At 37.3% G+C, this 72,089-nt stretch overlaps 4 protein-coding genes across 4 annotated transcripts in view; all 4 read right to left on the bottom strand.

Annotated features, from left to right (window-relative positions):
* LOC308649498 (thyroid receptor-interacting protein 11-like) overlaps window positions 1-13,967 on the bottom strand; it is a gene marked incomplete at both ends in the record, with an annotated part of 15,624 nt that extends 1,657 nt beyond the window's left edge. The window contains 3 exons of the mRNA XM_081295032.1: window positions 10,163-10,375; window positions 10,511-12,685; window positions 13,912-13,967. Coding sequence (XP_081151158.1) covers window positions 10,163-10,375; window positions 10,511-12,685; window positions 13,912-13,967 — 2,444 coding nt within the window. The remainder of the gene's footprint in view (window positions 1-10,162; window positions 10,376-10,510; window positions 12,686-13,911) is intronic.
* A 10,757-nt stretch (window positions 13,968-24,724) lies between these two features.
* LOC308649496 (thyroid receptor-interacting protein 11-like) lies at window positions 24,725-27,922 on the bottom strand (the record flags this gene model as incomplete). The annotated part of the gene is made up of 3 exons (XM_081295029.1): window positions 24,725-24,941; window positions 25,077-27,202; window positions 27,278-27,922. 3 exons carry the CDS (start codon window positions 27,920-27,922, stop codon window positions 24,725-24,727), a joined length of 2,988 nt encoding a protein of 995 aa, XP_081151155.1.
* An 11,373-nt stretch (window positions 27,923-39,295) lies between these two features.
* Window positions 39,296-57,085, bottom strand: LOC308649495 (thyroid receptor-interacting protein 11-like; the record flags this gene model as incomplete). Its single annotated transcript, XM_081295028.1, has 6 exons — window positions 39,296-39,512; window positions 39,648-41,760; window positions 53,941-54,104; window positions 54,240-54,342; window positions 55,723-55,999; window positions 56,462-57,085. The coding sequence occupies 6 exons, from the start codon at window positions 57,083-57,085 to the stop codon at window positions 39,296-39,298; spliced, it is 3,498 nt and encodes a 1,165-aa protein (XP_081151154.1).
* Window positions 57,086-67,862: 10,777 nt separating this feature from the next.
* LOC308649494 (thyroid receptor-interacting protein 11-like) lies at window positions 67,863-71,647 on the bottom strand (the record flags this gene model as incomplete). Its single annotated transcript, XM_081295027.1, has 3 exons — window positions 67,863-67,906; window positions 68,503-68,666; window positions 68,802-71,647. 3 exons carry the CDS (start codon window positions 71,645-71,647, stop codon window positions 67,863-67,865), a joined length of 3,054 nt encoding a protein of 1,017 aa, XP_081151153.1.
* Window positions 71,648-72,089: the final 442 nt, after the last annotated feature.

The raw sequence follows: 72,089 nt of genomic DNA, 5'->3' as shown, positions 1-72,089 counted from the left end.
GTTGAACAGTAAATGAGAACATAGTGTGTAGTTCTCACCTGATGGCTGGTGCAGAGAAAGTGGCCAACAAATAGAGCCTGCTGCCACTTTGTTCATATTTGCTTTTTGTTTTGTTTAGGATCATTTTCCTCATTACCCTTTAGAAGGGGTTTGGGTTTGCTCCCATTACTCTCTTCCCAGAGCCCATATTCAGGAGACTCTTTTCCTTGAGCTGTTCTTTCTATATGTCTGTTCAGGGAACAAAACCTCAAGGTGGCAGAAATAAGATTTAAAAAAAGGCAGAATTTTTGGAAAATTAATGGTTAAATAGATTCTAAGGATTATAATAATCACCTCATAATGTCTCTTGCCTTCAAGATAGAGCAAGTAGACATAATTACTCAGATTGGTATCAGAAACTAGTGACTGCATTTGTGTCCTGTGCTAGAAAAGGAAATCTTCTTGGTCCTTCTTATTCATCTCCAAATCTGAGAGAGAAATCAGGCCTGTGTTAGTCAATCTCTCCTCATAAAAGACTAATATAAAAATTTAAGCCCCTTTTAGCATCTGCTGAAGTGCGAATCCACGCTGTACCCCAGCTGTGTCTACTGTTGACGAAGGCATCAACAATACCAAGTGTCCTTTTCTCCCTTTAGACCATTCCTCCTGTGTGTGTGTGTGTGTGTGTGTGTGTGTGTGTGTGTGTTAGATGACTTTTTCATCACTTTGACAACATACCTGAGAAAATTAAATGAGTAAATATTTATTTTGGTTCAATTTCAGGCTCCATCGCTGTGGCCTGAAGTGAGGCAGATTACCATGGCAGAGAGCCTGGCTTCAAAACAGAGCTGCTCAACTCATGGAGATCAGGGGATCAACTCATGGAGATCATGGAGATCAGGTGAGGGGAAGAAAGGACTGAGGAATATGATGTACCCTTCCAGGGAATCAACTCCAATGGCCTACCCTCCAACTAGGCCCTACCGCCCACAGTTTTTACCAACTCCCAATAGTCCTGTCCAATCGTGAACCCATCAGTGGATTGATCCACAGATGAGGTTAGAGCCCAGGATTCAATTCACCTTTCTGTAGAGTCCGTTCTGAATGCTGTTACATTGGGGTCTAAGCTTTCAACACATGACCTTTGGGCAACATTCCAGATCCAAATTATAGCAGGGTGCCTCCTTCTCTTTAGGTGTTCTGTGTTTGTTTATTGTTTTAAATCACAAATAATGATCCTTTTTCAGTGTAAGACCTATCACATTTGGCTTGAATCTGGTTCCAGTGGTTGTTGCTCCTACTGCTGAAAGGCATTTCTGATCACTCAGATTCAGTCTTCTAGCGTGGTTCACTCTGACCACAGCTGTTTGTCATTTTATATTTCAATCTGAGAGAGATACCTACCTACTGTATTCAAAACTGACCATCCAAATAAAAGCATTTCTCTTCTTGTAAATATGTTTGGAATATTCCTGGAAACTATGGGGGATATGGAGGGAAAACCCTGGCTCATTCGCGAACACATGTGACAAAAAGCATCCAATAATCATAAGTATATCCTTATACATGTATTCAGTGCCCCCAAAGTACAAGGTATTGTGGTAGATATTGTGAACAACATGAAGCTGTGTTATATACATTTCCTGCTATGAAGTGCAATTGAATACAGTCAATCAATGGAGAAGATGTTACATAGAGTGATCCTTGAATTATAATGCAAGGTCAGCCATTGATGACTGTGGTGGTGAGGATCTCATATGGGGGAAAAGACTAAGTAAGAAAGAATAAGCCAGAAGTAGAGAGCCCTTAATAATGGGGCTTTGTTAAAACACAGTTGAAGATTAAAATAATGAAGGCTTTTTGAGTCTATAAACATAGGGTGATAAATTCTATGCAAGATATTAAGTTTGTACTTTTTTTTAATACCTCATAATTCATTCAAACATTTTCTTATAGATTTCAGTAGAATTTTTAAATCTCTTTAATATGGGCCTTGTCTCTTCTTGTTTCTTTTTTTAAATTTTTATTGGTTGCTCAAAACATTACAATGATCTTGACATATCATATTTCATACATTTGATTCAAGTGGGGTATGAATTCTTATTTTTACCACGTGTACAGTTTGCGGGATCACATTGGTTATACATCCGAGTTTATACACACTGCCATACTAGTGTCTGTTATATTCTGCTGCCTTTCCTATTCCCTCCCTATCCCCCCTTCTGTCCCCTCCCCTCCCCTCCCACAATCTCTCTCTACCCCGTCTACTGTAATTCATTTCTCTCCTTTTTTCCCCTTTCCCCTCACATCCTCTTATATGTAATTTTGTATAACAGTGAGGGTATCCTTCCATTTCCATGAAATTCCCCTTCTCTCTCCCATTCCCTCCCACCTCTTGTCCCTTCTAAATGGTAATCTTCTTTTCATGCTCTTCCAGCCTGCTCTGTTTTGAGTCCCCCCTCCTTATATGAAAGAAGACATTCAGCATTTCTTTTCTAGGGATTGGCTAACTTCACTTAGCATAATCTGCTCTCATGCCATCCATGTCCCTGCAAATGCCATGATTTTGTTATTTTTTAGTGCTGAGTAATATTCCATTGTGTACAAATGCCACATTTTTTTATCCATTCATCTATTGACTGGCATCTAGGTTGGTTCCACGTTCTAGCTATTGTGAATTGTGCTGCTATGAACATTGATGTAGCTGTATCCCTATAGTGTGCTCTTTTTAGGTCTCTGGGAATAGTCCGAGAAGGGGAATAGCTGGGTCGGATGGTGGTTCCATTCCCAGCTTTCCAAGGAATCTCCATAATGCTTTCCAAATTGGCTGCACCAATTTGCAGTCCCACCGGCAATGTACAAGTGTACCTTTTCCCCCACATCCTTGCCAGCACTTGTTGTTGTTTGACTTCCTAGTGGCTGCCATTCTTACTGGACTGATATGGTATCTTAGAGTGGTTTTAATTTGCATTTCTCTGATTGCTAGAGATGGTGAGCATTTTTTCCGTGTATTTTTTGATTAATTATATATCCTTCTCTGAGAAGTGTCTGTTCAGGTCCTTGGCCCATTTGTTGATCGGGTTATTTGTTTTCTTAATGTTTAATTTTTGAGTTCTTTGTATACTCTGGATATTAGGGCTCGGCACATTTGTATTTTTAAGAATTGGCATAATCAATGAAATGTTCCGCACACATTTGTAGGAAGATTAACATAACACTCCAGTGACAATACAATAGTAGAAGGATTGATTTGGACTGAGAAGTTGTTCAGTGAATGATATATTACCCATAAATTTGAATTCTCATTATCACAAAGAAGCAAGGTGAAAATAAGAATTTAAGAGAGTGTTGGGGATATGGCTCAAGTAGCAGCTCGTTCACCTAGCATGCGTGAGGCATGGGGTTTGATCCTCAGCACTACATAAAAAAATAAATAAAATAAAGATGCTGTGTCCACTAAAGGCTAAATAATAAATATTTTTTAAAACGAATTTAAGATAGTCCATAAATGCTATATACAAACTGTGAAAGTAGATGCTTTCGCATCTAGTGACTTTTATAAGTAGGACAAAGAATTAAATGTAGTTCTGCTGTGTATAAAATGATCACAATAAATCACCAATGTCCTTTTTTTGAAATGGGAAAATGTTTTTTTATTGGTTATTCAAAACATTACAAAGCTCTTGACATATCATCTTTCATACATTTGATTCAAGTGGGTTATAAACTCCCATTTTTACCCCAAATACAGATTGCAGAATCACATCGGTTACACATCCACGTTTCTACATAATGCCATATTAGTGACTGTTGTATTCTGGTACCTTTCCTATCGCCTACTATCTCCTCTCCCTCCCCTCCCATCTTCTCTCTCTACCCCGTCTGCTGTAATTCAATTCTCTCTCTTGTTTTTTTTCCCCCCCTTTTCCCTCACATCCTCTTATATTTAATTTTGTGTAACAATGAGGGTCTCCTTCCATTTCCATGCGATTTCCCTTCTCTCTCCCTTTCCCTCCCACCACTTGTCTCTCTTTCATGTTAATCTTTTCCTCATGCTCTTCCTCCCTGCTCTGTTCTTAGTTGCTCTCCTTATATCAAAGAAGACATTTAGCATTTGTTTTTTAGGGATTGGCTAGATTCACTTAGCATAATCTGCTCTAATGCCATCCATTTCCCTGCAAATTCCATGATTTTGTCATTTCTTAGTGCTGCGTAATACTCCATTGTGTGTAAATGCCACATTTTTTTTTTTTTTATCCATCGTCTACTAAAGGGCATCTAGGTGGGTTCCACAGTCTAGCTATTGTGAATTGTGCTGCTGTGCACACTGATGTGGCAGTATCCCTATAGTACGCTCTTTTAAGGTCTTCAGGGAATATTCCGAGAAGGGCTATAGCTGGGTCAAATGGTGGTTCCATTCCCAGCTTTCCCAGGAATCTCCATATTGCTTTCCAAATTGACCGCACCAATTTGCAGTCCCACCAGCAATGTACAAGTGTACCCTTTTCCCCACATCCTCGCCAGTTCTTATTGTTGTTTGACTTCATAATGGATGCCAATCTTACTGGAGTGAGGTGATATCTTAGGGTGGTTTTGATTTGCATTTCTCTGACTGCTAGAGATGGTGAGCATTTATTCATGTACTTGTTGATTGATTGTATGTCCTCCTCTGAGAAGTGTCTGTTCAGGTCCTTGGCCCATTTGTTGATTGGGTTATTTGTTATCTTATGGTTTAATTTTTTGAGTTCTTTGTATACTCTGGATATTAGGGCTCTATCTGAAGTGTGAGGAGTAAAAATTTGTTCCCAGGATGTAGGCTCCCTATTTACCTCTCTTATTGTTTCTCTTGCTGAGAAAAAACTTTTTAGTTTAAGTCAGTCCCAATTGTTGATTCTTGTTATTAACTCTTGTTCTATGGATGTCCTATTAAGGAATTTGGAGCCCGGCACCACAATATGTGGATCGGAGCCAACTTTTTCTTCTATGAGATGCAGAGTCTCTGATTTGATATCAAGCTCTTTGATCCATTTTGTGTTAACTTTTGTGCATGGCGAGAGAAAGGGATTCAGTTTCATTTTGTTGTATATGGATTTCCAGTTTTCCCAGCACCGTTTGTTGAAGACGCTATCCTTCCTCCATTGCATGCTTTTAGCCCCTTTATCAAATATAAGAAAGTTGTAATTTTGTGGATTGGTCTCTGTGTCCTCTATTCTGTACCATTGGTTCACCCGCCTGTTTTGGTACCAGTACCATGCTGTTTTGGTTACTCTTGCTCTGTAGTACAGTTTGAAATCTGGTATCGCTATACCGCCAGATTCACACTTCCTGCTTAGAATTGCTTTTGCTAATGTTTCTCAGACACCTGTAGTTTCTAAAACCACTAAGAGGATTTTTATTAAAATTAATTTTATTAATTTTTTTATTATATTATATAGTTAATATTAAATGATTTAATCTATATTAAATGTTATTTAAATTGACTTTGTTAAATTGTGTTAATGTAAATGAGATTTAATGAGCTTTTAAATATAAATCAATCTAAAATTTAGTCAAAATTTAAAAAATCAATTAAGAAAAGAAATTTAAATCAAACAATAGTATTAATAAAATAAATTTAAACAATATTAATTAATAAAATAAATTTAAATCAGATCAATTTATATTAAATGATAATATAATTTATATTTAAAAATTTATTAAATTTTATTTGAATTAATTTTAATAAAAATATTCTGAATGGTTTTAGAAACTACAGGTGTTAGAGAAGTATGTGCTATGCAATCTGCTTTTTCTCTTCTCTGATTTCACCTACTTAAGCTAGAAACTTTTGATTATCTTTTACCTTAATTTATGAAAAGGTTGAAACTACTCCTTTTTTAAAGCCTTTCATCTTTCAAAAACCGATGTTAGCTTCTTTCTCTCCCCCAATTTTTTTGATCAAATGTTTTAAAAAATGTGTTGATAGGCATTATTGTAGAGCCCCCAAAGTATGTAGATAAACAGTCCAGATATTTAATGAAATATTCTTACTAAGTAACTTTTCCATTGGCAATGGATCATGTGATTCCACGTTGGGGTTGACTCATAAAAATACTCTTACTTCTGGACATATTTAACATCTGGAAAACTGAATTAATGTGAGGTGACTTTTCTATAGAAATGGAAATAAGTAAAATGGATAGGGGTCATAGTATTTGGATTAAAAGTATCTTAGAATTTATCCACTAAGCTTCATGATAAGGCCCTCTGCACTGGAATTTTCTTTCAGTACTTGTACCAGGTTATTTGGGATAAACTAAATATTCTCAACATTTTGCAACATCATATTTGGTTTTCTTCTTCTCTAAATCTGAGATCTCCCTCAGGTGGTTTGGATTTTTCATGTTTCCTGTTATTTAAATGTATCATTTTTATCTTAATGCCATTAAATTTAACAAATATAATCATTTAAAAAAAAAAGAGTTTGGAGCTAATGGTTCACTAATGCTGCTCTGTACAGTTGCTTACAAAAGTACATCAGAATTGAAGACTGGTGATGATTACCTGCTACACTGGAGCAAAATTTTATAAACAAAAAGTGCTACAGCAAACAAAACAAAATTCTTAAAAAGAGCTATAGCAAAAAAAAAAAAAAAAAAAAAACCTACAACAAGATGCAAAAAAAAAAAACCTAGTATCTATATACATATATATATATATCTCAGCTTTTTTTCTTTCTCTCTTTGTCTACAAATACAGAGTTCTTTTGCAAAAGGCCATGCTGTAAAACATCAAAAAGGGTTATGGCTTCTTTAAAGTGCTAAATATTTAGAAGATCCTAGAGTACAAGTCTGGCACTGTTGTCCGGGGACACTGGCAGTGGTGTGAAGGTGGGCATGAAATCTGCGATGGGTTTAAAAAGAGGATGCCCAGGTTATTTTATTTATTTATTTGTGTGTGTGTGTGTGTGTGTGTGTGTGTGTGTGTGTGTGTGTTCAGATTTGTGAGTTCTTTCTATGCCCTAGAGATTAGTGCTCTATCTGATGTGTGATGGGGCAAAAATTTTCTCCCAAGATGTAGGATCTCTATTCACCTCCCAGATTGTTTGTTTTGTGGAGAAGAAACTTTTTTAGTTTGAATCTATCTCATTTATTGATACTTGATTTTACTTCTTGTGCTATAGGAGTCTTATTAAGGAATTTTGGGACTAATCCCATATGATTGGAATTAGGGCCTACTTTTTCTTCTGTTACATGCAAGCTCTCTGGTTTTATTCCTAGGTCCTTGATTCATTTGAGTGGAGTTTTGTGCATGGTGAGAGATAGGGGTTTAATTGCACCTCACTCCAGTTAGAATGTCAGCGATTTTTGAAAATGGCAGCTATGATGAAGACAACAACGATAAGTGTTGGTGAGGATTTCAGGAAAAATGTACACGCCTACACTGTCGGTGGGACTGTAGATTGGTGGAGCCAATATGGAGAGCGGTTTGGAGATTCCTTGGAAATTTGGGAATAGAACCACCATTTGACCTAGCTATCCCTCTTTTTGGTCTATACCCAAAGGACTTAAAAACTGCATACTACAGGGACACAGCCACATCAATGTTTATAGCAGCAAAATTCACATTAGCTAAATTGTGGAAACAACTTAGTAGATGAATGCATAAAAAATGTGGCATTTATACACAATTAATATTACTCAGATACTTACCCTCTCGCTCAGTCCAGGAGACGCTAGTGCCCTTCACTACCTCTGTCAGAGCCTGGTTCCGACAGCTGGTGCCTCGGAGAGGACAGGCTGATCCTGCCTGCCTCCCATGTACCCTTTGTCACAGGGAGCGACATTAATGTGAGACCAAATAAAATCCAGTCATAGACATTAATAGAATATCTCAAAAAAGTATTTAATAAAAAGGCTAGCAAATACAGGGTCTTTAATGAAACTTTAATAAAATTTATGAGACAAGGAAACTGAAAGCACAATATTTTCTTAGGAACTTTTCTGTTTGGTGTTATTCTTTACAATATAGAAGCTTTTCCTAAGAATGCAGGGAGTATGAAATTTCTAAGGCTATCTTGCTGTTTTCTCCATTAAACCCCTTGTCTTAAAAAAAATCTTGAATCTATATTAATCTTTGTAATTTTCTGAGTACCCGTATAACATATTTTTCTCAAGAATGCGGTGAGGTCGCTGTTTCCAAGAGCTCTTCAATTCTGAAATATAAGAAGTGTGTTTCCAGGCATCGAAACCCAAAGGCTCACCTAGACACAATGGAGTGAGCCGAATATATAAAAGTCTCTCATGACAAATCTGAACTCTGCTTTTCCCAACCATGTGAAGTCTACTGGAATAAGATTCCAAGTAATTTGGCAGGTCGAAGCAAAATATATACTTTGGTATTCTTCTCAGGAGTAACAACTGATGGCATCTTAATTTTGGTAAAATAATGTAAATGTTAAGGTGAAATTTAGAAATAAGAAAGGAAAAGCTGATGTGTGTGTAGGTACTAGGTGTTTTTCTTCCTTTTTTTATTTTTGTAAAGTAAAACAAAAGATAAACCAAAAGGTTCTAGCTTAAGTTAGGTAAGATCAAAGAGGAGAAAAAAGAAGATACTATAGCTAATACTTCACTGCCACCTGTAATTTCCAAAACAACTAAGAGCATTTTTATTAAAATTAACTTTATTGACGTTTATATTAAATTATATAGTCAATATTAAATAACTCAATCTATATTATGTTAAATTTACTTTGTTAAATTGTATTAATTTAAATAAAATTTAATGAGTTTTTAAATATAAATCATACTATAATTTAATATAAGTTAATAAACAGTATCAATTAATAAAAGAAATTTAAATCAAACCATAGTATTAATAAAAGAAATTTAAATAATACTACTAATAAAATTAATTTAAATTAGGTTAATTTATATTAAATGATGATGTAATTTATATTTAAAAATATATTAAATTTTGTTTAAATTAATTTTAACAAAAATGTTCTGAATGGTTTTAGAAACTACAGGTGTCAGAGAAGTATGTGCTATGCAATCTGCTTTTTCTCTTCTCTGATTTCACCTACTTAAGCTGGAAACTTCTGATTCATCTTTTACCTTAATTTATCAAAAGGTTATAACTACTCCTATTTTAAAGCTTTTCATCTTCCAAAAACTGTTGTTAGCTTATTTCTCTCCCCAACTTGTTTTGATCAAATGTTTTATAAAATGTGTTTATGAGAATTATTGTAGAGCCCCCAATAGTATATAGATAAGCAGTCCAGATATTTAATGATACATTCTTACTAATTAACTTTTCCATTGGCAATGGATCCTGTGATCCCACTTCGGGGTTGACTCATAAAAATACTCTTCCTTCTGGACATGTTTATCATCTGGAAAACTGAATTAATGTGAAGTGACTTTCGTATAGAAATGGAAATAAGCAAAATGGATAGGGGTCCTAGAATTTGGATTCAAAGCATCTTAGAATTTATCCACTAAGCTTCATGTTTAGGTCCTCCCCATTGGAATTTTCTCGTGGTAGTTGTACAATGTTATCTTGGATGAACTAAATATTCTCAACTTTTTGCAACATTATGTTTGGTTTTCATGTACTCTAAATCTGAGACATCCTTCTTATGGGTTGGATGTTTCTTGTTTCCTGTAATTACATGTATCGTTTTTATCTTAATGCCATTAAATTTAAGAAATATTATTATTGTTTTAAAAAAAAGAGGTTGGAACTAGTGGTTCAAGAAGGCTGCTCTGTACAGTTGCTCCCAAAAGTACATCAGAATTGATAACGGGTGATGATTATCTGCTACATTGGAACAAAATTCTAGAAACAAAAAGTGCTACAAAAAACAAAACAAATTTTTTAAAAAGTACTATAGCAAAAAATCACAACAACAACTAAAAAAAATAAAATAAAATACCTAGTAGCTATACACTTACATATACCAGCTTTTTTGCTTTCTCTTTTTGTCTACAAACACATGAGTACTTTTTCAAAAGGCCATGCTGTAAAACGTAAAAAAGGGTTATGGCTTCTTTCAAATGCTAAATATTTAGAAGATCCTGGAGTACAACTCTGGCACTATTGTCCGGGGACACTGGCAGTGGTGTAAAGGTGGGCATGAAATCTGCAATGGGTTTAACAAGAGGATGCCCAGGTCCACCAAGTCCAACTCCAGCTAGGTTACCAAGAGGCACAGCTGCAGAACGTGGAACCAAAACAACTCATCCACTTACTGACACCACCATGATCTTTATTCAGCAACTGCTCCATTTCGTCCTTCGGAATGTCCAGGATGCTCCCCATCAACTGCAATACTTCACGACGTTTGTCCTTTGGTGTCTGGAAATGACCGATAAAAAGGTTTCGCATGAGGACTTTGTCCACTTTTCCTTCTGCGCTGTTGACCAAAGTCGACAATTTCTGTTGTGCATGGTCCAACATTTCTTTTCGGAGCTCGTTTTGTTTTTTCAGTTCTTCCATCTGTTCTTCCTTGAGATCTAAGTCTTCTCTCAGTCTGGAAGCAGAATCCAACAGAGCATTTGCTTCATCCAAACGTTCCTGCAATGATGATACTTCTCCTTCTAGCTTTTCGGCCTTGTTCTTCCATTCAGCTATTGACTGTTTTTCTTTGTCTTCTGCAGCCAAAATTTCCTGGGTGTAAGACTCTTCTGATTCCAAGAGATGGCTGCGTAGCCTTTCTAGCTCCCGGTTTAGGCGTAATTCTTGGTCCCGTAAGTGTTGAACCTCTTTTTCTCTTAGGATTTTTACTTTGGTCTCTTGAAAAATATCAGAATTCAATGTTTGAGCATCTCCTTTCTCTCCAGGCAACTGGGCTTTTAGTTCTTCAATAGTTTTCTGCAAGTTCTTAATTTCCTCCTCTTTTTCTGAAATTAACTGGCTATGCGCAGCATTCATCTGCTCATATTTGTACTTAAATTCATCCATTTCCTCCTTCTGCTCCTGTAAAGACTGAAGTAGTTGCATTTTACGCTGGTTTTGGTTTTCAATGATATTCAGGTGGTCTTGAATTTCATCTTCCAGATGATTTTTGACTATATTCAGTTGAGATACCTCCAATTCTAGTTCTGTGACAGCATCAAGAGCTGTAGGCTCAGCCACTGGTACAGCTTGATTGTGCTGTTCCCTAAGTATTTCCAATTCTACTCGCAGATAGTTGTTTTCTGCTCTCATGTAGGTAAGACTTTTGTCCTTTCTTTCGATGGATTGCCTTAAAGTTTCATTTTCTCCTAAGGCCTGAGAACACTTATCTAAATCCTTTTGTAGTTGTGAACTTTTTTCTTCGAGTTTTTCAATAAAAACTTCTTTCTCATTTATGACTTGTATCAATCGCTCCTCTTCTTCTACATAAGATGCCAAAATTTCATCAGTTTCTTTTTCATCAGCAGTCATTTGCTCAATATTCTTTTTGAGTCCTGCTATTTCAAAGTCCTTCTCTTGGATGAGTTGAACTGCACATTCGTGTTTCAGCTTTAAGACACAGGTATTCAAATTATGTGCATTGGAGAGTTCCTGAATAGTCTGCCTGTGATTATTTGCTTCTTCCAACAGTCTTTTTTCTGCCTGGTGCAGTTTGGCTTCAATCTCTTCTTTGTCTCTTTTGAGAGTCTCCGTGATAGTGTCTTTTTCTTGAGAGATTTGATTGTAAGCAGCAATAGATTCTTCCAACTTACGCCTTACATCGTCACGTGCTAAAATCAACATTTCATTTTCCGTTTTGAGTTCAACGGCAACTTTCTTTAAATTTTCATTGAGCTGTTCCTCTTCAGAAAGATTTTGCCTTAAGTTGCTAACTTCAGCTTCTCGTTCTTTAAGCATGTCATCCTTACAATGACTGTTAGAGTCTTCATTCAGAGAAGTTCGATACTTGCTCTTAAATCCAGACAGCTCATCTTCAAGTTGTCTAATGTGATCCTTAAGCCCCAGGTTTTCCTGCTGGATGTTTAAACTATTTTTTTGTGACTGATTTAGCTGATCTGCTAAATCTTCTACTTTACCTTCAAGCTTCTGCTTAGTTAAGTGCAAATCACTGAGGCTCTGTGCGTTCTCAGTTAACTTCTCCTTCTGCACATGCAACTCTTGGGATATGTTCATTTGATCATCCTCAAGTTGATGAACTCTCTTTTTTTCATCATCTAGATCTTGTTCCAACTTCTTGATGACAAGGTCTCCTTCATTCCGTTGTTTGGATAGCTCCTCTTGTATCAAAATCATGTGCTTTGTAGCTTCCTGATTCTGATGATCCAGTTCTTCTAACTCGGCTATCAGCATTTTCTTTTCATTGATAGTCTGATTCAGTTCTTCCTCCTTTGCCTTCAAGTGAAGTTTTAAGTCTAGTAATTGTACATTCAAATTCATGTCTGTTGAAGCTCTGTTTTTCATGACTTGGTAGTCACAGCTCCATTTTGACAGTGACATCTGAAGTTCCTCTTTTTCTTGACTCAATGATGCCTTCTCTTTTTCTAAAGCTTCAACATGCATTTTAAGTTTCAGATGGTCTTCAGCCAGACGGTTATCCTGGTTTAAACCATTTAGTCTCACGATTTCCTTCTCCGCATCAGCCAGGGCTTGTTGAAGCCTGAACACTTCTTCCACTGCTGAGCTCTGAGGAAGGATTCTTCCCTTTTCTGCCACAGTAGAACTCTGCTCCCAAACTGAAATTTCATGCTGATGATCATATATGTCTGGACTTTGGTTTGGTTGAAGAGTCTTGACAGTATTTTGTACTTTGCAGATTTCACTTGAGTCAGAATGGTGTGTTCCCTGAGCCTCAGCAATCTGCCTCGAGTGGCCAACTTCAGATTCATGTTTTGCAGCTTCAGTTGATAATCTGTTTGTTTCTTGTTGTGATAAGATTATGTCACTAGAGTCCATGTCGTCATCACGAAAGGCTGAAAAATGACTACTGATCAGGGAACCGAACGGAGCCGGTGCAGTTGTTGTTGGCACACCACAAGCTCCCGAGTGTACTGATTGAGCGGCTGCCTGTAGTTGGAACATTTGATCTTGCAGTACAATCTGTCCTGCTTTAAGATGGCTGATCTCTACCTCTTTCTGTTGCAGTTGGTTTTGGTAACTTACAGACTGATGGTTTATTTGTCGCTCTGATGCTTCATGCTTTTCTTCCAGGTCAGTACAATACTCTTTCAGTCTTTCATTCTCACATCTTAGTGTGGAATCAGTAGTTTCCATTTCCTTTCTCCAACAATGATGTAAAGCTGCCTCTGGGTCTCCTAAGTCACCCGGAAGCATTTCCCCGGCGAAGCTGGAGCTATGGCCGGTGAGGAAAGCCAAGCTGCTCCCCACCTGACCCAAGAAGTGGCCCAAGCCTGAGCCCAGGCCTCCAAACCAGGACCACATCGTGGCCACTTCAGTGATCCATGGGACCAGCTCTGAAAAGCGCGTCCATCACCGTCCACTTCTCTGCCCCGAACGTCCTCTGGCGTTGCCGGGGTCAATTATGACCCAAGCGCTCAGAATTCCTCAGAGCGCGGGGTTCCTGGGGCTGCACCAACACTAATCATCCCTTCCTGCCTGTAAACTCAGAAGCCTGTCCTGCGCTTTGACCAGGGACTGGCATCCAGTAGCACACACTCACCCCCTGCAGGGCCTCTGCTTCTTCCCTGCACTTGCCTGTCAGCTATTGGCTCACAGGATTGGGCAGGGTTGGCTGGGAGGAGCTAGAGATCCAGGAAAGTGTTCTAGTTTGAGTCCCAAGGCAGTGTGCTGTGGAGCCAGGAAGAATCAATGTTGTAGATGAAATCCAAAGGTAGTTCACTGGACAGTTCCCTCTTGTCTGGGAGAGGTGGGCTTTTTGTCCCATTCAGTTGCATTCGGTTGACGAGGTGAGGTCTCTCTCCATTACAGAATGGAATCTATTTAACTAAAAGTCCCCGATTCAAAAGTAAATCTCACCCCATAACACCAGCACAGACGCACCCAGAATAAAAGTTGGCCAAGTGTCTGGGCATCGTAGCCAGGACGAGTTAACATGTAAAATTAACCATCACAAAGTCTTAATCATTCTCAGAACTCAAATTATAATATGGATTAAATGTCACTAAAGAACCATCTTTACCCTTTCCAAAAATAAATTTTTGCTGTTAATCTATAAATTTTCGAGTTCATTTTAATATTATTTGGTCCTTGTTAATTCTGATTGAGTTTATTTAAGTGCTCAAAAATTCCACTTAAATTTCACTTAAGAAAATTTGTTTTAGAGCCAACAGGTTGATGTTCACTTAACCTATTGTTGTTTATCAATGCCAAATATAATCCAGGTTTAAAGAGTACAGAGTGAAATAAAAAGTTGAGAAATTTTCTACGATGGAGTAACAATCCTAAATTTAATTCCCATACCTCTAAGGATCAGAAGGAGTTAAGATAAGGCCCTGGTTTCCAAGGTGTTTAAATTCCAACAAGTTAATGAGGAGGCAGTTTTGTAGAGTTGGGGACAAAGCAAAGAGATGAAGCACATGGGCTGTAACAGACATACCAGTTGGGACCAAAGCAATTTTGGAGCTAAACTGACAGAATGCATTTAGAAAACCTCTCTCCCAAGCATGAGTTGAACAGTAAATGAGAACATAGTGTGTAGTTCTCACCTGATGGCTGGTGCAGAGAAAGTGGCCAACAAATAGAGCCTGCTGCCACTTTGTTCATATTTGCTTTTTGTTTTGTTTAGGATCATTTTCCTCATTACCCTTTAGAAGGGGTTTGGGTTTGCTCCCATTACTCTCTTCCCAGAGCCCATATTCAGGAGACTCTTTTCCTTGAGCTGTTCTTTCTATATGTCTGTTCAGGGAACAAAACCTCAAGGTGGCAGAAATAAGATTTAAAAAAAGGCAGAATTTTTGGAAAATTAATGGTTAAATAGATTCTAAGGATTATAATAATCACCTCATAATGTCTCTTGCCTTCAAGATAGAGCAAGTAGACATAATTACTCAGATTGGTATCAGAAACTAGTGACTGCATTTGTGTCCTGTGCTAGAAAAGGAAATCTTCTTGGTCCTTCTTATTCATCTCCAAATCTGAGAGAGAAATCAGGCCTGTGTTAGTCAATCTCTCCTCATAAAAGACTAATATAAAAATTTAAGCCCCTTTTAGCATCTGCTGAAGTGCGAATCCACGCTGTACCCCAGCTGTGTCTACTGTTGAAGAAGGCATCAACAATACCAAGTGTCCTTTTCTCCCTTTAGACCATTCCTCCTGTGTGTGTGTGTGTGTGTGTGTGTGTGTGTGTGTGTGTGTGTTAGAAGACTTTTTCATCACTTTGACAACATACCTGAGAAAATTAAATGAGTAAATATTTATTTTGGTTCAATTTCAGGCTCCATTGCTGTGGCCTGAAGTGAGGCAGATTACCATGGCAGAGAGCCTGGCTTCAAAACAGAGCTGCTCAACTCATGGAGATCAGGGGATCAACTCATGGAGATCATGGAGATCAGGTGAGGGGAAGAAAGGACTGAGGAATATGATGTACCCTTCCAGGGAATCAACTCCAATGGCCTACCCTCCAACTAGGCCCTACCGCCCACAGTTTTTACCAACTCCCAATAGTCCTGTCCAATCGTGAACCCATCAGTGGATTGATCCACAGATGAGGTTAGAGCCCAGGATTCAATTCACCTTTCTGTAGAGTCCGTTCTGAATGCTGTTACATTGGGGTCTAAGCTTTCAACACATGACCTTTGGGCAACATTCCAGATCCAAATTATAGCAGGGTGCCTCCTTCTCTTTAGGTGTTCTGTGTTTGTTTATTGTTTTAAATCACAAATAATGATCCTTTTTCAGTGTAAGACCTATCACATTTGGCTTGAATCTGGTTCCAGTGGTTGTTGCTCCTACTGCTGAAAGGCATTTCTGATCACTCAGATTCAGTCTTCTAGCGTGGTTCACTCTGACCACAGCTGTTTGTCATTTTATATTTCAATCTGAGAGAGATACCTACCTACTGTATTCAAAACTGACCATCCAAATAAAAGCATTTCTCTTCTTGTAAATATGTTTGGAATATTCCTGGAAACTATGGGGGATATGGAGGGAAAACCCTGGCTCATTCGCGAACACATGTGACAAAAAGCATCCAATAATCATAAGTATATCCTTATACATGTATTCAGTGCCCCCAAAGTACAAGGTATTGTGGTAGATATTGTGAACAACATGAAGCTGTGTTATATACATTTCCTGCTATGAAGTGCAATTGAATACAGTCAATCAATGGAGAAGATGTTACATAGAGTGATCCTTGAATTATAATGCAAGGTCAGCCATTGATGACTGTGGTGGTGAGGATCTCATATGGGGGAAAAGACTAAGTAAGAAAGAATAAGCCAGAAGTAGAGAGCCCTTAATAATGGGGCTTTGTTAAAACACAGTTGAAGATTAAAATAATGAAAGCTTTTTGAGTCTATAAACATAGGGTGATAAATTCTATGCAAGATATTAAGTTTGTACTTTTTTTTAATACCTCATAATTCATTCAAACATTTTCTTATAGATTTCAGTAGAATTTTTAAATCTCTTTAATATGGGCCTTGTCTCTTCTTGTTTCTTTTTTTAAATTTTTATTGGTTGCTCAAAACATTACAATGATCTTGACATATCATATTTCATACATTTGATTCAAGTGGGGTATGAATTCTTATTTTTACCACGTGTACAGTTTGCGGGATCACATTGGTTATACATCCGAGTTTATACACACTGCCATACTAGTGTCTGTTATATTCTGCTGCCTTTCCTATTCCCTCCCTATCCCCCCTTCTGTCCCCTCCCCTCCCCTCCCACAATCTCTCTCTACCCCGTCTACTGTAATTCATTTCTCTCCTTTTTTCCCCTTTCCCCTCACATCCTCTTATATGTAATTTTGTATAACAGTGAGGGTATCCTTCCATTTCCATGAAATTCCCCTTCTCTCTCCCATTCCCTCCCACCTCTTGTCCCTTCTAAATGGTAATCTTCTTTTCATGCTCTTCCAGCCTGCTCTGTTTTGAGTCCCCCCTCCTTATATGAAAGAAGACATTCAGCATTTCTTTTCTAGGGATTGGCTAACTTCACTTAGCATAATCTGCTCTCATGCCATCCATGTCCCTGCAAATGCCATGATTTTGTTATTTTTTAGTGCTGAGTAATATTCCATTGTGTACAAATGCCACATTTTTTTATCCATTCATCTATTGACTGGCATCTAGGTTGGTTCCACGTTCTAGCTATTGTGAATTGTGCTGCTATGAACATTGATGTAGCTGTATCCCTATAGTGTGCTCTTTTTAGGTCTCTGGGAATAGTCCGAGAAGGGGAATAGCTGGGTCGGATGGTGGTTCCATTCCCAGCTTTCCAAGGAATCTCCATAATGCTTTCCAAATTGGCTGCACCAATTTGCAGTCCCACCGGCAATGTACAAGTGTACCTTTTCCCCCACATCCTTGCCAGCACTTGTTGTTGTTTGACTTCCTAGTGGCTGCCATTCTTACTGGACTGATATGGTATCTTAGAGTGGTTTTAATTTGCATTTCTCTGATTGCTAGAGATGGTGAGCATTTTTTCCGTGTATTTTTTGATTAATTATATATCCTTCTCTGAGAAGTGTCTGTTCAGGTCCTTGGCCCATTTGTTGATCGGGTTATTTGTTTTCTTAATGTTTAATTTTTGAGTTCTTTGTATACTCTGGATATTAGGGCTCGGCACATTTGTATTTTTAAGAATTGGCATAATCAATGAAATGTTCCGCACACATTTGTAGGAAGATTAACATAACACTCCAGTGACAATACAATAGTAGAAGGATTGATTTGGACTGAGAAGTTGTTCAGTGAATGATATATTACCCATAAATTTGAATTCTCATTATCACAAAGAAGCAAGGTGAAAATAAGAATTTAAGAGAGTGTTGGGGATATGGCTCAAGTAGCAGCTCGTTCACCTAGCATGCGTGAGGCATGGGGTTTGATCCTCAGCACTACATAAAAAAATAAATAAAATAAAGATGCTGTGTCCACTAAAGGCTAAATAATAAATATTTTTTAAAACGAATTTAAGATAGTCCATAAATGCTATATACAAACTGTGAAAGTAGATGCTTTCGCATCTAGTGACTTTTATAAGTAGGACAAAGAATTAAATGTAGTTCTGCTGTGTATAAAATGATCACAATAAATCACCAATGTCCTTTTTTTGAAATGGGAAAATGTTTTTTTATTGGTTATTCAAAACATTACAAAGCTCTTGACATATCATCTTTCATACATTTGATTCAAGTGGGTTATAAACTCCCATTTTTACCCCAAATACAGATTGCAGAATCACATCGGTTACACATCCACGTTTCTACATAATGCCATATTAGTGACTGTTGTATTCTGGTACCTTTCCTATCGCCTACTATCTCCTCTCCCTCCCCTCCCATCTTCTCTCTCTACCCCGTCTGCTGTAATTCAATTCTCTCTCTTGTTTTTTTCCCCCCCTTTTCCCTCACATCCTCTTATATTTAATTTTGTGTAACAATGAGGGTCTCCTTCCATTTCCATGCGATTTCCCTTCTCTCTCCCTTTCCCTCCCACCACTTGTCTCTCTTTCATGTTAATCTTTTCCTCATGCTCTTCCTCCCTGCTCTGTTCTTAGTTGCTCTCCTTATATCAAAGAAGACATTTAGCATTTGTTTTTTAGGGATTGGCTAGATTCACTTAGCATAATCTGCTCTAATGCCATCCATTTCCCTGCAAATTCCATGATTTTGTCATTTCTTAGTGCTGCGTAATACTCCATTGTGTGTAAATGCCACATTTTTTTTTTTTTTATCCATCGTCTACTAAAGGGCATCTAGGTGGGTTCCACAGTCTAGCTATTGTGAATTGTGCTGCTGTGCACACTGATGTGGCAGTATCCCTATAGTACGCTCTTTTAAGGTCTTCAGGGAATATTCCGAGAAGGGCTATAGCTGGGTCAAATGGTGGTTCCATTCCCAGCTTTCCCAGGAATCTCCATATTGCTTTCCAAATTGACCGCACCAATTTGCAGTCCCACCAGCAATGTACAAGTGTACCCTTTTCCCCACATCCTCGCCAGTTCTTATTGTTGTTTGACTTCATAATGGATGCCAATCTTACTGGAGTGAGGTGATATCTTAGGGTGGTTTTGATTTGCATTTCTCTGACTGCTAGAGATGGTGAGCATTTATTCATGTACTTGTTGATTGATTGTATGTCCTCCTCTGAGAAGTGTCTGTTCAGGTCCTTGGCCCATTTGTTGATTGGGTTATTTGTTATCTTATGGTTTAATTTTTTGAGTTCTTTGTATACTCTGGATATTAGGGCTCTATCTGAAGTGTGAGGAGTAAAAATTTGTTCCCAGGATGTAGGCTCCCTATTTACCTCTCTTATTGTTTCTCTTGCTGAGAAAAAACTTTTTAGTTTAAGTCAGTCCCAATTGTTGATTCTTGTTATTAACTCTTGTTCTATGGATGTCCTATTAAGGAATTTGGAGCCCGGCACCACAATATGTGGATCGGAGCCAACTTTTTCTTCTATGAGATGCAGAGTCTCTGATTTGATATCAAGCTCTTTGATCCATTTTGTGTTAACTTTTGTGCATGGCGAGAGAAAGGGATTCAGTTTCATTTTGTTGTATATGGATTTCCAGTTTTCCCAGCACCGTTTGTTGAAGACGCTATCCTTCCTCCATTGCATGCTTTTAGCCCCTTTATCAAATATAAGAAAGTTGTAATTTTGTGGATTGGTCTCTGTGTCCTCTATTCTGTACCATTGGTTCACCCGCCTGTTTTGGTACCAGTACCATGCTGTTTTGGTTACTCTTGCTCTGTAGTACAGTTTGAAATCTGGTATCGCTATACCGCCAGATTCACACTTCCTGCTTAGAATTGCTTTTGCTAATGTTTCTCAGACACCTGTAGTTTCTAAAACCACTAAGAGGATTTTTATTAAAATTAATTTTATTAATTTTTTTATTATATTATATAGTTAATATTAAATGATTTAATCTATATTAAATGTTATTTAAATTGACTTTGTTAAATTGTGTTAATGTAAATGAGATTTAATGAGCTTTTAAATATAAATCAATCTAAAATTTAGTCAAAATTTAAAAAATCAATTAAGAAAAGAAATTTAAATCAAACAATAGTATTAATAAAATAAATTTAAACAATATTAATTAATAAAATAAATTTAAATCAGATCAATTTATATTAAATGATAATATAATTTATATTTAAAAATTTATTAAATTTTATTTGAATTAATTTTAATAAAAATATTCTGAATGGTTTTAGAAACTACAGGTGTTAGAGAAGTATGTGCTATGCAATCTGCTTTTTCTCTTCTCTGATTTCACCTACTTAAGCTAGAAACTTTTGATTATCTTTTACCTTAATTTATGAAAAGGTTGAAACTACTCCTTTTTTAAAGCCTTTCATCTTTCAAAAACCGATGTTAGCTTCTTTCTCTCCCCCAATTTTTTTGATCAAATGTTTTAAAAAATGTGTTGATAGGCATTATTGTAGAGCCCCCAAAGTATGTAGATAAACAGTCCAGATATTTAATGAAATATTCTTACTAAGTAACTTTTCCATTGGCAATGGATCATGTGATTCCACGTTGGGGTTGACTCATAAAAATACTCTTACTTCTGGACATATTTAACATCTGGAAAACTGAATTAATGTGAGGTGACTTTTCTATAGAAATGGAAATAAGTAAAATGGATAGGGGTCATAGTATTTGGATTAAAAGTATCTTAGAATTTATCCACTAAGCTTCATGATAAGGCCCTCTGCACTGGAATTTTCTTTCAGTACTTGTACCAGGTTATTTGGGATAAACTAAATATTCTCAACATTTTGCAACATCATATTTGGTTTTCTTCTTCTCTAAATCTGAGATCTCCCTCAGGTGGTTTGGATTTTTCATGTTTCCTGTTATTTAAATGTATCATTTTTATCTTAATGCCATTAAATTTAACAAATATAATCATTTAAAAAAAAAAGAGTTTGGAGCTAATGGTTCACTAATGCTGCTCTGTACAGTTGCTTACAAAAGTACATCAGAATTGAAGACTGGTGATGATTACCTGCTACACTGGAGCAAAATTTTATAAACAAAAAGTGCTACAGCAAACAAAACAAAATTCTTAAAAAGAGCTATAGCAAAAAAAAAAAAAAAAAAAAAAAAACCTACAACAAGATGCAAAAAAAAAAAACCTAGTATCTATATACATATATATATATATCTCAGCTTTTTTTCTTTCTCTCTTTGTCTACAAATACAGAGTTCTTTTGCAAAAGGCCATGCTGTAAAACATCAAAAAGGGTTATGGCTTCTTTAAAGTGCTAAATATTTAGAAGATCCTAGAGTACAAGTCTGGCACTGTTGTCCGGGGACACTGGCAGTGGTGTGAAGGTGGGCATGAAATCTGCGATGGGTTTAAAAAGAGGATGCCCAGGTTATTTTATTTATTTATTTGTGTGTGTGTGTGTGTGTGTGTGTGTGTGTGTGTGTGTGTTCAGATTTGTGAGTTCTTTCTATGCCCTAGAGATTAGTGCTCTATCTGATGTGTGATGGGGCAAAAATTTTCTCCCAAGATGTAGGATCTCTATTCACCTCCCAGATTGTTTGTTTTGTGGAGAAGAAACTTTTTTAGTTTGAATCTATCTCATTTATTGATACTTGATTTTACTTCTTGTGCTATAGGAGTCTTATTAAGGAATTTTGGGACTAATCCCATATGATTGGAATTAGGGCCTACTTTTTCTTCTGTTACATGCAAGCTCTCTGGTTTTATTCCTAGGTCCTTGATTCATTTGAGTGGAGTTTTGTGCATGGTGAGAGATAGGGGTTTAATTGCACCTCACTCCAGTTAGAATGTCAGCGATTTTTGAAAATGGCAGCTATGATGAAGACAACAACGATAAGTGTTGGTGAGGATTTCAGGAAAAATGTACACGCCTACACTGTCGGTGGGACTGTAGATTGGTGGAGCCAATATGGAGAGCGGTTTGGAGATTCCTTGGAAATTTGGGAATAGAACCACCATTTGACCTAGCTATCCCTCTTTTTGGTCTATACCCAAAGGACTTAAAAACTGCATACTACAGGGACACAGCCACATCAATGTTTATAGCAGCAAAATTCACATTAGCTAAATTGTGGAAACAACTTAGTAGATGAATGCATAAAAAATGTGGCATTTATACACAATTAATATTACTCAGATACTTACCCTCTCGCTCAGTCCAGGAGACGCTAGTGCCCTTCACTACCTCTGTCAGAGCCTGGTTCCGACAGCTGGTGCCTCGGAGAGGACAGGCTGATCCTGCCTGCCTCCCATGTACCCTTTGTCACAGGGAGCGACATTAATGTGAGACCAAATAAAATCCAGTCATAGACATTAATAGAATATCTCAAAAAAGTATTTAATAAAAAGGCTAGCAAATACAGGGTCTTTAATGAAACTTTAATAAAATTTATGAGACAAGGAAACTGAAAGCACAATATTTTCTTAGGAACTTTTCTGTTTGGTGTTATTCTTTACAATATAGAAGCTTTTCCTAAGAATGCAGGGAGTATGAAATTTCTAAGGCTATCTTGCTGTTTTCTCCATTAAACCCCTTGTCTTAAAAAAAATCTTGAATCTATATTAATCTTTGTAATTTTCTGAGTACCCGTATAACATATTTTTCTCAAGAATGCGGTGAGGTCGCTGTTTCCAAGAGCTCTTCAATTCTGAAATATAAGAAGTGTGTTTCCAGGCATCGAAACCCAAAGGCTCACCTAGACACAATGGAGTGAGCCGAATATATAAAAGTCTCTCATGACAAATCTGAACTCTGCTTTTCCCAACCATGTGAAGTCTACTGGAATAAGATTCCAAGTAATTTGGCAGGTCGAAGCAAAATATATACTTTGGTATTCTTCTCAGGGGTAACAACTGATGGCATCTTAATTTTGGTAAAATAATGTAAATGTTAAGGTGAAATTTAGAAATAAGAAAGGAAAAGCTGATGTGTGTGTAGGTACTAGGTGTTTTTCTTCCTTTTTTTATTTTTGTAAAGTAAAACAAAAGATAAACCAAAAGGTTCTAGCTTAAGTTAGGTAAGATCAAAGAGGAGAAAAAAGAAGATACTATAGCTAATACTTCACTGCCACCTGTAATTTCCAAAACAACTAAGAGCATTTTTATTAAAATTAACTTTATTGACGTTTATATTAAATTATATAGTCAATATTAAATAACTCAATCTATATTATGTTAAATTTACTTTGTTAAATTGTATTAATTTAAATAAAATTTAATGAGTTTTTAAATATAAATCATACTATAATTTAATATAAGTTAATAAACAGTATCAATTAATAAAAGAAATTTAAATCAAACCATAGTATTAATAAAAGAAATTTAAATAATACTACTAATAAAATTAATTTAAATTAGGTTAATTTATATTAAATGATGATGTAATTTATATTTAAAAATATATTAAATTTTGTTTAAATTAATTTTAACAAAAATGTTCTGAATGGTTTTAGAAACTACAGGTGTCAGAGAAGTATGTGCTATGCAATCTGCTTTTTCTCTTCTCTGATTTCACCTACTTAAGCTGGAAACTTCTGATTCATCTTTTACCTTAATTTATCAAAAGGTTATAACTACTCCTATTTTAAAGCTTTTCATCTTCCAAAAACTGTTGTTAGCTTATTTCTCTCCCCAACTTGTTTTGATCAAATGTTTTATAAAATGTGTTTATGAGAATTATTGTAGAGCCCCCAATAGTATATAGATAAGCAGTCCAGATATTTAATGATACATTCTTACTAATTAACTTTTCCATTGGCAATGGATCCTGTGATCCCACTTCGGGGTTGACTCATAAAAATACTCTTCCTTCTGGACATGTTTATCATCTGGAAAACTGAATTAATGTGAAGTGACTTTCGTATAGAAATGGAAATAAGCAAAATGGATAGGGGTCCTAGAATTTGGATTCAAAGCATCTTAGAATTTATCCACTAAGCTTCATGTTTAGGTCCTCCCCATTGGAATTTTCTCGTGGTAGTTGTACAATGTTATCTTGGATGAACTAAATATTCTCAACTTTTTGCAACATTATGTTTGGTTTTCATGTACTCTAAATCTGAGACATCCTTCTTATGGGTTGGATGTTTCTTGTTTCCTGTAATTACATGTATCGTTTTTATCTTAATGCCATTAAATTTAAGAAATATTATTATTGTTTTAAAAAAAAGAGGTTGGAACTAGTGGTTCAAGAAGGCTGCTCTGTACAGTTGCTCCCAAAAGTACATCAGAATTGATAACGGGTGATGATTATCTGCTACATTGGAACAAAATTCTAGAAACAAAAAGTGCTACAAAAAACAAAACAAATTTTTTAAAAACTACTATAGCAAAAAATCACAACAACAACTAAAAAAAATAAAATAAAATACCTAGTAGCTATACACTTACATATACCAGCTTTTTTGCTTTCTCTTTTTGTCTACAAACACATGAGTACTTTTTCAAAAGGCCATGCTGTAAAACGTAAAAAAGGGTTATGGCTTCTTTCAAATGCTAAATATTTAGAAGATCCTGGAGTACAACTCTGGCACTATTGTCCGGGGACACTGGCAGTGGTGTAAAGGTGGGCATGAAATCTGCAATGGGTTTAACAAGAGGATGCCCAGGTCCACCAAGTCCAACTCCAGCTAGGTTACCAAGAGGCACAGCTGCAGAACGTGGAACCAAAACAACTCATCCACTTACTGACACCACCATGATCTTTATTCAGCAACTGCTCCATTTCGTCCTTCGGAATGTCCAGGATGCTCCCCATCAACTGCAATACTTCACGACGTTTGTCCTTTGGTGTCTGGAAATGACCGATAAAAAGGTTTCGCATGAGGACTTTGTCCACTTTTCCTTCTGCGCTGTTGACCAAAGTCGACAATTTCTGTTGTGCATGGTCCAACATTTCTTTTCGGAGCTCGTTTTGTTTTTTCAGTTCTTCCATCTGTTCTTCCTTGAGATCTAAGTCTTCTCTCAGTCTGGAAGCAGAATCCAACAGAGCATTTGCTTCATCCAAACGTTCCTGCAATGATGATACTTCTCCTTCTAGCTTTTCGGCCTTGTTCTTCCATTCAGCTATTGACTGTTTTTCTTTGTCTTCTGCAGCCAAAATTTCCTGGGTGTAAGACTCTTCTGATTCCAAGAGATGGCTGCGTAGCCTTTCTAGCTCCCGGTTTAGGCGTAATTCTTGGTCCCGTAAGTGTTGAACCTCTTTTTCTCTTAGGATTTTTACTTTGGTCTCTTGAAAAATATCAGAATTCAATGTTTGAGCATCTCCTTTCTCTCCAGGCAACTGGGCTTTTAGTTCTTCAATAGTTTTCTGCAAGTTCTTAATTTCCTCCTCTTTTTCTGAAATTAACTGGCTATGCGCAGCATTCATCTGCTCATATTTGTACTTAAATTCATCCATTTCCTCCTTCTGCTCCTGTAAAGACTGAAGTAGTTGCATTTTACGCTGGTTTTGGTTTTCAATGATATTCAGGTGGTCTTGAATTTCATCTTCCAGATGATTTTTGACTATATTCAGTTGAGATACCTCCAATTCTAGTTCTGTGACAGCATCAAGAGCTGTAGGCTCAGCCACTGGTACAGCTTGATTGTGCTGTTCCCTAAGTATTTCCAATTCTACTCGCAGATAGTTGTTTTCTGCTCTCATGTAGGTAAGACTTTTGTCCTTTCTTTCGATGGATTGCCTTAAAGTTTCATTTTCTCCTAAGGCCTGAGAACACTTATCTAAATCCTTTTGTAGTTGTGAACTTTTTTCTTCGAGTTTTTCAATAAAAACTTCTTTCTCATTTATGACTTGTATCAATCGCTCCTCTTCTTCTACATAAGATGCCAAAATTTCATCAGTTTCTTTTTCATCAGCAGTCATTTGCTCAATATTCTTTTTGAGTCCTGCTATTTCAAAGTCCTTCTCTTGGATGAGTTGAACTGCACATTCGTGTTTCAGCTTTAAGACACAGGTATTCAAATTATGTGCATTGGAGAGTTCCTGAATAGTCTGCCTGTGATTATTTGCTTCTTCCAACAGTCTTTTTTCTGCCTGGTGCAGTTTGGCTTCAATCTCTTCTTTGTCTCTTTTGAGAGTCTCCGTGATAGTGTCTTTTTCTTGAGAGATTTGATTGTAAGCAGCAATAGATTCTTCCAACTTACGCCTTACATCGTCACGTGCTAAAATCAACATTTCATTTTCCGTTTTGAGTTCAACGGCAACTTTCTTTAAATTTTCATTGAGCTGTTCCTCTTCAGAAAGATTTTGCCTTAAGTTGCTAACTTCAGCTTCTCGTTCTTTAAGCATGTCATCCTTACAATGACTGTTAGAGTCTTCATTCAGAGAAGTTCGATACTTGCTCTTAAATCCAGACAGCTCATCTTCAAGTTGTCTAATGTGATCCTTAAGCCCCAGGTTTTCCTGCTGGATGTTTAAACTATTTTTTTGTGACTGATTTAGCTGATCTGCTAAATCTTCTACTTTACCTTCAAGCTTCTGCTTAGTTAAGTGCAAATCACTGAGGCTCTGTGCGTTCTCAGTTAACTTCTCCTTCTGCACATGCAACTCTTGGGATATGTTCATTTGATCATCCTCAAGTTGATGAACTCTCTTTTTTTCATCATCTAGATCTTGTTCCAACTTCTTGATGACAAGGTCTCCTTCATTCCGTTGTTTGGATAGCTCCTCTTGTATCAAAATCATGTGCTTTGTAGCTTCCTGATTCTGATGATCCAGTTCTTCTAACTCGGCTATCAGCATTTTCTTTTCATTGATAGTCTGATTCAGTTCTTCCTCCTTTGCCTTCAAGTGAAGTTTTAAGTCTAGTAATTGTACATTCAAATTCATGTCTGTTGAAGCTCTGTTTTTCATGACTTGGTAGTCACAGCTCCATTTTGACAGTGACATCTGAAGTTCCTCTTTTTCTTGACTCAATGATGCCTTCTCTTTTTCTAAAGCTTCAACATGCATTTTAAGTTTCAGATGGTCTTCAGCCAGACGGTTATCCTGGTTTAAACCATTTAGTCTCACGATTTCCTTCTCCGCATCAGCCAGGGCTTGTTGAAGCCTGAACACTTCTTCCACTGCTGAGCTCTGAGGAAGGATTCTTCCCTTTTCTGCCACAGTAGAACTCTGCTCCCAAACTGAAATTTCATGCTGATGATCATATATGTCTGGACTTTGGTTTGGTTGAAGAGTCTTGACAGTATTTTGTACTTTGCAGATTTCACTTGAGTCAGAATGGTGTGTTCCCTGAGCCTCAGCAATCTGCCTCGAGTGGCCAACTTCAGATTCATGTTTTGCAGCTTCAGTTGATAATCTGTTTGTTTCTTGTTGTGATAAGATTATGTCACTAGAGTCCATGTCGTCATCACGAAAGGCTGAAAAATGACTACTGATCAGGGAACCGAACGGAGCCGGTGCAGTTGTTGTTGGCACACCACAAGCTCCCGAGTGTACTGATTGAGCGGCTGCCTGTAGTTGGAACATTTGATCTTGCAGTACAATCTGTCCTGCTTTAAGATGGCTGATCTCTACCTCTTTCTGTTGCAGTTGGTTTTGGTAACTTACAGACTGATGGTTTATTTGTCGCTCTGATGCTTCATGCTTTTCTTCCAGGTCAGTACAATACTCTTTCAGTCTTTCATTCTCACATCTTAGTGTGGAATCAGTAGTTTCCATTTCCTTTCTCCAACAATGATGTAAAGCTGCCTCTGGGTCTCCTAAGTCACCCGGAAGCATTTCCCCGGCGAAGCTGGAGCTATGGCCGGTGAGGAAAGCCAAGCTGCTCCCCACCTGACCCAAGAAGTGGCCCAAGCCTGAGCCCAGGCCTCCAAACCAGGACCACATCGTGGCCACTTCAGTGATCCATGGGACCAGCTCTGAAAAGCGCGTCCATCACCGTCCACTTCTCTGCCCCGAACGTCCTCTGGCGTTGCCGGGGTCAATTATGACCCAAGCGCTCAGAATTCCTCAGAGCGCGGGGTTCCTGGGGCTGCACCAACACTAATCATCCCTTCCTGCCTGTAAACTCAGAAGCCTGTCCTGCGCTTTGACCAGGGACTGGCATCCAGTAGCACACACTCACCCCCTGCAGGGCCTCTGCTTCTTCCCTGCACTTGCCTGTCAGCTATTGGCTCACAGGATTGGGCAGGGTTGGCTGGGAGGAGCTAGAGATCCAGGAAAGTGTTCTAGTTTGAGTCCCAAGGCAGTGTGCTGTGGAGCCAGGAAGAATCAATGTTGTAGATGAAATCCAAAGGTAGTTCACTGGACAGTTCCCTCTTGTCTGGGAGAGGTGGGCTTTTTGTCCCATTCAGTTGCATTCGGTTGACGAGGTGAGGTCTCTCTCCATTACAGAATGGAATCTATTTAACTAAAAGTCCCCGATTCAAAAGTAAATCTCACCCCATAACACCAGCACAGACGCACCCAGAATAAAAGTTGGCCAAGTGTCTGGGCATCGTAGCCAGGACGAGTTAACATGTAAAATTAACCATCACAAAGTCTTAATCATTCTCAGAACTCAAATTATAATATGGATTAAATGTCACTAAAGAACCATCTTTACCCTTTCCAAAAATAAATTTTTGCTGTTAATCTATAAATTTTCGAGTTCATTTTAATATTATTTGGTCCTTGTTAATTCTGATTGAGTTTATTTAAGTGCTCAAAAATTCCACTTAAATTTCACTTAAGAAAATTTGTTTTAGAGCCAACAGGTTGATGTTCACTTAACCTATTGTTGTTTATCAATGCCAAATATAATCCAGGTTTAAACAGTACAGAGTGAAATAAAAAGTTGAGAAATTTTCTACGATGGAGTAACAATCCTAAATTTAATTCCCATACCTCTAAGGATCAGAAGGAGTTAAGATAAGGCCCTGGTTTCCAAGGTGTTTAAATTCCAACAAGTTAATGAGGAGGCAGTTTTGTAGAGTTGGGGACAAAGCAAAGAGATGAAGCACATGGGCTGTAACAGACATACCAGTTGGGACCAAAGCAATTTTGGAGCTAAACTGACAGAATGCATTTAGAAAACCTCTCTCCCAAGCATGAGTTGAACAGTAAATGAGAACATAGTGTGTAGTTCTCACCTGATGGCTGGTGCAGAGAAAGTGGCCAACAAATAGAGCCTGCTGCCACTTTGTTCATATTTGCTTTTTGTTTTGTTTAGGATCATTTTCCTCATTACCCTTTAGAAGGGGTTTGGGTTTGCTCCCATTACTCTCTTCCCAGAGCCCATATTCAGGAGACTCTTTTCCTTGAGCTGTTCTTTCTATATGTCTGTTCAGGGAACAAAACCTCAAGGTGGCAGAAATAAGATTTAAAAAAAGGCAGAATTTTTGGAAAATTAATGGTTAAATAGATTCTAAGGATTATAATAATCACCTCATAATGTCTCTTGCCTTCAAGATAGAGCAAGTAGACATAATTACTCAGATTGGTATCAGAAACTAGTGACTGCATTTGTGTCCTGTGCTAGAAAAGGAAATCTTCTTGGTCCTTCTTATTCATCTCCAAATCTGAGAGAGAAATCAGGCCTGTGTTAGTCAATCTCTCCTCATAAAAGACTAATATAAAAATTTAAGCCCCTTTTAGCATCTGCTGAAGTGCGAATCCACGCTGTACCCCAGCTGTGTCTACTGTTGAAGAAGGCATCAACAATACCAAGTGTCCTTTTCTCCCTTTAGACCATTCCTCCTGTGTGTGTGTGTGTGTGTGTGTGTGTGTGTGTGTGTGTGTGTTAGAAGACTTTTTCATCACTTTGACAACATACCTGAGAAAATTAAATGAGTAAATATTTATTTTGGTTCAATTTCAGGCTCCATTGCTGTGGCCTGAAGTGAGGCAGATTACCATGGCAGAGAGCCTGGCTTCAAAACAGAGCTGCTCAACTCATGGAGATCAGGGGATCAACTCATGGAGATCATGGAGATCAGGTGAGGGGAAGAAAGGACTGAGGAATATGATGTACCCTTCCAGGGAATCAACTCCAATGGCCTACCCTCCAACTAGGCCCTACCGCCCACAGTTTTTACCAACTCCCAATAGTCCTGTCCAATCGTGAACCCATCAGTGGATTGATCCACAGATGAGGTTAGAGCCCAGGATTCAATTCACCTTTCTGTAGAGTCCGTTCTGAATGCTGTTACATTGGGGTCTAAGCTTTCAACACATGACCTTTGGGCAACATTCCAGATCCAAATTATAGCAGGGTGCCTCCTTCTCTTTAGGTGTTCTGTGTTTGTTTATTGTTTTAAATCACAAATAATGATCCTTTTTCAGTGTAAGACCTATCACATTTGGCTTGAATCTGGTTCCAGTGGTTGTTGCTCCTACTGCTGAAAGGCATTTCTGATCACTCAGATTCAGTCTTCTAGCGTGGTTCACTCTGACCACAGCTGTTTGTCATTTTATATTTCAATCTGAGAGAGATACCTACCTACTGTATTCAAAACTGACCATCCAAATAAAAGCATTTCTCTTCTTGTAAATATGTTTGGAATATTCCTGGAAACTATGGGGGATATGGAGGGAAAACCCTGGCTCATTCGCGAACACATGTGACAAAAAGCATCCAATAATCATAAGTATATCCTTATACATGTATTCAGTGCCCCCAAAGTACAAGGTATTGTGGTAGATATTGTGAACAACATGAAGCTGTGTTATATACATTTCCTGCTATGAAGTGCAATTGAATACAGTCAATCAATGGAGAAGATGTTACATAGAGTGATCCTTGAATTATAATGCAAGGTCAGCCATTGATGACTGTGGTGGTGAGGATCTCATATGGGGGAAAAGACTAAGTAAGAAAGAATAAGCCAGAAGTAGAGAGCCCTTAATAATGGGGCTTTGTTAAAACACAGTTGAAGATTAAAATAATGAAAGCTTTTTGAGTCTATAAACATAGGGTGATAAATTCTATGCAAGATATTAAGTTTGTACTTTTTTTTAATACCTCATAATTCATTCAAACATTTTCTTATAGATTTCAGTAGAATTTTTAAATCTCTTTAATATGGGCCTTGTCTCTTCTTGTTTCTTTTTTTAAATTTTTATTGGTTGCTCAAAACATTACAATGATCTTGACATATCATATTTCATACATTTGATTCAAGTGGGGTATGAATTCTTATTTTTACCACGTGTACAGTTTGCGGGATCACATTGGTTATACATCCGAGTTTATACACACTGCCATACTAGTGTCTGTTATATTCTGCTGCCTTTCCTATTCCCTCCCTATCCCCCCTTCTGTCCCCTCCCCTCCCCTCCCACAATCTCTCTCTACCCCGTCTACTGTAATTCATTTCTCTCCTTTTTTCCCCTTTCCCCTCACATCCTCTTATATGTAATTTTGTATAACAGTGAGGGTATCCTTCCATTTCCATGAAATTCCCCTTCTCTCTCCCATTCCCTCCCACCTCTTGTCCCTTCTAAATGGTAATCTTCTTTTCATGCTCTTCCAGCCTGCTCTGTTTTGAGTCCCCCCTCCTTATATGAAAGAAGACATTCAGCATTTCTTTTCTAGGGATTGGCTAACTTCACTTAGCATAATCTGCTCTCATGCCATCCATGTCCCTGCAAATGCCATGATTTTGTTATTTTTTAGTGCTGAGTAATATTCCATTGTGTACAAATGCCACATTTTTTTATCCATTCATCTATTGACTGGCATCTAGGTTGGTTCCACGTTCTAGCTATTGTGAATTGTGCTGCTATGAACATTGATGTAGCTGTATCCCTATAGTGTGCTCTTTTTAGGTCTCTGGGAATAGTCCGAGAAGGGGAATAGCTGGGTCGGATGGTGGTTCCATTCCCAGCTTTCCAAGGAATCTCCATAATGCTTTCCAAATTGGCTGCACCAATTTGCAGTCCCACCGGCAATGTACAAGTGTACCTTTTCCCCCACATCCTTGCCAGCACTTGTTGTTGTTTGACTTCCTAGTGGCTGCCATTCTTACTGGACTGATATGGTATCTTAGAGTGGTTTTAATTTGCATTTCTCTGATTGCTAGAGATGGTGAGCATTTTTTCCGTGTATTTTTTGATTAATTATATATCCTTCTCTGAGAAGTGTCTGTTCAGGTCCTTGGCCCATTTGTTGATCGGGTTATTTGTTTTCTTAATGTTTAATTTTTGAGTTCTTTGTATACTCTGGATATTAGGGCTCGGCACATTTGTATTTTTAAGAATTGGCATAATCAATGAAATGTTCCGCACACATTTGTAGGAAGATTAACATAACACTCCAGTGACAATACAATAGTAGAAGGATTGATTTGGACTGAGAAGTTGTTCAGTGAATGATATATTACCCATAAATTTGAATTCTCATTATCACAAAGAAGCAAGGTGAAAATAAGAATTTAAGAGAGTGTTGGGGATATGGCTCAAGTAGCAGCTCGTTCACCTAGCATGCGTGAGGCATGGGGTTTGATCCTCAGCACTACATAAAAAAATAAATAAAATAAAGATGCTGTGTCCACTAAAGGCTAAATAATAAATATTTTTTAAAACGAATTTAAGATAGTCCATAAATGCTATATACAAACTGTGAAAGTAGATGCTTTCGCATCTAGTGACTTTTATAAGTAGGACAAAGAATTAAATGTAGTTCTGCTGTGTATAAAATGATCACAATAAATCACCAATGTCCTTTTTTTGAAATGGGAAAATGTTTTTTTATTGGTTATTCAAAACATTACAAAGCTCTTGACATATCATCTTTCATACATTTGATTCAAGTGGGTTATAAACTCCCATTTTTACCCCAAATACAGATTGCAGAATCACATCGGTTACACATCCACGTTTCTACATAATGCCATATTAGTGACTGTTGTATTCTGGTACCTTTCCTATCGCCTACTATCTCCTCTCCCTCCCCTCCCATCTTCTCTCTCTACCCCGTCTGCTGTAATTCAATTCTCTCTCTTGTTTTTTTTCCCCCCCTTTTCCCTCACATCCTCTTATATTTAATTTTGTGTAACAATGAGGGTCTCCTTCCATTTCCATGCGATTTCCCTTCTCTCTCCCTTTCCCTCCCACCACTTGTCTCTCTTTCATGTTAATCTTTTCCTCATGCTCTTCCTCCCTGCTCTGTTCTTAGTTGCTCTCCTTATATCAAAGAAGACATTTAGCATTTGTTTTTTAGGGATTGGCTAGATTCACTTAGCATAATCTGCTCTAATGCCATCCATTTCCCTGCAAATTCCATGATTTTGTCATTTCTTAGTGCTGCGTAATACTCCATTGTGTGTAAATGCCACATTTTTTTTTTTTTTATCCATCGTCTACTAAAGGGCATCTAGGTGGGTTCCACAGTCTAGCTATTGTGAATTGTGCTGCTGTGCACACTGATGTGGCAGTATCCCTATAGTACGCTCTTTTAAGGTCTTCAGGGAATATTCCGAGAAGGGCTATAGCTGGGTCAAATGGTGGTTCCATTCCCAGCTTTCCCAGGAATCTCCATATTGCTTTCCAAATTGACCGCACCAATTTGCAGTCCCACCAGCAATGTACAAGTGTACCCTTTTCCCCACATCCTCGCCAGTTCTTATTGTTGTTTGACTTCATAATGGATGCCAATCTTACTGGAGTGAGGTGATATCTTAGGGTGGTTTTGATTTGCATTTCTCTGACTGCTAGAGATGGTGAGCATTTATTCATGTACTTGTTGATTGATTGTATGTCCTCCTCTGAGAAGTGTCTGTTCAGGTCCTTGGCCCATTTGTTGATTGGGTTATTTGTTATCTTATGGTTTAATTTTTTGAGTTCTTTGTATACTCTGGATATTAGGGCTCTATCTGAAGTGTGAGGAGTAAAAATTTGTTCCCAGGATGTAGGCTCCCTATTTACCTCTCTTATTGTTTCTCTTGCTGAGAAAAAACTTTTTAGTTTAAGTCAGTCCCAATTGTTGATTCTTGTTATTAACTCTTGTTCTATGGATGTCCTATTAAGGAATTTGGAGCCCGGCACCACAATATGTGGATCGGAGCCAACTTTTTCTTCTATGAGATGCAGAGTCTCTGATTTGATATCAAGCTCTTTGATCCATTTTGTGTTAACTTTTGTGCATGGCGAGAGAAAGGGATTCAGTTTCATTTTGTTGTATATGGATTTCCAGTTTTCCCAGCACCGTTTGTTGAAGACGCTATCCTTCCTCCATTGCATGCTTTTAGCCCCTTTATCAAATATAAGAAAGTTGTAATTTTGTGGATTGGTCTCTGTGTCCTCTATTCTGTACCATTGGTTCACCCGCCTGTTTTGGTACCAGTACCATGCTGTTTTGGTTACTCTTGCTCTGTAGTACAGTTTGAAATCTGGTATCGCTATACCGCCAGATTCACACTTCCTGCTTAGAATTGCTTTTGCTAATGTTTCTCAGACACCTGTAGTTTCTAAAACCACTAAGAGGATTTTTATTAAAATTAATTTTATTAATTTTTTTATTATATTATATAGTTAATATTAAATGATTTAATCTATATTAAATGTTATTTAAATTGACTTTGTTAAATTGTGTTAATGTAAATGAGATTTAATGAGCTTTTAAATATAAATCAATCTAAAATTTAGTCAAAATTTAAAAAATCAATTAAGAAAAGAAATTTAAATCAAACAATAGTATTAATAAAATAAATTTAAACAATATTAATTAATAAAATAAATTTAAATCAGATCAATTTATATTAAATGATAATATAATTTATATTTAAAAATTTATTAAATTTTATTTGAATTAATTTTAATAAAAATATTCTGAATGGTTTTAGAAACTACAGGTGTTAGAGAAGTATGTGCTATGCAATCTGCTTTTTCTCTTCTCTGATTTCACCTACTTAAGCTAGAAACTTTTGATTATCTTTTACCTTAATTTATGAAAAGGTTGAAACTACTCCTTTTTTAAAGCCTTTCATCTTTCAAAAACCGATGTTAGCTTCTTTCTCTCCCCCAATTTTTTTGATCAAATGTTTTAAAAAATGTGTTGATAGGCATTATTGTAGAGCCCCCAAAGTATGTAGATAAACAGTCCAGATATTTAATGAAATATTCTTACTAAGTAACTTTTCCATTGGCAATGGATCATGTGATTCCACGTTGGGGTTGACTCATAAAAATACTCTTACTTCTGGACATATTTAACATCTGGAAAACTGAATTAATGTGAGGTGACTTTTCTATAGAAATGGAAATAAGTAAAATGGATAGGGGTCATAGTATTTGGATTAAAAGTATCTTAGAATTTATCCACTAAGCTTCATGATAAGGCCCTCTGCACTGGAATTTTCTTTCAGTACTTGTACCAGGTTATTTGGGATAAACTAAATATTCTCAACATTTTGCAACATCATATTTGGTTTTCTTCTTCTCTAAATCTGAGATCTCCCTCAGGTGGTTTGGATTTTTCATGTTTCCTGTTATTTAAATGTATCATTTTTATCTTAATGCCATTAAATTTAACAAATATAATCATTTAAAAAAAAAAGAGTTTGGAGCTAATGGTTCACTAATGCTGCTCTGTACAGTTGCTTACAAAAGTACATCAGAATTGAAGACTGGTGATGATTACCTGCTACACTGGAGCAAAATTTTATAAACAAAAAGTGCTACAGCAAACAAAACAAAATTCTTAAAAAGAGCTATAGCAAAAAAAAAAAAAAAAAAAAAAAAACCTACAACAAGATGCAAAAAAAAAAAACCTAGTATCTATATACATATATATATATATCTCAGCTTTTTTTCTTTCTCTCTTTGTCTACAAATACAGAGTTCTTTTGCAAAAGGCCATGCTGTAAAACATCAAAAAGGGTTATGGCTTCTTTAAAGTGCTAAATATTTAGAAGATCCTAGAGTACAAGTCTGGCACTGTTGTCCGGGGACACTGGCAGTGGTGTGAAGGTGGGCATGAAATCTGCGATGGGTTTAAAAAGAGGATGCCCAGGTTATTTTATTTATTTATTTGTGTGTGTGTGTGTGTGTGTGTGTGTGTGTGTGTGTGTGTGTGTTCAGATTTGTGAGTTCTTTCTATGCCCTAGAGATTAGTGCTCTATCTGATGTGTGATGGGGCAAAAATTTTCTCCCAAGATGTAGGATCTCTATTCACCTCCCAGATTGTTTGTTTTGTGGAGAAGAAACTTTTTTAGTTTGAATCTATCTCATTTATTGATACTTGATTTTACTTCTTGTGCTATAGGAGTCTTATTAAGGAATTTTGGGACTAATCCCATATGATTGGAATTAGGGCCTACTTTTTCTTCTGTTACATGCAAGCTCTCTGGTTTTATTCCTAGGTCCTTGATTCATTTGAGTGGAGTTTTGTGCATGGTGAGAGATAGGGGTTTAATTGCACCTCACTCCAGTTAGAATGTCAGCGATTTTTGAAAATGGCAGCTATGATGAAGACAACAACGATAAGTGTTGGTGAGGATTTCAGGAAAAATGTACACGCCTACACTGTCGGTGGGACTGTAGATTGGTGGAGCCAATATGGAGAGCGGTTTGGAGATTCCTTGGAAATTTGGGAATAGAACCACCATTTGACCTAGCTATCCCTCTTTTTGGTCTATACCCAAAGGACTTAAAAACTGCATACTACAGGGACACAGCCACATCAATGTTTATAGCAGCAAAATTCACATTAGCTAAATTGTGGAAACAACTTAGTAGATGAATGCATAAAAAATGTGGCATTTATACACAATTAATATTACTCAGATACTTACCCTCTCGCTCAGTCCAGGAGACGCTAGTGCCCTTCACTACCTCTGTCAGAGCCTGGTTCCGACAGCTGGTGCCTCGGAGAGGACAGGCTGATCCTGCCTGCCTCCCATGTACCCTTTGTCACAGGGAGCGACATTAATGTGAGACCAAATAAAATCCAGTCATAGACATTAATAGAATATCTCAAAAAAGTATTTAATAAAAAGGCTAGCAAATACAGGGTCTTTAATGAAACTTTAATAAAATTTATGAGACAAGGAAACTGAAAGCACAATATTTTCTTAGGAACTTTTCTGTTTGGTGTTATTCTTTACAATATAGAAGCTTTTCCTAAGAATGCAGGGAGTATGAAATTTCTAAGGCTATCTTGCTGTTTTCTCCATTAAACCCCTTGTCTTAAAAAAAATCTTGAATCTATATTAATCTTTGTAATTTTCTGAGTACCCGTATAACATATTTTTCTCAAGAATGCGGTGAGGTCGCTGTTTCCAAGAGCTCTTCAATTCTGAAATATAAGAAGTGTGTTTCCAGGCATCGAAACCCAAAGGCTCACCTAGACACAATGGAGTGAGCCGAATATATAAAAGTCTCTCATGACAAATCTGAACTCTGCTTTTCCCAACCATGTGAAGTCTACTGGAATAAGATTCCAAGTAATTTGGCAGGTCGAAGCAAAATATATACTTTGGTATTCTTCTCAGGAGTAACAACTGATGGCATCTTAATTTTGGTAAAATAATGTAAATGTTAAGGTGAAATTTAGAAATAAGAAAGGAAAAGCTGATGTGTGTGTAGGTACTAGGTGTTTTTCTTCCTTTTTTTATTTTTGTAAAGTAAAACAAAAGATAAACCAAAAGGTTCTAGCTTAAGTTAGGTAAGATCAAAGAGGAGAAAAAAGAAGATACTATAGCTAATACTTCACTGCCACCTGTAATTTCCAAAACAACTAAGAGCATTTTTATTAAAATTAACTTTATTGACGTTTATATTAAATTATATAGTCAATATTAAATAACTCAATCTATATTATGTTAAATTTACTTTGTTAAATTGTATTAATTTAAATAAAATTTAATGAGTTTTTAAATATAAATCATACTATAATTTAATATAAGTTAATAAACAGTATCAATTAATAAAAGAAATTTAAATCAAACCATAGTATTAATAAAAGAAATTTAAATAATACTACTAATAAAATTAATTTAAATTAGGTTAATTTATATTAAATGATGATGTAATTTATATTTAAAAATATATTAAATTTTGTTTAAATTAATTTTAACAAAAATGTTCTGAATGGTTTTAGAAACTACAGGTGTCAGAGAAGTATGTGCTATGCAATCTGCTTTTTCTCTTCTCTGATTTCACCTACTTAAGCTGGAAACTTCTGATTCATCTTTTACCTTAATTTATCAAAAGGTTATAACTACTCCTATTTTAAAGCTTTTCATCTTCCAAAAACTGTTGTTAGCTTATTTCTCTCCCCAACTTGTTTTGATCAAATGTTTTATAAAATGTGTTTATGAGAATTATTGTAGAGCCCCCAATAGTATATAGATAAGCAGTCCAGATATTTAATGATACATTCTTACTAATTAACTTTTCCATTGGCAATGGATCCTGTGATCCCACTTCGGGGTTGACTCATAAAAATACTCTTCCTTCTGGACATGTTTATCATCTGGAAAACTGAATTAATGTGAAGTGACTTTCGTATAGAAATGGAAATAAGCAAAATGGATAGGGGTCCTAGAATTTGGATTCAAAGCATCTTAGAATTTATCCACTAAGCTTCATGTTTAGGTCCTCCCCATTGGAATTTTCTCGTGGTAGTTGTACAATGTTATCTTGGATGAACTAAATATTCTCAACTTTTTGCAACATTATGTTTGGTTTTCATGTACTCTAAATCTGAGACATCCTTCTTATGGGTTGGATGTTTCTTGTTTCCTGTAATTACATGTATCGTTTTTATCTTAATGCCATTAAATTTAAGAAATATTATTATTGTTTTAAAAAAAAGAGGTTGGAACTAGTGGTTCAAGAAGGCTGCTCTGTACAGTTGCTCCCAAAAGTACATCAGAATTGATAACGGGTGATGATTATCTGCTACATTGGAACAAAATTCTAGAAACAAAAAGTGCTACAAAAAACAAAACAAATTTTTTAAAAAGTACTATAGCAAAAAATCACAACAACAACTAAAAAAAATAAAATAAAATACCTAGTAGCTATACACTTACATATACCAGCTTTTTTGCTTTCTCTTTTTGTCTACAAACACATGAGTACTTTTTCAAAAGGCCATGCTGTAAAACGTAAAAAAGGGTTATGGCTTCTTTCAAATGCTAAATATTTAGAAGATCCTGGAGTACAACTCTGGCACTATTGTCCGGGGACACTGGCAGTGGTGTAAAGGTGGGCATGAAATCTGCAATGGGTTTAACAAGAGGATGCCCAGGTCCACCAAGTCCAACTCCAGCTAGGTTACCAAGAGGCACAGCTGCAGAACGTGGAACCAAAACAACTCATCCACTTACTGACACCACCATGATCTTTATTCAGCAACTGCTCCATTTCGTCCTTCGGAATGTCCAGGATGCTCCCCATCAACTGCAATACTTCACGACGTTTGTCCTTTGGTGTCTGGAAATGACCGATAAAAAGGTTTCGCATGAGGACTTTGTCCACTTTTCCTTCTGCGCTGTTGACCAAAGTCGACAATTTCTGTTGTGCATGGTCCAACATTTCTTTTCGGAGCTCGTTTTGTTTTTTCAGTTCTTCCATCTGTTCTTCCTTGAGATCTAAGTCTTCTCTCAGTCTGGAAGCAGAATCCAACAGAGCATTTGCTTCATCCAAACGTTCCTGCAATGATGATACTTCTCCTTCTAGCTTTTCGGCCTTGTTCTTCCATTCAGCTATTGACTGTTTTTCTTTGTCTTCTGCAGCCAAAATTTCCTGGGTGTAAGACTCTTCTGATTCCAAGAGATGGCTGCGTAGCCTTTCTAGCTCCCGGTTTAGGCGTAATTCTTGGTCCCGTAAGTGTTGAACCTCTTTTTCTCTTAGGATTTTTACTTTGGTCTCTTGAAAAATATCAGAATTCAATGTTTGAGCATCTCCTTTCTCTCCAGGCAACTGGGCTTTTAGTTCTTCAATAGTTTTCTGCAAGTTCTTAATTTCCTCCTCTTTTTCTGAAATTAACTGGCTATGCGCAGCATTCATCTGCTCATATTTGTACTTAAATTCATCCATTTCCTCCTTCTGCTCCTGTAAAGACTGAAGTAGTTGCATTTTACGCTGGTTTTGGTTTTCAATGATATTCAGGTGGTCTTGAATTTCATCTTCCAGATGATTTTTGACTATATTCAGTTGAGATACCTCCAATTCTAGTTCTGTGACAGCATCAAGAGCTGTAGGCTCAGCCACTGGTACAGCTTGATTGTGCTGTTCCCTAAGTATTTCCAATTCTACTCGCAGATAGTTGTTTTCTGCTCTCATGTAGGTAAGACTTTTGTCCTTTCTTTCGATGGATTGCCTTAAAGTTTCATTTTCTCCTAAGGCCTGAGAACACTTATCTAAATCCTTTTGTAGTTGTGAACTTTTTTCTTCGAGTTTTTCAATAAAAACTTCTTTCTCATTTATGACTTGTATCAATCGCTCCTCTTCTTCTACATAAGATGCCAAAATTTCATCAGTTTCTTTTTCATCAGCAGTCATTTGCTCAATATTCTTTTTGAGTCCTGCTATTTCAAAGTCCTTCTCTTGGATGAGTTGAACTGCACATTCGTGTTTCAGCTTTAAGACACAGGTATTCAAATTATGTGCATTGGAGAGTTCCTGAATAGTCTGCCTGTGATTATTTGCTTCTTCCAACAGTCTTTTTTCTGCCTGGTGCAGTTTGGCTTCAATCTCTTCTTTGTCTCTTTTGAGAGTCTCCGTGATAGTGTCTTTTTCTTGAGAGATTTGATTGTAAGCAGCAATAGATTCTTCCAACTTACGCCTTACATCGTCACGTGCTAAAATCAACATTTCATTTTCCGTTTTGAGTTCAACGGCAACTTTCTTTAAATTTTCATTGAGCTGTTCCTCTTCAGAAAGATTTTGCCTTAAGTTGCTAACTTCAGCTTCTCGTTCTTTAAGCATGTCATCCTTACAATGACTGTTAGAGTCTTCATTCAGAGAAGTTCGATACTTGCTCTTAAATCCAGACAGCTCATCTTCAAGTTGTCTAATGTGATCCTTAAGCCCCAGGTTTTCCTGCTGGATGTTTAAACTATTTTTTTGTGACTGATTTAGCTGATCTGCTAAATCTTCTACTTTACCTTCAAGCTTCTGCTTAGTTAAGTGCAAATCACTGAGGCTCTGTGCGTTCTCAGTTAACTTCTCCTTCTGCACATGCAACTCTTGGGATATGTTCATTTGATCATCCTCAAGTTGATGAACTCTCTTTTTTTCATCATCTAGATCTTGTTCCAACTTCTTGATGACAAGGTCTCCTTCATTCCGTTGTTTGGATAGCTCCTCTTGTATCAAAATCATGTGCTTTGTAGCTTCCTGATTCTGATGATCCAGTTCTTCTAACTCGGCTATCAGCATTTTCTTTTCATTGATAGTCTGATTCAGTTCTTCCTCCTTTGCCTTCAAGTGAAGTTTTAAGTCTAGTAATTGTACATTCAAATTCATGTCTGTTGAAGCTCTGTTTTTCATGACTTGGTAGTCACAGCTCCATTTTGACAGTGACATCTGAAGTTCCTCTTTTTCTTGACTCAATGATGCCTTCTCTTTTTCTAAAGCTTCAACATGCATTTTAAGTTTCAGATGGTCTTCAGCCAGACGGTTATCCTGGTTTAAACCATTTAGTCTCACGATTTCCTTCTCCGCATCAGCCAGGGCTTGTTGAAGCCTGAACACTTCTTCCACTGCTGAGCTCTGAGGAAGGATTCTTCCCTTTTCTGCCACAGTAGAACTCTGCTCCCAAACTGAAATTTCATGCTGATGATCATATATGTCTGGACTTTGGTTTGGTTGAAGAGTCTTGACAGTATTTTGTACTTTGCAGATTTCACTTGAGTCAGAATGGTGTGTTCCCTGAGCCTCAGCAATCTGCCTCGAGTGGCCAACTTCAGATTCATGTTTTGCAGCTTCAGTTGATAATCTGTTTGTTTCTTGTTGTGATAAGATTATGTCACTAGAGTCCATGTCGTCATCACGAAAGGCTGAAAAATGACTACTGATCAGGGAACCGAACGGAGCCGGTGCAGTTGTTGTTGGCACACCACAAGCTCCCGAGTGTACTGATTGAGCGGCTGCCTGTAGTTGGAACATTTGATCTTGCAGTACAATCTGTCCTGCTTTAAGATGGCTGATCTCTACCTCTTTCTGTTGCAGTTGGTTTTGGTAACTTACAGACTGATGGTTTATTTGTCGCTCTGATGCTTCATGCTTTTCTTCCAGGTCAGTACAATACTCTTTCAGTCTTTCATTCTCACATCTTAGTGTGGAATCAGTAGTTTCCATTTCCTTTCTCCAACAATGATGTAAAGCTGCCTCTGGGTCTCCTAAGTCACCCGGAAGCATTTCCCCGGCGAAGCTGGAGCTATGGCCGGTGAGGAAAGCCAAGCTGCTCCCCACCTGACCCAAGAAGTGGCCCAAGCCTGAGCCCAGGCCTCCAAACCAGGACCACATCGTGGCCACTTCAGTGATCCATGGGACCAGCTCTGAAAAGCGCGTCCATCACCGTCCACTTCTCTGCCCCGAACGTCCTCTGGCGTTGCCGGGGTCAATTATGACCCAAGCGCTCAGAATTCCTCAGAGCGCGGGGTTCCTGGGGCTGCACCAACACTAATCATCCCTTCCTGCCTGTAAACTCAGAAGCCTGTCCTGCGCTTTGACCAGGGACTGGCATCCAGTAGCACACACTCACCCCCTGCAGGGCCTCTGCTTCTTCCCTGCACTTGCCTGTCAGCTATTGGCTCACAGGATTGGGCAGGGTTGGCTGGGAGGAGCTAGAGATCCAGGAAAGTGTTCTAGTTTGAGTCCCAAGGCAGTGTGCTGTGGAGCCAGGAAGAATCAATGTTGTAGATGAAATCCAAAGGTAGTTCACTGGACAGTTCCCTCTTGTCTGGGAGAGGTGGGCTTTTTGTCCCATTCAGTTGCATTCGGTTGACGAGGTGAGGTCTCTCTCCATTACAGAATGGAATCTATTTAACTAAAAGTCCCCGATTCAAAAGTAAATCTCACCCCATAACACCAGCACAGACGCACCCAGAATAAAAGTTGGCCAAGTGTCTGGGCATCGTAGCCAGGACGAGTTAACATGTAAAATTAACCATCACAAAGTCTTAATCATTCTCAGAACTCAAATTATAATATGGATTAAATGTCACTAAAGAACCATCTTTACCCTTTCCAAAAATAAATTTTTGCTGTTAATCTATAAATTTTCGAGTTCATTTTAATATTATTTGGTCCTTGTTAATTCTGATTGAGTTTATTTAAGTGCTCAAAAATTCCACTTAAATTTCACTTAAGAAAATTTGTTTTAGAGCCAACAGGTTGATGTTCACTTAACCTATTGTTGTTTATCAATGCCAAATATAATCCAGGTTTAAACAGTACAGAGTGAAATAAAAAGTTGAGAAATTTTCTACGATGGAGTAACAATCCTAAATTTAATTCCCATACCTCTAAGGATCAGAAGGAGTTAAGATAAGGCCCTGGTTTCCAAGGTGTTTAAATTCCAACAAGTTAATGAGGAGGCAGTTTTGTAGAGTTGGGGACAAAGCAAAGAGATGAAGCACATGGGCTGTAACAGACATACCAGTTGGGACCAAAGCAATTTTGGAGCTAAACTGACAGAATGCATTTAGAAAACCTCTCTCCCAAGCATGAGTTGAACAGTAAATGAGAACATAGTGTGTAGTTCTCACCTGATGGCTGGTGCAGAGAAAGTGGCCAACAAATAGAGCCTGCTGCCACTTTGTTCATATTTGCTTTTTGTTTTGTTTAGGATCATTTTCCTCATTACCCTTTAGAAGGGGTTTGGGTTTGCTCCCATTACTCTCTTCTCAGAGCCCATATTCAGGAGACTCTTTTCCTTGAGCTGTTCTTTCTATATGTCTGTTCAGGGAACAAAACCTCAAGGTGGCAGAAATAAGATTTAAAAAAAGGCAGAATTTTTGGAAAATTAATGGTTAAATAGATTCTAAGGATTATAATAATCACCTCATAATGTCTCTTGCCTTCAAGATAGAGCAAGTAGACATAATTACTCAGATTGGTATCAGAAACTAGTGACTGCATTTGTGTCCTGTGCTAGAAAAGGAAATCTTCTTGGTCCTTCTTATTCATCTCCAAATCTGAGAGAGAAATCAGGCCTGTGTTAGTCAATCTCTCCTCATAAAAGACTAATATAAAAATTTAAGCCCCTTTTAGCATCTGCTGAAGTGCGAATCCACGCTGTACCCCAGCTGTGTCTACTGTTGACGAAGGCATTAACAATACCAAGTGTCCTTTTCTCCCTTTAGACCATTCCTCCTGTGTGTGTGTGTGTGTGTGTGTGTGTGTGTGTGTGTGTGTTAGAAGACTTTTTCATCACTTTGACAACATACCTGAGAAAATTAAATGAGTAAATATTTATTTTGGTTCAATTTCAGGCTCCATTGCTGTGGCCTGAAGTGAGGCAGATTACCATGGCAGAGAGCCTGGCTTCAAAACAGAGCTGCTCAACTCATGGAGATCAGGGGATCAACTCATGGAGATCATGGAGATCAGGTGAGGGGAAGAAAGGACTGAGGAATATGATGTACCCTTCCAGGGAATCAACGCCAATGGCCTACCCTCCAACTAGGCCCTACCGCCCACAGTTTTTACCAACTCCCAATAGTCCTGTCCAATCGTGAACCCATCAGTGGATTGATCCACAGATGAGGTTAGAGCCCAGGATTCAATTCACCTTTCTGTAGAGTCCGTTCTGAATGCTGTTACATTGGGGTCTAAGCTTTCAACACATGACCTTTGGGCAACATTCCAGATCCAAATTATAGCAGGGTGCCTCCTTCTCTTTAGGTGTTCTGTGTTTGTTTATTGTTTTAAATCACAAATAATGATCCTTTTTCAGTGTAAGACCTATCACATTTGGCTTGAATCTGGTTCCAGTGGTTGTTGCTCCTACTGCTGAAAGGCATTTCTGATCACTCAGATTCAGTCTTCTAGCGTGGTTCACTCTGACCACAGCTGTTTGTCATTTTATATTTCAATCTGAGAGAGATACCTACCTACTGTATTCAAAACTGACCATCCAAATAAAAGCATTTCTCTTCTTGTAAATATGTTTGGAATATTCCTGGAAACTATGGGGGATATGGAGGGAAAACCCTGGCTCATTCGCGAACACATGTGACAAAAAGCATCCAATAATCATAAGTATATCCTTATACATGTATTCAGTGCCCCCAAAGTACAAGGTATTGTGGTAGATATTGTGAACAACATGAAGCTGTGTTATATACATTTCCTGCTATGAAGTGCAATTGAATACAGTCAATCAATGGAGAAGATGTTACATAGAGTGATCCTTGAATTATAATGCAAGGTCAGCCATTGATGACTGTGGTGGTGAGGATCTCATATGGGGGAAAAGACTAAGTAAGAAAGAATAAGCCAGAAGTAGAGAGCCCTTAATAATGGGGCTTTGTTAAAACACAGTTGAAGATTAAAATAATGAAGGCTTTTTGAGTCTATAAACATAGGGTGATAAATTCTATGCAAGATATTAAGTTTGTACTTTTTTTTAATACCTCATAATTCATTCAAACATTTTCTTATAGATTTCAGTAGAATTTTTAAATCTCTTTAATATGGGCCTTGTCTCTTCTTGTTTCTTTTTTTAAATTTTTATTGGTTGCTCAAAACATTACAATGATCTTGACATATCATATTTCATACATTTGATTCAAGTGGGGTATGAATTCTTATTTTTACCACGTGTACAGTTTGCGGGATCACATTGGTTATACATCCGAGTTTATACACACTGCCATACTAGTGTCTGTTATATTCTGCTGCCTTTCCTATTCCCTCCCTATCCCCCCTTCTGTCCCCTCCCCTCCCCTCCCACAATCTCTCTCTACCCCGTCTACTGTAATTCATTTCTCTCCTTTTTTCCCCTTTCCCCTCACATCCTCTTATATGTAATTTTGTATAACAGTGAGGGTATCCTTCCATTTCCATGAAATTCCCCTTCTCTCTCCCATTCCCTCCCACCTCTTGTCCCTTCTAAATGGTAATCTTCTTTTCATGCTCTTCCAGCCTGCTCTGTTTTGAGTCCCCCCTCCTTATATGAAAGAAGACATTCAGCATTTCTTTTCTAGGGATTGGCTAACTTCACTTAGCATAATCTGCTCTCATGCCATCCATGTCCCTGCAAATGCCATGATTTTGTTATTTTTTAGTGCTGAGTAATATTCCATTGTGTACAAATGCCACATTTTTTTATCCATTCATCTATTGACTGGCATCTAGGTTGGTTCCACGTTCTAGCTATTGTGAATTGTGCTGCTATGAACATTGATGTAGCTGTATCCCTATAGTGTGCTCTTTTTAGGTCTCTGGGAATAGTCCGAGAAGGGGAATAGCTGGGTCGGATGGTGGTTCCATTCCCAGCTTTCCAAGGAATCTCCATAATGCTTTCCAAATTGGCTGCACCAATTTGCAGTCCCACCGGCAATGTACAAGTGTACCTTTTCCCCCACATCCTTGCCAGCACTTGTTGTTGTTTGACTTCCTAGTGGCTGCCATTCTTACTGGACTGATATGGTATCTTAGAGTGGTTTTAATTTGCATTTCTCTGATTGCTAGAGATGGTGAGCATTTTTTCCGTGTATTTTTTGATTAATTATATATCCTTCTCTGAGAAGTGTCTGTTCAGGTCCTTGGCCCATTTGTTGATCGGGTTATTTGTTTTCTTAATGTTTAATTTTTGAGTTCTTTGTATACTCTGGATATTAGGGCTCGGCACATTTGTATTTTTAAGAATTGGCATAATCAATGAAATGTTCCGCACACATTTGTAGGAAGATTAACATAACACTCCAGTGACAATACAATAGTAGAAGGATTGATTTGGACTGAGAAGTTGTTCAGTGAATGATATATTACCCATAAATTTGAATTCTCATTATCACAAAGAAGCAAGGTGAAAATAAGAATTTAAGAGAGTGTTGGGGATATGGCTCAAGTAGCAGCTCGTTCACCTAGCATGCGTGAGGCATGGGGTTTGATCCTCAGCACTACATAAAAAAATAAATAAAATAAAGATGCTGTGTCCACTAAAGGCTAAATAATAAATATTTTTTAAAACGAATTTAAGATAGTCCATAAATGCTATATACAAACTGTGAAAGTAGATGCTTTCGCATCTAGTGACTTTTATAAGTAGGACAAAGAATTAAATGTAGTTCTGCTGTGTATAAAATGATCACAATAAATCACCAATGTCATTTTTTTGAAATGGGAAAATTTTTTTTATTGGTTATTCAAAACATTACAAAGCTCTTGACATATCATCTTTCATACATTTGATTCAAGTGGGTTATAAACTCCCATTTTTACCCCAAATACAGATTGCAGAATCACATCGGTTACACATCCACGTTTCTACATAATGCCATATTAGTGACTGTTGTATTCTGGTACCTTTCCTATCGCCTACTATCTCCTCTCCCTCCCCTCCCATCTTCTCTCTCTACCCCGTCTGCTGTAATTCAATTCTCTCTCTTGTTTTTTTTTTTTCCCCCCCTTTTCCCTCACATCCTCTTATATTTAATTTTGTGTAACAATGAGGGTCTCCTTCCATTTCCATGCGATTTCCCTTCTCTCTCCCTTTCCCTCCCACCACTTGTCTCTCTTTCATGTTAATCTTTTCCTCATGCTCTTCCTCCCTGCTCTGTTCTTAGTTGCTCTCCTTATATCAAAGAAGACATTTAGCATTTGTTTTTTAGGGATTGGCTAGATTCACTTAGCATAATCTGCTCTAATGCCATCCATTTCCCTGCAAATTCCATGATTTTGTCATTTCTTAGTGCTGCGTAATACTCCATTGTGTGTAAATGCCACATTTTTTTTTTTTTTTTATCCATCGTCTACTAAAGGGCATCTAGGTGGGTTCCACAGTCTAGCTATTGTGAATTGTGCTGCTGTGCACACTGATGTGGCAGTATCCCTATAGTACGCTCTTTTAAGGTCTTCAGGGAATATTCCGAGAAGGGCTATAGCTGGGTCAAATGGTGGTTCCATTCCCAGCTTTCCCAGGAATCTCCATATTGCTTTCCAAATTGACCGCACCAATTTGCAGTCCCACCAGCAATGTACAAGTGTACCCTTTTCCCCACATCCTCGCCAGTTCTTATTGTTGTTTGACTTCATAATGGATGCCAATCTTACTGGAGTGAGGTGATATCTTAGGGTGGTTTTGATTTGCATTTCTCTGACTGCTAGAGATGGTGAGCATTTATTCATGTACTTGTTGATTGATTGTATGTCCTCCTCTGAGAAGTGTCTGTTCAGGTCCTTGGCCCATTTGTTGATTGGGTTATTTGTTATCTTATGGTTTAATTTTTTGAGTTCTTTGTATACTCTGGATATTAGGGCTCTATCTGAAGTGTGAGGAGTAAAAATTTGTTCCCAGGATGTAGGCTCCCTATTTACCTCTCTTATTGTTTCTCTTGCTGAGAAAAAACTTTTTAGTTTAAGTCAGTCCCAATTGTTGATTCTTGTTATTAACTCTTGTTCTATGGATGTCCTATTAAGGAATTTGGAGCCCGGCACCACAATATGTGGATCGGAGCCAACTTTTTCTTCTATGAGATGCAGAGTCTCTGATTTGATATCAAGCTCTTTGATCCATTTTGTGTTAACTTTTGTGCATGGCGAGAGAAAGGGATTCAGTTTCATTTTGTTGTATATGGATTTCCAGTTTTCCCAGCACCGTTTGTTGAAGACGCTATCCTTCCTCCATTGCATGCTTTTAGCCCCTTTATCAAATATAAGAAAGTTGTAATTTTGTGGATTGGTCTCTGTGTCCTCTATTCTGTACCATTGGTTCACCCGCCTGTTTTGGTACCAGTACCATGCTGTTTTGGTTACTCTGGCTCTGTAGTACAGTTTGAAATCTGGTATCGCTATACCGCCAGATTCACACTTCCTGCTTAGAATTGCTTTTGCTAATGTTTCTCAGACACCTGTAGTTTCTAAAACCACTAAGAGGATTTTTATTAAAATTAATTTTATTAATTTTTTTATTATATTATATAGTTCATATTAAATGATTTAATCTATATTAAATGTTATTTAAATTGACTTTGTTAAATTGTGTTAATGTAAATGAGATTTAATGAGCTTTTAAATATAAATCAATCTAAAATTTAGTCAAAATTTAAAAAATCAATTAAGAAAAGAAATTTAAATCAAACAATAGTATTAATAAAATAAATTTAAACAATATTAATTAATAAAATAAATTTAAATCAGATCAATTTATATTAAATGATAATATAATTTATATTTAAAAATTTATTAAATTTTATTTGAATTAATTTTAATAAAAATATTCTGAATGGTTTTAGAAACTACAGGTGTTAGAGAAGTATGTGCTATGCAATCTGCTTTTTCTCTTCTCTGATTTCACCTACTTAAGCTAGAAACTTTTGATTATCTTTTACCTTAATTTACGAAAAGGTTGAAACTACTCCTTTTTTAAAGCCTTTCATCTTTCAAAAACCGATGTTAGCTTCTTTCTCTCCCCCAATTTTTTTGATCAAATGTTTTAAAAAATGTGTTGATAGGCATTATTGTAGAGCCCCCAAAGTATGTAGATAAACAGTCCAGATATTTAATGAAATATTCTTACTAAGTAACTTTTCCATTGGCAATGGATCATGTGATTCCACGTTGGGGTTGACTCATAAAAATACTCTTACTTCTGGACATATTTAACATCTGGAAAACTGAATTAATGTGAGGTGACTTTTCTATAGAAATGGAAATAAGTAAAATGGATAGGGGTCATAGTATTTGGATTAAAAGTATCTTAGAATTTATCCACTAAGCTTCATGATAAGGCCCTCTGCACTGGAATTTTCTTTCAGTACTTGTACCAGGTTATTTGGGATAAACTAAATATTCTCAACATTTTGCAACATCATATTTGGTTTTCTTCTTCTCTAAATCTGAGATCTCCCTCAGGTGGTTTGGATTTTTCATGTTTCCTGTTATTTAAATGTATCATTTTTATCTTAATGCCATTAAATTTAACAAATATAATCATTTAAAAAAAAAGAGTTTGGAGCTAATGGTTCACTAATGCTGCTCTGTACAGTTGCTTACAAAAGTACATCAGAATTGAAGACTGGTGATGATTACCTGCTACACTGGAGCAAAATTTTATAAACAAAAAGTACTACAGCAAACAAAACAAAATTCTTAAAAAGAGCTATAGCAAAAAAAAAAAAAAAAAAAAAAAAAACCTAGTATCTATATACATACATATATATATATATATATATATATATATATATATATATATATATATATATATAATCTCAGCTTTTTTTCTTTCTCTCTTTGTCTACAAATACAGAGTTCTTTTGCAAAAGGCCATGCTGTAAAACATCAAAAAGGGTTATGGCTTCTTTAAAGTGCTAAATATTTAGAAGATCCTAGAGTACAAGTCTGGCACTGTTGTCCGGGGACACTGGCAGTGGTGTGAAGGTGGGCATGAAATCTGCGATGGGTTTAAAAAGAGGATGCCCAGGTTATTTTATTTATTTATTTGTGTGTGTGTGTGTGTGTGTGTGTGTGTGTGTGTGTGTGTGTGTTCAGATTTGTGAGTTCTTTCTATGCCCTAGAGATTAGTGCTCTATCTGATGTGTGATGGGGCAAAAATTTTCTCCCAAGATGTAGGATCTCTATTCACCTCCCAGATTGTTTGTTTTGTGGAGAAGAAACTTTTTTAGTTTGAATCTATCTCATTTATTGATACTTGATTTTACTTCTTGTGCTATAGGAGTCTTATTAAGGAATTTTGGGACTAATCCCATATGATTGGAATTAGGGCCTACTTTTTCTTCTGTTACATGCAAGCTCTCTGGTTTTATTCCTAGGTCCTTGATTCATTTGAGTGGAGTTTTGTGCATGGTGAGAGATAGGGGTTTAATTGCACCTCACTCCAGTTAGAATGTCAGCGATTTTTGAAAATGGCAGCTATGATGAAGACAACAACGATAAGTGTTGGTGAGGATTTCAGGAAAAATGTACACGCCTACACTGTCGGTGGGACTGTAGATTGGTGGAGCCAATATGGAGAGCGGTTTGGAGATTCCTTGGAAATTTGGGAATAGAACCACCATTTGACCTAGCTATCCCTCTTTTTGGTCTATACCCAAAGGACTTAAAAACTGCATACTACAGGGACACAGCCACATCAATGTTTATAGCAGCAAAATTCACATTAGCTAAATTGTGGAAGCAACTTAGTAGATGAATGCATAAAAAATGTGGCATTTATACACAATTAATATTACTCAGATACTTACCCTCTCGCTCAGTCCAGGAGACGCTAGTGCCCTTCACTACCTCTGTCAGAGCCTGGTTCCGACAGCTGGTGCCTCGGAGAGGACAGGCTGATCCTGCCTGCCTCCCATGTACCCTTTGTCACAGGGAGCGACATTAATGTGAGACCAAATAAAATCCAGTCATAGACATTAATAGAATATCTCAAAAAAGTATTTAATAAAAAGGCTAGCAAATACAGGGTCTTTAATGAAACTTTAATAAAATTTATGAGACAAGGAAACTGAAAGCACAATATTTTCTTAGGAACTTTTCTGTTTGGTGTTATTCTTTACAATATAGAAGCTTTTCCTAAGAATGCAGGGAGTATGAAATTTCTAAGGCTATCTTGCTGTTTTCTCCATTAAACCCCTTGTCTTAAAAAAAATCTTGAATCTATATTAATCTTTGTAATTTTCTGAGTACCCGTATAACATATTTTTCTCAAGAATGCGGTGAGGTCGCTGTTTCCAAGAGCTCTTCAATTCTGAAATATAAGAAGTGTGTTTCCAGGCATCGAAACCCAAAGGCTCACCTAGACACAATGGAGTGAGCCGAATATATAAAAGTCTCTCATGACAAATCTGAACTCTGCTTTTCCCAACCATGTGAAGTCTACTGGAATAAGATTCCAAGTAATTTGGCAGGTCGAAGCAAAATATATACTTTGGTATTCTTCTCAGGAGTAACAACTGATGGCATCTTAATTTTGGTAAAATAATGTAAATGTTAAGGTGAAATTTAGAAATAAGAAAGGAAAAGCTGATGTGTGTGTAGGTACTAGGTGTTTTTCTTCCTTTTTTTATTTTTGTAAAGTAAAACAAAAGATAAACCAAAAGGTTCTAGCTTAAGTTAGGTAAGATCAAAGAGGAGAAAAAAGAAGATACTATAGCTAATACTTCACTGCCACCTGTAATTTCCAAAACAACTAAGAGCATTTTTATTAAAATTAACTTTATTGACGTTTATATTAAATTATATAGTCAATATTAAATAACTCAATCTATATTATGTTAAATTTACTTTGTTAAATTGTATTAATTTAAATAAAATTTAATGAGTTTTTAAATATAAATCATACTATAATTTAATATAAGTTAATAAACAATATCAATTAATAAAAGAAATTTAAATCAAACCATAGTATTAATAAAAGAAATTTAAATAATACTACTAATAAAATTAATTTAAATTAGGTTAATTTATATTAAATGATGATGTAATTTATATTTAAAAATATATTAAATTTTGTTTAAATTAATTTTAACAAAAATGTTCTGAATGGTTTTAGAAACTACAGGTGTCAGAGAAGTATGTGCTATGCAATCTGCTTTTTCTCTTCTCTGATTTCACCTACTTAAGCTGGAAACTTCTGATTCATCTTTTACCTTAATTTATCAAAAGGTTATAACTACTCCTATTTTAAAGCTTTTCATCTTCCAAAAACTGTTGTTAGCTTATTTCTCTCCCCAACTTGTTTTGATCAAATGTTTTATAAAATGTGTTTATGAGAATTATTGTAGAGCCCCCAATAGTATATAGATAAGCAGTCCAGATATTTAATGATACATTCTTACTAATTAACTTTTCCATTGGCAATGGATCCTGTGATCCCACTTCGGGGTTGACTCATAAAAATACTCTTCCTTCTGGACATGTTTATCATCTGGAAAACTGAATTAATGTGAAGTGACTTTCGTATAGAAATGGAAATAAGCAAAATGGATAGGGGTCCTAGAATTTGGATTCAAAGCATCTTAGAATTTATCCACTAAGCTTCATGTTTAGGTCCTCCCCATTGGAATTTTCTCGTGGTAGTTGTACAATGTTATCTTGGATGAACTAAATATTCTCAACTTTTTGCAACATTATGTTTGGTTTTCATGTACTCTAAATCTGAGACATCCTTCTTATGGGTTGGATGTTTCTTGTTTCCTGTAATTACATGTATCGTTTTTATCTTAATGCCATTAAATTTAAGAAATATTATTATTGTTTTAAAAAAAAGAGGTTGGAACTAGTGGTTCAAGAAGGCTGCTCTGTACAGTTGCTCCCAAAAGTACATCAGAATTGATAACGGGTGATGATTATCTGCTACATTGGAACAAAATTCTAGAAACAAAAAGTGCTACAAAAAACAAAACAAATTTTTTAAAAAGTACTATAGCAAAAAATCACAACAACAACTAAAAAAAATAAAATAAAATACCTAGTAGCTATACACTTACATATACCAGCTTTTTTGCTTTCTCTTTTTGTCTACAAACACATGAGTACTTTTTCAAAAGGCCATGCTGTAAAACGTAAAAAAGGGTTATGGCTTCTTTCAAATGCTAAATATTTAGAAGATCCTGGAGTACAACTCTGGCACTATTGTCCGGGGACACTGGCAGTGGTGTAAAGGTGGGCATGAAATCTGCAATGGGTTTAACAAGAGGATGCCCAGGTCCACCAAGTCCAACTCCAGCTAGGTTACCAAGAGGCACAGCTGCAGAACGTGGAACCAAAACAACTCATCCACTTACTGACACCACCATGATCTTTATTCAGCAACTGCTCCATTTCGTCCTTCGGAATGTCCAGGATGCTCCCCATCAACTGCAATACTTCACGACGTTTGTCCTTTGGTGTCTGGAAATGACCGATAAAAAGGTTTCGCATGAGGACTTTGTCCACTTTTCCTTCTGCGCTGTTGACCAAAGTCGACAATTTCTGTTGTGCATGGTCCAACATTTCTTTTCGGAGCTCGTTTTGTTTTTTCAGTTCTTCCATCTGTTCTTCCTTGAGATCTAAGTCTTCTCTCAGTCTGGAAGCAGAATCCAACAGAGCATTTGCTTCATCCAAACGTTCCTGCAATGATGATACTTCTCCTTCTAGCTTTTCGGCCTTGTTCTTCCATTCAGCTATTGACTGTTTTTCTTTGTCTTCTGCAGCCAAAATTTCCTGGGTGTAAGACTCTTCTGATTCCAAGAGATGGCTGCGTAGCCTTTCTAGCTCCCGGTTTAGGCGTAATTCTTGGTCCCGTAAGTGTTGAACCTCTTTTTCTCTTAGGATTTTTACTTTGGTCTCTTGAAAAATATCAGAATTCAATGTTTGAGCATCTCCTTTCTCTCCAGGCAACTGGGCTTTTAGTTCTTCAATAGTTTTCTGCAAGTTCTTAATTTCCTCCTCTTTTTCTGAAATTAACTGGCTATGCGCAGCATTCATCTGCTCATATTTGTACTTAAATTCATCCATTTCCTCCTTCTGCTCCTGTAAAGACTGAAGTAGTTGCATTTTACGCTGGTTTTGGTTTTCAATGATATTCAGGTGGTCTTGAATTTCATCTTCCAGATGATTTTTGACTATATTCAGTTGAGATACCTCCAATTCTAGTTCTGTGACAGCATCAAGAGCTGTAGGCTCAGCCACTGGTACAGCTTGATTGTGCTGTTCCCTAAGTATTTCCAATTCTACTCGCAGATAGTTGTTTTCTGCTCTCATGTAGGTAAGACTTTTGTCCTTTCTTTCGATGGATTGCCTTAAAGTTTCATTTTCTCCTAAGGCCTGAGAACACTTATCTAAATCCTTTTGTAGTTGTGAACTTTTTTCTTCGAGTTTTTCAATAAAAACTTCTTTCTCATTTATGACTTGTATCAATCGCTCCTCTTCTTCTACATAAGATGCCAAAATTTCATCAGTTTCTTTTTCATCAGCAGTCATTTGCTCAATATTCTTTTTGAGTCCTGCTATTTCAAAGTCCTTCTCTTGGATGAGTTGAACTGCACATTCGTGTTTCAGCTTTAAGACACAGGTATTCAAATTATGTGCATTGGAGAGTTCCTGAATAGTCTGCCTGTGATTATTTGCTTCTTCCAACAGTCTTTTTTCTGCCTGGTGCAGTTTGGCTTCAATCTCTTCTTTGTCTCTTTTGAGAGTCTCCGTGATAGTGTCTTTTTCTTGAGAGATTTGATTGTAAGCAGCAATAGATTCTTCCAACTTACGCCTTACATCGTCACGTGCTAAAATCAACATTTCATTTTCCGTTTTGAGTTCAACGGCAACTTTCTTTAAATTTTCATTGAGCTGTTCCTCTTCAGAAAGATTTTGCCTTAAGTTGCTAACTTCAGCTTCTCGTTCTTTAAGCATGTCATCCTTACAATGACTGTTAGAGTCTTCATTCAGAGAAGTTCGATACTTGCTCTTAAATCCAGACAGCTCATCTTCAAGTTGTCTAATGTGATCCTTAAGCCCCAGGTTTTCCTGCTGGATGTTTAAACTATTTTTTTGTGACTGATTTAGCTGATCTGCTAAATCTTCTACTTTACCTTCAAGCTTCTGCTTAGTTAAGTGCAAATCACTGAGGCTCTGTGCGTTCTCAGTTAACTTCTCCTTCTGCACATGCAACTCTTGGGATATGTTCATTTGATCATCCTCAAGTTGATGAACTCTCTTTTTTTCATCATCTAGATCTTGTTCCAACTTCTTGATGACAAGGTCTCCTTCATTCCGTTGTTTGGATAGCTCCTCTTGTATCAAAATCATGTGCTTTGTAGCTTCCTGATTCTGATGATCCAGTTCTTCTAACTCGGCTATCAGCATTTTCTTTTCATTGATAGTCTGATTCAGTTCTTCCTCCTTTGCCTTCAAGTGAAGTTTTAAGTCTAGTAATTGTACATTCAAATTCATGTCTGTTGAAGCTCTGTTTTTCATGACTTGGTAGTCACAGCTCCATTTTGACAGTGACATCTGAAGTTCCTCTTTTTCTTGACTCAATGATGCCTTCTCTTTTTCTAAAGCTTCAACATGCATTTTAAGTTTCAGATGGTCTTCAGCCAGACGGTTATCCTGGTTTAAACCATTTAGTCTCACGATTTCCTTCTCCGCATCAGCCAGGGCTTGTTGAAGCCTGAACACTTCTTCCACTGCTGAGCTCTGAGGAAGGATTCTTCCCTTTTCTGCCACAGTAGAACTCTGCTCCCAAACTGAAATTTCATGCTGATGATCATATATGTCTGGACTTTGGTTTGGTTGAAGAGTCTTGACAGTATTTTGTACTTTGCAGATTTCACTTGAGTCAGAATGGTGTGTTCCCTGAGCCTCAGCAATCTGCCTCGAGTGGCCAACTTCAGATTCATGTTTTGCAGCTTCAGTTGATAATCTGTTTGTTTCTTGTTGTGATAAGATTATGTCACTAGAGTCCATGTCGTCATCACGAAAGGCTGAAAAATGACTACTGATCAGGGAACCGAACGGAGCCGGTGCAGTTGTTGTTGGCACACCACAAGCTCCCGAGTGTACTGATTGAGCGGCTGCCTGTAGTTGGAACATTTGATCTTGCAGTACAATCTGTCCTGCTTTAAGATGGCTGATCTCTACCTCTTTCTGTTGCAGTTGGTTTTGGTAACTTACAGACTGATGGTTTATTTGTCGCTCTGATGCTTCATGCTTTTCTTCCAGGTCAGTACAATACTCTTTCAGTCTTTCATTCTCACATCTTAGTGTGGAATCAGTAGTTTCCATTTCCTTTCTCCAACAATGATGTAAAGCTGCCTCTGGGTCTCCTAAGTCACCCGGAAGCATTTCCCCGGCGAAGCTGGAGCTATGGCCGGTGAGGAAAGCCAAGCTGCTCCCCACCTGACCCAAGAAGTGGCCCAAGCCTGAGCCCAGGCCTCCAAACCAGGACCACATCGTGGCCACTTCAGTGATCCATGGGACCAGCTCTGAAAAGCGCGTCCATCACCGTCCACTTCTCTGCCCCGAACGTCCTCTGGCGTTGCCGGGGTCAATTATGACCCAAGCGCTCAGAATTCCTCAGAGCGCGGGGTTCCTGGGGCTGCACCAACACTAATCATCCCTTCCTGCCTGTAAACTCAGAAGCCTGTCCTGCGCTTTGACCAGGGACTGGCATCCAGTAGCACACACTCACCCCCTGCAGGGCCTCTGCTTCTTCCCTGCACTTGCCTGTCAGCTATTGGCTCACAGGATTGGGCAGGGTTGGCTGGGAGGAGCTAGAGATCCAGGAAAGTGTTCTAGTTTGAGTCCCAAGGCAGTGTGCTGTGGAGCCAGGAAGAATCAATGTTGTAGATGAAATCCAAAGGTAGTTCACTGGACAGTTCCCTCTTGTCTGGGAGAGGTGGGCTTTTTGTCCCATTCAGTTGCATTCGGTTGACGAGGTGAGGTCTCTCTCCATTACAGAATGGAATCTATTTAACTAAAAGTCCCCGATTCAAAAGTAAATCTCACCCCATAACACCAGCACAGACGCACCCAGAATAAAAGTTGGCCAAGTGTCTGGGCATCGTAGCCAGGACGAGTTAACATGTAAAATTAACCATCACAAAGTCTTAATCATTCTCAGAACTCAAATTATAATATGGATTAAATGTCACTAAAGAACCATCTTTACCCTTTCCAAAAATAAATTTTTGCTGTTAATCTATAAATTTTCGAGTTCATTTTAATATTATTTGGTCCTTGTTAATTCTGATTGAGTTTATTTAAGTGCTCAAAAATTCCACTTAAATTTCACTTAAGAAAATTTGTTTTAGAGCCAACAGGTTGATGTTCACTTAACCTATTGTTGTTTATCAATGCCAAATATAATCCAGGTTTAAACAGTACAGAGTGAAATAAAAAGTTGAGAAATTTTCTACGATGGAGTAACAATCCTAAATTTAATTCCCATACCTCTAAGGATCAGAAGGAGTTAAGATAAGGCCCTGGTTTCCAAGGTGTTTAAATTCCAACAAGTTAATGAGGAGGCAGTTTTGTAGAGTTGGGGACAAAGCAAAGAGATGAAGCACATGGGCTGTAACAGACATACCAGTTGGGACCAAAGCAATTTTGGAGCTAAACTGACAGAATGCATTTAGAAAACCTCTCTCCCAAGCATGAGTTGAACAGTAAATGAGAACATAGTGTGTAGTTCTCACCTGATGGCTGGTGCAGAGAAAGTGGCCAACAAATAGAGCCTGCTGCCACTTTGTTCATATTTGCTTTTTGTTTTGTTTAGGATCATTTTCCTCATTACCCTTTAGAAGGGGTTTGGGTTTGCTCCCATTACTCTCTTCCCAGAGCCCATATTCAGGAGACTCTTTTCCTTGAGCTGTTCTTTCTATATGTCTGTTCAGGGAACAAAACCTCAAGGTGGCAGAAATAAGATTTAAAAAAAGGCAGAATTTTTGGAAAATTAATGGTTAAATAGATTCTAAGGATTATAATAATCACCTCATAATGTCTCTTGCCTTCAAGATAGAGCAAGTAGACATAATTACTCAGATTGGTATCAGAAACTAGTGACTGCATTTGTGTCCTGTGCTAGAAAAGGAAATCTTCTTGGTCCTTCTTATTCATCTCCAAATCTGAGAGAGAAATCAGGCCTGTGTTAGTCAATCTCTCCTCATAAAAGACTAATATAAAAATTTAAGCCCCTTTTAGCATCTGCTGAAGTGCGAATCCACGCTGTACCCCAGCTGTGTCTACTGTTGAAGAAGGCATCAACAATACCAAGTGTCCTTTTCTCCCTTTAGACCATTCCTCCTGTGTGTGTGTGTGTGTGTGTGTGTGTGTGTGTGTGTGTTAGAAGACTTTTTCATCACTTTGACAACATACCTGAGAAAATTAAATGAGTAAATATTTATTTTGGTTCAATTTCAGGCTCCATTGCTGTGGCCTGAAGTGAGGCAGATTACCATGGCAGAGAGCCTGGCTTCAAAACAGAGCTGCTCAACTCATGGAGATCAGGGGATCAACTCATGGAGATCATGGAGATCAGGTGAGGGGAAGAAAGGACTGAGGAATATGATGTACCCTTCCAGGGAATCAACGCCAATGGCCTACCCTCCAACTAGGCCCTACCGCCCACAGTTTTTACCAACTCCCAATAGTCCTGTCCAATCGTGAACCCATCAGTGGATTGATCCACAGATGAGGTTAGAGCCCAGGATTCAATTCACCTTTCTGTAGAGTCCGTTCTGAATGCTGTTACATTGGGGTCTAAGCTTTCAACACATGACCTTTGGGCAACATTCCAGATCCAAATTATAGCAGGGTGCCTCCTTCTCTTTAGGTGTTCTGTGTTTGTTTATTGTTTTAAATCACAAATAATGATCCTTTTTCAGTGTAAGACCTATCACATTTGGCTTGAATCTGGTTCCAGTGGTTGTTGCTCCTACTGCTGAAAGGCATTTCTGATCACTCAGATTCAGTCTTCTAGCGTGGTTCACTCTGACCACAGCTGTTTGTCATTTTATATTTCAATCTGAGAGAGATACCTACCTACTGTATTCAAAACTGACCATCCAAATAAAAGCATTTCTCTTCTTGTAAATATGTTTGGAATATTCCTGGAAACTATGGGGGATATGGAGGGAAAACCCTGGCTCATTCGCGAACACATGTGACAAAAAGCATCCAATAATCATAAGTATATCCTTATACATGTATTCAGTGCCCCCAAAGTACAAGGTATTGTGGTAGATATTGTGAACAACATGAAGCTGTGTTATATACATTTCCTGCTATGAAGTGCAATTGAATACAGTCAATCAATGGAGAAGATGTTACATAGAGTGATCCTTGAATTATAATGCAAGGTCAGCCATTGATGACTGTGGTGGTGAGGATCTCATATGGGGGAAAAGACTAAGTAAGAAAGAATAAGCCAGAAGTAGAGAGCCCTTAATAATGGGGCTTTGTTAAAACACAGTTGAAGATTAAAATAATGAAGGCTTTTTGAGTCTATAAACATAGGGTGATAAATTCTATGCAAGATATTAAGTTTGTACTTTTTTTTAATACCTCATAATTCATTCAAACATTTTCTTATAGATTTCAGTAGAATTTTTAAATCTCTTTAATATGGGCCTTGTCTCTTCTTGTTTCTTTTTTTAAATTTTTATTGGTTGCTCAAAACATTACAATGATCTTGACATATCATATTTCATACATTTGATTCAAGTGGGGTATGAATTCTTATTTTTACCACGTGTACAGTTTGCGGGATCACATTGGTTATACATCCGAGTTTATACACACTGCCATACTAGTGTCTGTTATATTCTGCTGCCTTTCCTATTCCCTCCCTATCCCCCCTTCTGTCCCCTCCCCTCCCCTCCCACAATCTCTCTCTACCCCGTCTACTGTAATTCATTTCTCTCCTTTTTTCCCCTTTCCCCTCACATCCTCTTATATGTAATTTTGTATAACAGTGAGGGTATCCTTCCATTTCCATGAAATTCCCCTTCTCTCTCCCATTCCCTCCCACCTCTTGTCCCTTCTAAATGGTAATCTTCTTTTCATGCTCTTCCAGCCTGCTCTGTTTTGAGTCCCCCCTCCTTATATGAAAGAAGACATTCAGCATTTCTTTTCTAGGGATTGGCTAACTTCACTTAGCATAATCTGCTCTCATGCCATCCATGTCCCTGCAAATGCCATGATTTTGTTATTTTTTAGTGCTGAGTAATATTCCATTGTGTACAAATGCCACATTTTTTTATCCATTCATCTATTGACTGGCATCTAGGTTGGTTCCACGTTCTAGCTATTGTGAATTGTGCTGCTATGAACATTGATGTAGCTGTATCCCTATAGTGTGCTCTTTTTAGGTCTCTGGGAATAGTCCGAGAAGGGGAATAGCTGGGTCGGATGGTGGTTCCATTCCCAGCTTTCCAAGGAATCTCCATAATGCTTTCCAAATTGGCTGCACCAATTTGCAGTCCCACCGGCAATGTACAAGTGTACCTTTTCCCCCACATCCTTGCCAGCACTTGTTGTTGTTTGACTTCCTAGTGGCTGCCATTCTTACTGGACTGATATGGTATCTTAGAGTGGTTTTAATTTGCATTTCTCTGATTGCTAGAGATGGTGAGCATTTTTTCCGTGTATTTTTTGATTAATTATATATCCTTCTCTGAGAAGTGTCTGTTCAGGTCCTTGGCCCATTTGTTGATCGGGTTATTTGTTTTCTTAATGTTTAGTCTTTGAGTTCTTTGTATACTCTGGATATTAGGGCTCGGCACATTTGTATTTTTAAGAATTGGCATAATCAATGAAATGTTCCGCACACATTTGTAGGAAGATTAACATAACACTCCAGTGACAATACAATAGTAGAAGGATTGATTTGGACTGAGAAGTTGTTCAGTGAATGATATATTACCCATAAGTTTGAATTCTCATTATCATAAAGAAGCAAGGTGAAAATAAGAATTTAAGAGAGTGTTGGGGATATGGCTCAAGTAGCAGCTAGTTCGCCTAGCATGCGTGAGGCATGGGGTTTGATCCTCAGCACTACATAAAAAAATAAATAAAATAAAGATGTTGTGTCCACTAAAGGCTAAATAATAAATATTTTTTAAAACGAATTTAAGATAGTCCATAAATGTTATATACAAACTGTGAAAGTAGATGCTTTCGCATCTAGTGACTTTTATAACTAGGACAGAGAATTAAATGTAGTTCTGCTGTGTATAAAGTGATCACAATAAATCACCAATGTCATTTTTTGAAATGGGAAAATGTTTTTTTATTGGTTATTCAAAACATTACAAAGCTCTTGACATATCATCTTTCATACATTTGATTCAAGTGGGTTATAAACTCCCATTTTTACCCCAAATACAGATTGCAGAATCACATCGGTTACACATCCACGTTTCTACATAATGCCATATTAGTGACTGTTGTATTCTGGTACCTTTCCTATCGCCTACTATCTCCTCTCCCTCCCCTCCCATCTTCTCTCTCTACCCCATCTGCTGTAATTCAATTCTCTCCCTTGTTTTTTTTTCCCCCTTTTCCCTCACATCCTCTTATATTTAATTTTGTGTAACAATGAGGGTCTCCTTCCATTTCCATGCGATTTCCCTTCTCTCTCCCTTTCCCTCCCACCACTTGTCTCTCTTTCATGTTAATCTTTTCCTCATGCTCTTCCTCCCTGCTCTGTTCTTAGTTGCTCTCCTTATATCAAAGAAGACATTTAGCATTTGTTTTTTAGGGATTGGCTAGATTCACTTAGCATAATCTGCTCTAATGCCATCCATTTCCCTGCAAATTCCATGATTTTGTCATTTCTTGGTGCTGCGTAATACTCCATTGTGTGTAAATGCCACATTTTTTTTTTTTTATCCATTCGTCTACTAAAGGGCATCTAGGTGGGTTCCACAGTCTAGCTATTGTGAATTGTGCTGCTGTGCACACTGATGTGGCAGTATCCCTATAGTACGCTCTTTTAAGGTCTTCAGGGAATATTCCGAGAAGGGCTATAGCTGGGTCAAATGGTGGTTCCATTCCCAGCTTTCCCAGGAATCTCCATATTGCTTTCCAAATTGACCGCACCAATTTGCAGTCCCACCAGCAATGTACAAGTGTACCCTTTTCCCCACATCCTCGCCAGTTCTTATTGTTGTTTGACTTCATAATGGATGCCAATCTTACTGGAGTGAGGTGATATCTTAGGGTGGTTTTGATTTGCATTTCTCTGACTGCTAGAGATGGTGAGCATTTATTCATGTACTTGTTGATTGATTGTATGTCCTCCTCTGAGAAGTCTCTGTTCAGGTCCTTGGCCCATTTGTTGATTGGGTTATTTGTTATCTTATGGTTTAATATTTTGAGTTCTTTGTATACTCTGGATATTAGGGCTCTATCTGAAGTGTGAGGAGTAAAAATTTGTTCCCAGGATGTAGGCTCCCTATTTACCTCTCTTATTGTTTCTCTTGCTGAGAAGAAAAAAAAAAAAGAAAAAAAAAACTTTTTAGTTTAAGTCAGTCCCATTTGTTGATTCTTGTTATTAACTCTTGTGCTATGGATGTCCTATTAAGGAATTTGGAGCCCGGCACCACAATATGTGGATCGGAGCCAACTTTTTCTTCTATGAGATGCAGAGTCTCTGATTTGATATCAAGCTCTTTGATCCATTTTGTGTTAACTTTTGTGCATGGCGAGAGAAAGGGATTCAGTTTCATTTTGTTGTATATGGATTTCCAGTTTTCCCAGCACCGTTTGTTGAAGACGCTATCCTTCCTCCATTGCATGCTTTTAGCCCCTTTATCAAATATAAGAAAGTTGTAATTTTGTGGATTGGTCTCTGTGTCCTCTATTCTGTACCATTGGTTCACCCGCCTGTTTTGGTACCAGTACCATGCTGTTTTGGTTACTCTGGCTCTGTAGTACAGTTTGAAATCTGGTATCGCTATACCGCCAGATTCACACTTCCTGCTTAGAATTGCTTTTGCTAATATTTCTCAGACACCTGTAGTTTCTAAAACCACTAAGAGGATTTTTATTAAAATTAATTTTATTAATTTTTTTATTATATTATATAGTTCATATTAAATGATTTAATCTATATTAAATGTTATTTAAATTGACTTTGTTAAATTGTATTAATTTAAATGAAATTTAATGAGCTTTTAAATATAAATCAATCTAAAATTTAGTCAAAATTTAAAAAATCAATTAAGAAAAGAAATTTAAATCAAACAATAGTATTAATAAAATAAATTTAAACAATATTAATTAATAAAATAAATTTAAATCAGATCAATTTATATTAAATGATAATATAATTTATATTTAAAAATTTATTAAATTTTATTTGAATTAATTTTAATAAAAGTATTCTGAATGGTTTTAGAAACTACAGGTGTTAGAGAAGTATGTGCTATGCAATCTGCTTTTTCTCTTCTCTGATTTCACCTACTTAAGCTAGAAACTTTTGATTATCTTTTACCTTCATTTACGAAAAGGTTGAAACTACTCCTTTTTTAAAGCCTTTCATCTTTCAAAAACTGATGTTAGCTTCTTTCTCTCCCCCAAGTTTTTTGATCAAATGTTTTAAAAAATGTGTTGATAGGCATTATTGTAGAGCCCCCAAAGTATGTAGATAAACAGTCCAGATATTTAATGAAATATTCTTACTAAGTAACTTTTCCATTGGCAATGGATCATGTGATTCCACGTTGGGGTTGACTCATAAAAATACTCTTACTTCTGGACATATTTAACATCTGGAAAACTGAATTAATGTGAGGTGACTTTTCTATAGAAATGGAAATAAGTAAAATGGATAGGGGTCATAGTATTTGGATTAAAAGTATCTTAGAATTTATCCACTAAGCTTCATGATAAGGCCCTCTGCACTGGAATTTTCTTTCAGTACTTGTACCAGGTTATTTGGGATAAACTAAATATTCTCAACATTTTGCAACATCATATTTGGTTTTCTTCTTCTCTAAATCTGAGATCTCCCTCAGGTGGTTTGGATTTTTCATGTTTCCTGTTATTTAAATGTATCATTTTTATCTTAATGCCATTAAATTTAACAAATATAATCATTTAAAAAAAAAGAGTTTGGAGCTAATGGTTCACTAATGCTGCTCTGTACAGTTGCTTACAAAAGTACATCAGAATTGAAGACTGGTGATGATTACCTGCTACACTGGAGCAAAATTTTATAAACAAAAAGTGCTACAGCAAACAAAACAAAATTTTTAAAAAGAGCTATAGCAAAAAAAAAAAAAAAAAAAAAACAAGATGCAAAAAAAAAAAAAAACCTAGTATCTATATACATATATATATCAGCTTTTTTTCTTTCTCTTTTTGTCTACAAATACAGAGTTCTTTTGCTAAAGGCCATGCTGTAAAGCATCAAAAAGGGTTATGGCTTCTTTAAAGTGCTAAATATTTAGAAGATCCTAGAGTACAAGTCTGGCACTGTTGTCCGGGGACACTGGCAGTGGTGTGAAGGTGGGCATGAAATCTGCGATGGGTTTAAAAAGAGGATGCCCAGGTTATTTTATTTATTTATTTATTCATTGTGTGTGTGTGTGTGTGTGTGTGTGTGTGTTCAGATTTGTGAGTTCTTTCTATGCCCTAGAGATTAGTGCTCTATCTGATGTGTGATGGGGCAAAAATTTTCTCCCAAGATGTAGGATCTCTATTCACCTCCCAGATTGTTTGTTTTGTGGAGAAGAAACTTTTTTAGTTTGAATCTATCTCATTTATTGATACTTGATTTTACTTCTTGTGCTATAGGAGTCTTATTAAGGAATTTTGGGACTAATCCCATATGATTGGAATTAGGGCCTACTTTTTCTTCTGTTACATGCAAGCTCTCTGGTTTTATTCCTAGGTCCTTGATTCATTTGAGTGGAGTTTTGTGCATGGTGAGAGAGAGGGGTTTAATTGCACCTCCCTCCAGTTAGAATGTCAGCGATTTTTGAAAATGGCAGCTATGATGAAGACAACAACGATAAGTGTTGGTGAGGATTTCAGGAAAAATGTACACTCCTACACTGTCGGTGGGACTGTAGATTGGTGGAGCCAATATGGAGAGCAGTTTGGAGATTCCTTGGAAATTTGGGAATAGAACCACCATTTGACCTAGCTATCCCTCTTTTTGGTCTATACCCAAAGGACTTAAAAACTGCATACTACAGGGACACAGCCACGTCAATGTTTATAGCAGCAAAATTCACATTAGCTAAATTGTGGAAGCAACTTAGTAGATGAATGCATAAAAAATGTGGCATTTATACACAATTAATATTACTCAGATACTTACCCTCTCGCTCAGTCCAGGAGACGCTAGTGCCCTTCACTACCTCTGTCAGAGCCTGGTTCCGACAGCTGGTGCCTCGGAGAGGACAGGCTGATCCTGCCTGCCTCCCATGTACCCTTTGTCACAGGGAGCGACATTAATGTGAGACCAAATAAAATCCAGTCATAGACATTAATAGAATATCTCAAAAAAGTATTCAATAAAAAGGCTAGCAAATGCAGGGTCTTTAATGAAACTTTAATAAAATTTATGAGACAAGGAAACTGAAAGCACAATATTTTCTGTTTGGTGTTATTCTTTACAATGTAGAAGCTTTTCCTAAGAATGCAGGGAGTATGAAATTTCTAAGGCTATCTTGCTGTTTTCTCCATTAAACCCCTTGCCTTAAAAAAAAATCTTGAATCTATATTAATCTTTGTAATTTTCTGAGTACCTGTATAACATATTTTTCTCAAGAATGCAGTGAGGTCGCTGTTTCCAAGAGCTCTTCAATTCTGAAATATAAGAAGTGTGTTTCCAGGCATTGAAACCCAAAGGCTCACCTAGACACAATGGAGTGAGCCGAATATATAAAAATCTCTCATGACAAATCTGAACTCTGCTTTTCCCAACCATGTGAAGTCTACTGGAATAAGATTCCAAGTAATTTGGCAGGTCGAAGCAAAATATATACTTTGATATTCTTCTCAGGAGTAACAACTGATGGCATCTTAATTTTGGTAAAATAATGCAAATGTTAAGGTGAAATTTAGAAATAAGAAAGGAAAAGCTGATATGTGTGTAGCTACTAGGTGTTTTTCTTCCTTTTTTTTTTAATTTTTGTAAAGTAAAACAAAAGATAAACCAAAAGGTTCTAGCTTAAGTTAGGTAAAATCAAAGAGGAGAAAAAAGAAGATAATATAGCTAATACTTCACTGCCACCTGTAATTTCCAAAACAACTAAGAGCATTTTTATTAAAATTAACTTTATTGACATTTATATTAAATTATATAGTCAATATTAAATAATTCAATCTATATTATGTTAAATTTACTTTGTTAAATTGTATTAATTTAAATAAAATTTAATGAGTTTTTAAATATAAATCATACTATAATTTAATATAAGTTAATAAACAATATCAATTAATAAAATAAATTTAAATCAAACCATAGTATTAATAAAAGAAGTTTAAATAATACTACTAATAAAATTAATTTAAATTAGGTTAATTTATATTAAATGATGATATAATTTATATTTAAAAATATATTAAATTTTGTTTAAATTAATTTTAACAAAAATGTTCTGAATGGTTTTAGAAACTACAGGTGTCAGAGAAGTATGTGCTATGCAATCTGCTTTTTCTCTTCTCTGATTTCACCTACTTAAGCTGGAAACTTTTGATTCATCTTTTACCTTAATTTATCAAAAGGTTATAACTACTCCTATTTTAAAGCTTTTCATCTTTCAAAAACTGTTGTTTGCTTATTTCTCTCCCCAACTTGTTTTGATCAAATGTTTTATAAAATGTGTTTATAAGAATTATTGTAGAGCCCCCAATAGTATGTAGATAAGCAGTCCAGATATTTAATGATACATTCTTACTAATTAACTTTTCCATTGGCAATGGATCCTGTGATCCCACTTCGGGGTTGACTCATAAAAATACTCTTCCTTCTGGACATATTTATCATCTGGAAAACTGAATTAATGTGAAGTGACTTTCGTATAGAAATGGAAATAAGCAAAATGGATAGGGGTCATAGAATTTGGATTCAAAGCATCTTAGAATTTATCCACTAAGCTTCATGTTTAGGTCCTCCCCATTGGAATTTTCGCGTGGTCGTTGTACAATGTTATCTTGGATAAACTAAACATTCTCAACTTTTTGCAACATTATGTTTGGTTTTCATGTACTCTCAATCTGAGACATCCTTCTTATGGGTTGGATTTTTCTTGTTCCCTGTAATTACATGTATCGTTTTTATCTTAATGCCATTAAATTTAAGAAATAATATTATTGTTTTAAAAAAAAGAGGTTGGAACTAGTGGTTCAAGAAGGCTGCTCTGTACAGTTGCTCACAAAAGTACATCAGAATTGATAACTGGTGATGATTATCTGCTACATTGGAACAAAATTCTAGAAACAAAAAGTGCTACAAAAAACAAAACAAATTTTTTAAAAAGTACTATAGCAAAAAATCACAACAACAACAACAACTAAAAAAATAAAATGAAATACCTAGTAGCTATACACTTACATTTACCAGCTTTTTTGCTTTCTCTTTTTGTCTACAAACACATGAGTACTTTTTCAAAAGGCCATGCTGTAAAACGTAGAAAAAGGGTTATGGCTTCTTTCAAATGCTAAATATTTAGAAGATCCTGGAGTACAACTCTGGCACTATTGTCCAGGGACACTGGCAGTGGTGTAAAGGTGGGCATGAAATCTGCAATGGGTTTAACAAGAGGATGCCCAGGTCCACCAAGTCCAACTCCAGCTAGGTTACTAAGAGGCACAGCTGCAGAACGTGGAGCCAAAACAACTCATCCACTTACTGACACCACCATGATCTTTATTCAACAACTGCTCCATTTCGTCCTTTGGGATGTCCAGGATGCTCCCCATCAACTGCAATACTTCACGACGTTTGTCCTTTGGTGTCTGGAAATGACCAATAAAAAGGTTTCGCATGAGGACTTTGTCCACTTTTCCTTCTGCGCTGTTGACCAAAGTCGACAATTTCTGTTGTGCATGGTCCAACATTTCTTTTCGGAGCTCGTTTTGTTTTTTCAGTTCTTCCATCTGTTCTTCCTTGAGATCTAAGTCTTCTCTCAGTCTGGAAGCAGAATCCAACAGAGCATTTGCTTCATCCAAACGTTCCTGCAATGATGATACTTCTCCTTCTAGCTTTTCGGCCTTGTTCTTCCATTCAGCTATTGACCGTTTTTCTTTGTCTTCTGCAGCCAAAATTTCCTGGGTGTAAGACTCTTCTGATTCCAAGAGATGGCTGCGTAGCCTTTCTAGCTCCCGGTTTAGGCGTAATTCTTGGTCCCGTAAGTGTTGAACCTCTTTTTCTCTTAGGATTTTTACTTTGGTCTCTTGAAAAATATCAGAATTCAATGTTTGAGCATCTCCTTTCTCTCCAGGCAACTGGGCTTTTAGTTCTTCAATAGTTTTCTGCAAGTTCTTAATTTCCTCCTCTTTTTCTGAAATTAACTGGCTATGCGCAGCATTCATCTGCTCATATTTGTACTTAAATTCATCCATTTCCTCCTTCTGCTCCTGTAAAGACTGAAGTAGTTGCATTTTACGCTGGTTTTGGTTTTCAATGATATTCAGGTGGTCTTGAATTTCATCTTCCAGATGATTTTTGACTATATTCAGTTGAGATACCTCCAATTCTAGTTCTGTGACAGCATCAAGAGCTGTAGGCTCAGCCACTGGTACAGCTTGATTGTGCTGTTCCCTAAGTATTTCCAGTTCTACTCGCAGATAGTTGTTTTCTGCTCTCATGTAGGTAAGACTTTTGTCCTTTCTTTCGATGGATTGCCTTAAAGTTTCATTTTCTCCTAAGGCCTGAGAACACTTATCTAAATCCTTTTGTAGTTGTGAACTTTTTTCTTCGAGTTTTTCAATAAAAACTTCTTTCTCATTTATGACTTGTATCAATCGCTCCTCTTCTTCTACATAAGATGCCAAAATTTCATCAGTTTCTTTTTCATCAGCAGTCATTTGCTCAATATTCTTTTTGAGTCCTGCTATTTCAAAGTCCTTCTCTTGGATGAGTTGAACTGCACATTCGTGTTTCAGCTTTAAGACACAGGTATTCAAATTATGTGCATTGGAGAGTTCCTGAATAGTCTGCCTGTGATTATTTGCTTCTTCCAACAGTCTTTTTTCTGCCTGGTGCAGTTTGGCTTCAATCTCTTCTTTGTCTCTTTTGAGAGTCTCCGTGATAGTGTCTTTTTCTTGAGAGATTTGATTGTAAGCAGCAATAGATTCTTCCAACTTACGCCTTACATCGTCACGTGCTAAAATCAACATTTCATTTTCCGTTTTGAGTTCAACGGCAACTTTCTTTAAATTTTCATTGAGCTGTTCCTCTTCAGAAAGATTTTGCCTTAAGTTGCTAACTTCAGCTTCTCGTTCTTTAAGCATGTCATCCTTACAATGACTGTTAGAGTCTTCATTCAGAGAAGTTCGATACTTGCTCTTAAATCCAGACAGCTCATCTTCAAGTTGTCTAATGTGATCCTTAAGCCCCAGGTTTTCCTGCTGGATGTTTAAACTATTTTTTTGTGACTGATTTAGCTGATCTGCTAAATCTTCTACTTTACCTTCAAGCTTCTGCTTAGTTAAGTGCAAATCACTGAGGCTCTGTGCGTTCTCAGTTAACTTCTCCTTCTGCACATGCAACTCTTGGGATATGTTCATTTGATCATCCTCAAGTTGATGAACTCTCTTTTTTTCATCATCTAGATCTTGTTCCAACTTCTTGATGACAAGGTCTCCTTCATTCCGTTGTTTGGATAGCTCCTCTTGTATCAAAATCATGTGCTTTGTAGCTTCCTGATTCTGATGATCCAGTTCTTCTAACTCGGCTATCAGCATTTTCTTTTCATTGATAGTCTGATTCAGTTCTTCCTCCTTTGCCTTCAAGTGAAGTTTTAAGTCTAGTAATTGTACATTCAAATTCATGTCTGTTGAAGCTCTGTTTTTCATGACTTGGTAGTCACAGCTCCATTTTGACAGTGACATCTGAAGTTCCTCTTTTTCTTGACTCAATGATGCCTTCTCTTTTTCTAAAGCTTCAACATGCATTTTAAGTTTCAGATGGTCTTCAGCCAGACGGTTATCCTGGTTTAAACCATTTAGTCTCACGATTTCCTTCTCCGCATCAGCCAGGGCTTGTTGAAGCCTGAACACTTCTTCCACTGCTGAGCTCTGAGGAAGGATTCTTCCCTTTTCTGCCACAGTAGAACTCTGCTCCCAAACTGAAATTTCATGCTGATGATCATATATGTCTGGACTTTGGTTTGGTTGAAGAGTCTTGACAGTATTTTGTACTTTGCAGATTTCACTTGAGTCAGAATGGTGTGTTCCCTGAGCCTCAGCAATCTGCCTCGAGTGGCCAACTTCAGATTCATGTTTTGCAGCTTCAGTTGATAATCTGTTTGTTTCTTGTTGTGATAAGATTATGTCACTAGAGTCCATGTCGTCATCACGAAAGGCTGAAAAATGACTACTGATCAGGGAACCGAACGGAGCCGGTGCAGTTGTTGTTGGCACACCACAAGCTCCCGAGTGTACTGATTGAGCGGCTGCCTGTAGTTGGAACATTTGATCTTGCAGTACAATCTGTCCTGCTTTAAGATGGCTGATCTCTACCTCTTTCTGTTGCAGTTGGTTTTGGTAACTTACAGACTGATGGTTTATTTGTCGCTCTGATGCTTCATGCTTTTCTTCCAGGTCAGTACAATACTCTTTCAGTCTTTCATTCTCACATCTTAGTGTGGAATCAGTAGTTTCCATTTCCTTTCTCCAACAATGATGTAAAGCTGCCTCTGGGTCTCCTAAGTCACCCGGAAGCATTTCCCCGGCGAAGCTGGAGCTATGGCCGGTGAGGAAAGCCAAGCTGCTCCCCACCTGACCCAAGAAGTGGCCCAAGCCTGAGCCCAGGCCTCCAAACCAGGACCACATCGTGGCCACTTCAGTGATCCATGGGACCAGCTCTGAAAAGCGCGTCCATCACCGTCCACTTCTCTGCCCCGAACGTCCTCTGGCGTTGCCGGGGTCAATTATGACCCAAGCGCTCAGAATTCCTCAGAGCGCGGGGTTCCTGGGGCTGCACCAACACTAATCATCCCTTCCTGCCTGTAAACTCAGAAGCCTGTCCTGCGCTTTGACCAGGGACTGGCATCCAGTAGCACACACTCACCCCCTGCAGGGCCTCTGCTTCTTCCCTGCACTTGCCTGTCAGCTATTGGCTCACAGGATTGGGCAGGGTTGGCTGGGAGGAGCTAGAGATCCAGGAAAGTGTTCTAGTTTGAGTCCCAAGGCAGTGTGCTGTGGAGCCAGGAAGAATCAATGTTGTAGATGAAATCCAAAGGTAGTTCACTGGACAGTTCCCTCTTGTCTGGGA

The sequence above is a fragment of the Spermophilus citellus genome, assembly GCF_964194105.1.
Source record: "Spermophilus citellus genome assembly, chromosome: 5".
Lineage (NCBI taxonomy): Eukaryota > Metazoa > Chordata > Mammalia > Rodentia > Sciuridae > Spermophilus > Spermophilus citellus.
The sequence above is the reverse complement of the archived record's forward strand: the minus strand, read 5'-3'. Positions and strand labels throughout refer to the sequence as shown.